This window comes from Panicum virgatum, chromosome 5N (assembly GCF_016808335.1).
Source record: "Panicum virgatum strain AP13 chromosome 5N, P.virgatum_v5, whole genome shotgun sequence".
Taxonomy (NCBI): domain Eukaryota; kingdom Viridiplantae; phylum Streptophyta; class Magnoliopsida; order Poales; family Poaceae; genus Panicum; species Panicum virgatum.
In genome coordinates this window covers 56,540,103-56,601,050 of record NC_053149.1, presented here as the reverse complement: position 1 = coordinate 56,601,050, position 60,948 = coordinate 56,540,103, and the positions used below count along the sequence as shown (strand labels likewise).

The 60,948-nt window shown below is 49.7% G+C and overlaps 2 protein-coding genes across 2 annotated transcripts; one reads left to right on the top strand and one right to left on the bottom strand.

Annotated features, from left to right (window-relative positions):
* Window positions 1–462: 462 nt before the first annotated feature.
* LOC120673324 (nuclear pore complex protein NUP85-like) lies at window positions 463–8,243 on the bottom strand. Its single transcript, XM_039954107.1, has 18 exons — window positions 7,739–8,243; window positions 7,200–7,302; window positions 6,980–7,090; window positions 6,795–6,878; window positions 6,494–6,565; window positions 6,356–6,412; window positions 5,462–5,581; window positions 3,805–4,005; window positions 3,164–3,274; window positions 3,035–3,072; window positions 2,792–2,948; window positions 2,253–2,354; window positions 2,120–2,176; window positions 1,730–1,876; window positions 1,509–1,579; window positions 1,333–1,420; window positions 1,081–1,137; window positions 463–979 (listed from the first exon to the last, which is right to left on the bottom strand). The coding sequence occupies exons 1-18, from the start codon at window positions 8,152–8,154 to the stop codon at window positions 782–784; spliced, it is 2,190 nt and encodes a 729-aa protein (XP_039810041.1). The 5' UTR covers window positions 8,155–8,243; the 3' UTR covers window positions 463–781.
* A 10,883-nt stretch (window positions 8,244–19,126) lies between these two features.
* LOC120673554 (zinc finger CCCH domain-containing protein 19-like) lies at window positions 19,127–28,561 on the top strand. The gene is made up of 12 exons (XM_039954445.1): window positions 19,127–21,039; window positions 21,156–21,235; window positions 21,856–22,043; window positions 23,398–24,394; window positions 24,602–24,729; window positions 24,961–25,020; window positions 25,105–25,155; window positions 25,251–25,321; window positions 25,519–25,667; window positions 25,755–26,846; window positions 27,090–27,149; window positions 27,335–28,561. Exons 1-12 carry the CDS (start codon window positions 19,439–19,441, stop codon window positions 28,306–28,308), a joined length of 5,451 nt encoding a protein of 1,816 aa, XP_039810379.1. The 5' UTR covers window positions 19,127–19,438; the 3' UTR covers window positions 28,309–28,561.
* The last annotated feature ends 32,387 nt before the right edge of the window (window positions 28,562–60,948 follow it).

Below are 60,948 nucleotides of genomic sequence, written 5' to 3'. Positions count from 1 at the left end.
CCGGGTCGCTATTGGCGATGTTCGGGTCCTCTATGTCCCGACCACCTCCCAGTTTGCCGACATCTTCACCAAAGGTCTCCCCTCCTCAACTTTCTCGGAGTTTCGCTCTAGTCTTAACGTAGCAGGTGACTAGTTGTGGCTTGGAAGAGAGGTGTTGTCCCTATGTGTGCTTTCTTTGTTCTCCAATCTTGAACTCCGCTGCGCCGATAGTTCAGACTGTGGGGGTATTGGTGTGTATAGTTTAAGCACATCTAGAGGCCCATGTAATGGCTATTATATTACCCACCCTATCTAAGATTTGGAGGAATATAAGGAAATTAATCCCAAACACTAAACACACCCTAAATGATGCTATGCTCCGTCCCCGTTGGCTGTATGGCATCGAAGTCATAAGGACATTATCCATTCTTCTAAAAAAATGAAAACTACATCACAGTGACTGAATAAATCAAAGAACTTATGTGCAAAGCAAACAGCTAGTATATTTCCAAACAGAGAACAGCAGTTGACCGACCAGATCATTTTGTTCTCTTTTCACAAAAAGGTATACTCCGCAGAAGGTGTTTACAAGCAACAACATGCCAATAGGTTCTTTTTTTCCTTCAACCTACATTGATTGTCAGCTATTCGTCGCCCGCACTAAGCTAAAGTACAATGTACGATACATCTATAGCACAACTGCTCGTCCAGAGCAGACCCAATATCAACCGTTTCTCAAGTCTGATAAACAAGGGAACATGACGACAATTCACCAGCAAACTTGTGCTACACTGTGCTCGACTCAGGGGTCTTCAAGAACAGCACGTGCCAGATTCGATGCCAGAGCCAATCTCACGGAGCTCAACGCATGGCTTGGTAGGTGATTGTTCGAAAAATCTGGGCGCAGCTTGGCGAGGGACAGCTCTTGCAGCTTGTTGAGCAACAAGGTCGTCTCAGCAACATTCATTAGCGGCCTGGGTTTGCAATTAAGTAGCTCCACCTGGAAAAAGTGGTGACAAAAAACAGAATAAAATTGATTTCTGCAGCCAGGAGAGTGAAGAAAACAGGTTACTGGCGTCCTAAACACAAATAATTACTTACTGAATCATGTAGAAGGGGCAGCCAGAAACGTTGCGGTGTGGATGGATTCCTCATAAGCTACAAACAAAACACATCTATGAGGGTCAGGAGACTGGAGGCAACAGACTATTGGCATCCTCTTATTTACACTCTGCTCAGTCTGCTGACTGCTTCAAATTTGCAGGGACCCCTTTTTCGATCATGTCTAACGAGATATGGGGCCTGAAGCGTCGATGTGTTTAAAAAAACACAGATGATGTGTAAGAAATTCACCTGTATAAGAAAATCTACGGTTTGCCGAGCAGCCTCACCGGACCTTCCGTCTAAGGCTTGTTGCAGAGACCTCTTAAAGTCACGGTACCTTTGCACAATCATATTTTTAAGTTGGCATTCAAGTTTCAACATTGTCATGTACAGAGACAAATTTGATGGGCAAAAGAAAGAAATACCTATGAAGAAACTCGAGACCACCTGCACTACCAATATCAGGACCAAGTAGCTCCAGCAGCCCTTCCCATTGCTGACCATGCAAAATCGTTATATTCTATGTTAAAACAACTAGCTGAAGGGGATTATTCTAATTTCTTTATCATTTTTTAAGGTTACTATTGCACAGAGAACAAGCTGCAGATTACAGCCAAGGAGTTCAGAAAGAAGCAAAGATTGATACCTTAAAACTATCATCTGTGACTGACTTCCCAATGCGTTCAAATAACTGTTGAGCAATTCTGTCAAGATGAACTTTATCATGAGCTTGCTGGAACCAGTATACACCAGCCCCTTTTCGCCCATGTTTCCAATGATAAATGCCAGCAATCTAAAGAGAAAGCTAAAATTAATTAGACAAGAATTTAGGTTAAGCTAAAATTGAGTTCAGTTGAGAACAATGGAAAATGCAAGCTACCTGTGAAAGTCTGAATAATTAGAAAGATATTAAGAAACATCCAAACCATAAGCTACAGATAACACATGTTCCTATTTTTATATAATAACAGAAAAGTTGTACGAACTTTCTTTTTTTGAAAATCAAAGTTGTGCAACCATTAGAAACCACATTTACCTTCATTATGTTTGCACTAACATTGTCCAGTTCACACAAACGGCAAATTTCCAAAGTCTGCTCACAAATGTGTGTTAGATTACAAATAATGAGATTTAAGACACTGCAAGTGTCGAATTAAAATACATGGTACCTTGAGTACTAGGCGATTATCTTGTATAGGTTGCTTGAGAAGTAGAATCTCCAAGAGTCCTAAACCTTGGTTTAGACATGAAGACAGATAAGTCGGCGCAATCTGAGAACCAAACATGCAAGATAGCCAAGACAAACGTTGTCAAAAGATGTTTTTCCTATAATCAACAGACAGCAAAAGCTCATGAGTTTATCTCATTTTAAAAAACAACGGTAGAAAATTAAAGCTGTACATCTAAATATTGAGCAAACATGAGCAAAATAAAATAGATCCTCTTTACTTGCAACCTGTTTCCTATTTAACATTGGATGGTCCACACTTCAGTAAGCCAGCCTAGTGGGGAAAAAATGAAACGGAAGGGGGGCAAAAGGAATCAAGGACCGAAATGAGAGGTATGCATCGAATGCTATCCATGCAGTTGTTAGTTCCAAAAATATATGGACAATGGCAAAATGCCTAATACCAAATAATAATAGTGATACATAAAACTAATGTAGTTAGTCAGTGGTATACTACTGTTACTATGTTACATAACTAACCTGCCAAGTTAAAGAATGAGAACACAAAACTTGAGCATAGACTAGCCGGTGCAGTTCCTCTATGCTTATACCACCTAAGTTAGGCCGCTCTTCATGCAACATAGTATCAGCATAGTCATTATCAGCTGTCAGCAGTTCCATAGCATGCGTGACCAACCTGCAGTAAACAAATGCCCAAATCAATTTAGGATGGTGTCTCAATGTTGAATAGAGATTAGCAACTTAGCAGCTGGTCCATCTTACCATGGGCCAAAATTTTGTGTGCATTCTGCCAGGACAACCTAATCATGTAAAAGAAGATGTTACAACAAGAAAGGAGAATGTGAAAGTCAAAGGACATAAGGAGTATACAGAATCACATTATGCTCCAACCTCTGGGTTTTCTGAAAGGACACCAATAATGAGGCCTGTTAATCCATTAGAGCCAGAGGATGGCTTAAGCTGTATACATTTTTGTGCTAAATGGTGCATCCCTTCAAAACCCTGACAAAATGCAGATTTTAATGCAACATGAAGTTATGTGAACTTTTCAAATACACATTTCCTTCAAAAACAAACTTGAAAGAGGATATAAACTAATAAAACTATATAACGGAAGTGTTTGCATGGGAGAAAAGAAATTGGACACAGACTCATAGAAAATTCACTCCCAGAAAACATCTGGTAATTACACAATCACTATGCAGTACAGCTCTAAATTAATAGCAATTTGCCTGGCCATTGATCTAGAGAAGATGGTTAAAATCCACATCTGGACTCATATAGGGTCCAAGACACAGTTTCACATCTAAAATCAAAGAGATCAAATAAATGATCTCGCTGGCAAGCAGGTGGTTTCATAATATTCTGAAATGGGATTTTTTTTTCAGTGGAAACATTTCAAATCCTTCAGGTATTAGGGAGAAAAGGCCATTACAGATCTAAGCGATGCAATTACATTGGCAATGAATAACTTAATCAAGCAGAGAACCACAAAGCTCTACAGTTTACAATACAAGAGCAAATGTACTAACCACTGTAAATGGTCTTATGTAAAGAAAATGAGAAGCAAAGAGCTCCAGCCAATGGGAAGTAGAAGCAGTGAGTTCCTTTATGTTCCCCATCATAATATGAAGCAAAATTTTCAAACCATCACGGGTTTTTTGGTGACCACACTGGATCCAAAATGCACTGCACTCCAGTTTAGTTACTTGACCTCGCCACTTTTCCCATGCCTGTAAATACAGATACCTTAGAAAAAGCTTTCCACTGTCTTGATCAGAAGGCTCACAAATATGAACAAAAAGGACTTGCAAATATGCACAAAATAAAGGCACATGAAATATTTGGAGCATGTAGTCCATATTCTAATTTGGCAAAATAGCCAAAATGGTCCCTAAACTCTTGTCAAAGGGTCAACTTCGTCCCTGTACTTTTGTTTAGGCCAATTTGGTCCTCCAACTATTAAACTTGGGGTCAGTTACATCCTTCATCCAACTGCTGTTACTAACACCGTTAAAACAGCTAACACCCATCAGGAAAAGACCCTATTGCCCTTGTTCCAGCGTTCCTCTTCCGCCCATTCTTCCAGCGTGAAAAAAAGAACGCAGCATACCCGTTAGCAACCTTATCTGCTCAGGGAGGGGCGCCGCCGCATCTGCACCCTGGGAGGGCCTCCGCCGTCACCAAGCAGGGAGGGGCGCCGCTGCCACCAAGCTGGGAGGGGCGCCGCCGCAAGCTGGGAGGGGGCCGCCGCTAGCCGACGGTCAGAAGCCGCCGGCCCTCCATCCTCGGCAGCGCCGCGGCGGGGGCCATCGTCGAGCTCCCGGCGCTCTTTTTTTTTACGCTGGAAGAGTGGTCGGAAGAGGAACGCTGGAACAAGGGCAATAGGGTCTTTTCCTGATGGGCGTTAGGTATTTTAACGGTGTTAGTAACAGCAATTTGGATGAAGGATGTGACTGACCCCAAGTTTAATAGTTGGAGGACAAATTGGCCTAAACAAAAGTACAGGGAGTCAGGGACAAAGTTGACTCTTTGGCAAGAGTTCAGGGACCATTTTGGCTATTTTTCCTTCTATTTTCTATAACCAAAACTGTGCATCTTTCACTTTTTTATATTCAAAATAACAATTTCAGAAGGTAGATAGATATAATGCTGCATAGCGATCACATCATGTGCAACGAGGAACAATCAGATGGTCGAATCATAGTGTGCCCTAGGGACTTCCATCTGCAGTAGTGCCCACTTGCCCAGCAGCCATCAAGCTGGTCATGCAAAGACAGCTGTGAAAAAACTAGATTCTAGCATGCAGTTCAAAACTAACAGGACAAGAATGGTAAAATGTGCTAAACTGCTAACCAATATTTGTTAGGATTATTCCAATGATAAAATAAAAAAGTTTTTGCTAATGGCATAGAATTGAGAACCAAGCAACAGCTCAGTACAGCTTCCAGTTGAGTGGCTGCCCGCTCAAGCTCAAACCCAGGTGCTAACATATCGTGTGATCACCTCCTAAAGTGATCGCTACTCTCCTCACTTAAGAGGAAACAAAGGGGACACCTCATCACGTGGTCAAGTTTCTTTTTTAATGGTGTAAAATTATTGCAAATACGCTATGTCCGAAATTAAAGGGATACAGAAGAAATACTGATCCTTGCTAGAGAAGACATGACATCATTTTATAAAACAAACCTTGACAAAATCGGGCCTTGTTTTGCAGCACTGGCCTAATTTACCGGTTGGTAAATTTGGTCTCAAGCGGGGCATTGTTGATACAAGAACAGCAACAGCCTCGACTAATCCATTTTCTGTCTGTAACCAAAGGAAAAAGAAACTAATGATTTTAGGAAACCAGGTAACATAAAATCAATCAACATAACATTGTGGCATATGGCCAAAGCTTAATGGAATACATTATTACTATAGCCTCAAAATAACTCCTGAACAAATACGATGTCCCAAATATGAGTAAAAAAGTACATAAAGCAAAAGAATACATTACAACATAGCACAGTTACATTTTTCATGGAATCAAATCTTACTAGCAAAATAAATGAATTAAAGGAGGACAGAAAAGATATAATCAAATCCAAAACAGAACAGAGTAATTAAAGTCTGCATAATACAAACCGACATCTGAATCTAAGTTCAAACAGATCCATCCGGTATTTCCACTTTCATCTTCAAAACGGTCACGCACAAAAAAAATAAATAAAAGATCCCCAGTAGAGTTACTACTTATATGGTACTGTTCAACTCAAACCGAATTGGCTTGAAATCGCAGAAATCATTCATTAGACAGCCAGCATTTAAATTAATTGTATGTGTAGCGACAGGCAAGCCACTCCAACCTCCACAGAAAAATGACATGGAGTAAAATAAAAGTAATCCATATGGTTCTATTATTCTACAACTGGACAGTCTCATGATTCAGATAAACAGTAAAAACAACACATTCTATAAACACAAAACATAATCAATTATATAGAACCCTCAATAAATCTTATGTACTTTATTTGAAACATAAACTAATAAAAGATGAAATAAATACAACCTCAAACAAACTAGCAACAGCAACTGAAATACCTCACGGTTATCCATCTGATCCAATTGATATGATCCATGAAACCGTAGCATATTCACCTACATGAAAAACATCTTTAGATGGGAGGCATCTAACAAAAACACCAACCTGTCAGAAAATGCAGAAGAATACAGACATACCACAATGTCAAGCCACCCAACCGAAAGTGCTGCTGACAAACCATTCCAGTAATCAGGATCATCTTCGACAATCTATAAATGACCTCTCGTTATGCATTTAACCTCATCAACAGAAGGGCAACAAGGATGGAAGTAACACAGACGAATAGTAGTACAAAGTATAAAGCAGAGAATCAATCAGAAGCTGGGATCATCATATGAACTCAAGATACTAGGAGTCCGACAGTCCGTATAAAAAAAATTGCAAACCACTTATTTGGACCTTGGAAGATGCCAAGGCACTACTCATCTTGAAACCAACCTGCAAGTTAATGAGCTTTTTCTGGAAATTGCTGAGTTTAGAATACACAGTGCTGTCCTTCGCTGACAAGAGGCAGTCAAAATCCTAAAATCAAAGTAAGTAGAATGAGATAGCCTCCCTGGCAATGTTAGAATGAAGTGCTGTTGCAAGTAGAACAAGGAAATGGTGAAAGGAAAGAGCATTACGGCTAACCAATCAACAAGACGCTCAGGAAGCCAGCTTTGCAACTGTTTATCAACATAGAATATCTCCAACAACTCCCAGGCAGCCCTTAAACTTGTGGGCTTCTCCCTAACCTGTAAAGTGTATGAAATACTTTCTATATTTGAAGTTGAACAATATCATGTGAATTAATGGACACCATGTCACCAGTAAAATTTAAGCACGACAAATAGATATGGACACCTTAAGAATTGTCTTGGGGTCTTCAATCATTAAAGCAGGAGGAGAATCCGGGTTCCCAAGGAGATTGCCAATGGTTTTGCTGTATTCGAGCACGTACTGCCACCTAATGAAACACCACTGAAATCAAACGGAAGCACAACTACGATATATCATACCTTAGCTAACCAGCGAAGTAACCAAAAACTCCTGTGGTTCCCCTTTGCCAAAAGAGGTGTCAATCACTGGTGCAAACTCGTGCATCAGTGTGAATGTATAAACTTACAACTTAATGCTTCTACAATCTATAATACTAAGGATAACTCAACTCATAAGAGTTGCATAGCTGTCAAAAACAATAGTACTGTAACATAAGTTGGTAAAGTCAAAAGTTTCTAATAGCAGAGTTACATTACAAAATTTTGCATAAGGATCATGTGGGAATTAGCCAGTAGCTTGAACAGTTAATTTCTAATCACAAGGAGATAGCTGTTACAACCAGTAACCAAATTAATAATTAATCATAAGCATGTAAGGGTACACAGCCGCAAAGCAAAGCTCACCATTCTGCGCAATCAGGGATTGCGGACATGCGCGACATAGCTGCAGCATCAGCGAGGGTGTTCTTCCTGTTCTGCAGCAGCGCGAAGGCCGGCACCGACCCATACTCGATCCGCCGCATCTCTGCCTCGTCAATTTCCTCCTCGACCTCCGCGCCACCACTGCTGCCGCAGCCGAGGTTCACCTCCACCACACTCCCGGCAACCTCCTCTGCGCCGCCGCAGACCTCCGAGTTAGGCGGGCGGAGGCACGCGACCTGCAGAAGGTTGCCGCTGGACCAGGAGATGTAGACGCGGAAGATGGGCGGGACCACACCGTGGCGGATAGACCGCACAGGTGGTGGCGACGGCATCCCTTGGCCAGGCTCCCCTCTAAATGGAACGATAGCGCCGCCACCGTTCGTCGGCATGCCAGGCATCCTCGTCGCCGGCCGAGCACGGGCTAGGGTTTTGGAGGCGGGTGACAGCTGCGAGCGGGATTTGGGTGAGCAATGCGTCTAGAGAAGGGGGGGTTTACGAATTCGAAATCCAAAAACTATTGAAGAGTTCAGCTGAAATTTGGACGGCTAAGGGTCCGTTTGGATCTAATTGCCATGAAAATGATAAATTTTATTACTAGTTTATCCAAATGAAAGTGCTAATGAGTATGTTAAACTTTAGTTAAGATAGAAAAACTTTAGCATTTGTGTAATATGTACTACATTAGCACTTTATTTTAGCTTCTCCAAACAGATCCTAAATCTAAATAATTCAGTTTAGTTTATTACTTTGTAGCATTTTATTAATATCTGTTATTTATTATATTACCAACCGTAGCATTTTTTTGGTTATGTTATTCCCTTGCAACAACTTTACTTGGAGCTTGGAGGGTTGCGCCGTCCATAAATTCTGATGTTGGATTGGATCCATATTTGATTTTAAGTTCTGGTACAAAGATTCTTTTCTTAATGTTTTATTATATCTTTGTTTTCAGCCAAGCTGACTTCGGTCGGCCGGTTTAGTTTTGTGTGTTTGGGGGACTTCGGTCGTCCGGTTTGGTTTTGTGTGTTTGGGGATTCCGACTGTTCGGTTATGTAGCTTTGAGCTCATTTCTCAAGATCGGGCAAGAGGGACTCATAGACTCTCGGCGAAGGCTTGCTCTTGTTTTCTGCATTCGGACTTGAAAATTCCGACTTTCAGTCATATATATCTTTGAACTCATTTCCTAGACCTCGGAGTACTGGACCAACGAACAAGGTGGTTTAGGAGCTTACCAAGACTAAGCCGGAATAGATTTCGGTTGCTCGGGATTCCGACCATTTGGACATGTTGGCTTTGAACTCATTTTCCAAGTTTGGACGGGGGGTTGTAGATTAGCCTTGATGATGGCTTGCTTTCGTTTCCTGCGTTCGGTCTCATGGATTTCAACACTTCGGTCATCGGGTCTTTGAACTCGAACCTCAAAAATTTGCACTGGTTGGTTAAAGTTGGTCACTATTTGATCGAGTTTGGTAAAAAACTTTTATAATAACTCTTTATTAGTCTTTGAAAAGCTACACTAACAAAAACTCTAAGATCGTTCAAGCCACCTCTTCATCTATCACCTGAAGCAAACTGAAGATCACGAATACTAATCTCCCAAACAAGTTTTAGCACAAAAAAGCTTGATCAATTGCGCTACGTCCAATATTTAAGCTATTCGCACTCTTCATATTTTAAATTCATCCTCTAAAAAAATATATACAGTTCTAGTCATCGATATTCTCTCCTTTATATCTGGTTCTCCCGCACTCATCCATCTTCTATATCTCTACTCTATACAAACTATCTTATATTTTATTCAACCATCTCCAATTATCATCTTCTATCCTCTCCTTTTCTTCTTCCATCCTCTCCTTTTCTTTTTTCCTTCTTCTTTCCCATTTACTGGTCTCGGGAGGCGGATACCGTGCGGCTCGCTCGTGCGCTTGGAATAGCGGACCAGCGGAGTATGGCTATTAGTCTTTTTTTAGGAAGCCACCAGAAAGGTGTCTCATATCTGATTTATATTAAGAAAAATAATTGATAGTACAATAGTGATATTTTGACGCGAGAGACATAAAAAAAATAGAATTACACCGGAGAGTTCTCTGGTCGCCTTCTTCATCGAATTGATCGTCATCCACCGGAGCTTGAAAAATACACTTAGTATGACCAATAGTCTTTTCTTATACTTAATTGATTTATATTAACTATTAAGGAACATAAGAGTTAACGTCAAACTTCACATTGACATTATCTATTGCATCCATCTCTATCGTGACTACTCTATGTTAGTTTCGATCACATTGATCCAAATCCTATTGCCAACAAAAAAGATGACAAACTGAAGCTAAATAAAACCTAGACGAATGCCAATCACATGATGGCTTCTAAAGATCGCCGTAGTTGTCTGCTCAAAGAAAAAACTATAGAATTGTCGAAGAAACATCAGTGAGTTCATGCCACAAGGTCAATCCAGATTCGCTACAGTAGCACAATTTAACAACAAAACTACAATTCTCACAAGCCTTTTACCACCATCAGATTGACCACCGGGGAAACATAGAGAGAAAGGGTAGTTAGGGGGTGTTTGGGAGCACTCCACTCCATGTTTTTAGCTCCACTCCAGAAAAGAATACCCAAACACCTCTACCAGCTCCACTCCACTCCACCAAAAATTGACTCCACTCCATTTTTTTTGGAGCTCCTCAAGAGGTGCTCCGCCATTTTGTGGAGCTGGTGGAGTTGGATGAAATTACCCACCACTGCCACTGATTACACAAAAAAAAACATTTCAGTCTGGTCTATTTCGGTCAACATCCGCGGTCTTCTCCCGTCGCACCCCACTGGGGCCCCTCCCGCCACTGGCCGGAGCTCCTTGTGCCACCCGTCGGAGGTCCTCCCGCCGCCGCCCGAGCTCAGGGCCGTGCCGCTGCCGCCCACGGGCCCCCTTGTAGCGAAAATGGCATCTCATGCCATATTTTAATATAATGTTTTGGTGATTGATATAGACAACACAACACTTGGACTAATATGATTGTTAAGATGACAATCCTCAGGCTTTTAGGTTCAAGTGATGACAAAGAGAAGATAGGCATAGCTAGGCTCGAACGGCCGCACCTACGGTGGTTCCGCTAACCGATTAGCGGACGCGGGTCTCAGGGCAGCGCCCTGAAACCTCTTCGGTCCAAAGGACAGGAATTGAAGAGACCGTGAAGAAATCCAAGTCGAAAAGATCAAAACGAAGACAATTTGCTATCACCGGTTAAACCGATGATGAGCAAATTGCACTCATTGGTGCAATGAACACAGAAACTACGAGCTAGGGTTTGGCACCGGATTAACCGGCGTTGGGTGTTTTACACTCACCGGTGTAATGGACTTGGAGGCCGAAGAAGCAGCAGGAGTTTTATAGGCACCGGTTAAACCGGCGATCAAGGCAAAGTGAACGTCGGTGTAGTTATCCAGAGAGTTGGTTTTCGGGAACTCTGGGACAGTTACATGCACCGGTTAAACCGGCGATGAAGATACATTCACTGGTTGATTACGTCGGTTGATTAAGGTAGCCGTTGAAGTATAACGGCTAGTTGGAAAAAGGTGCTCACCGGTTAAACCGGTGATGACAAAAAGTGGATCATCGGTTTAACCGGTGATAGCGCTTTTTGTCAGCCACTTTTCCAACTGCTCTTTTGGGGTGTGTGGGCTGTATATACCCCCCAAGGCCGGTTGCTGCATATGGTTGGACGCCAGAAAAGTTGAAGGAAGTGTTGCCCAAGCAAACTAACATCTCCAACCATCCTAGCAAAGCTTAGTGTCATAACTAGCTTGTGAGAAACTTTGAGAGAGTGTTTTGTGCACTTGTATAGGGATTAGTTCTTGCGAGAGCTCCCTTGAGCAAAGTCTTGCTGTTGCAAGCAACCGTGTACTCGTCGTGTGACCCTCCGACTTGGTGCGGAGAGGCAACGACACTTTGTGCGGGGAAGGAGACCCCTCTTGGTGAGAAGCTCCGATAGTGAAGACGGTGCCGTTGGTGACGCTTTGAGAGAGACGGTGGTGGTGGTCTTGTCTTGGTGACTTGGCGCCACTTAGCTTTTGCTTGCCGAAAGCCTTGGTGGCGAACGCAAGACGGTGATCAGGCGAAGAGACTCGGCATTACACTTGTTCATGTTGGATAAGAGGCCGTGGACGTAGGGATGGACTTGGTGTCCTAACCGAACCACGTTAAATCGTGCGTCTTGGTGTCTTCATGGGAGTTTCCATATTCTCTCCCTTACCTCTTTACTTACCGTATTACGTTTCCGCATTTACTCTATCTTGCGTGCTTTTACTTTCCTAGTTAGTTCGTTTAGGATTGGCTATAGGTTGCAAGTCTTTTAGGGGTAAGTAGAGAGTAGCATAGATAAACCTTAGTCATAACTAGCATGTGTAGGACGTGTTAGGTTTATCTTATGCAAATAGATTGAGTCCTAGGATAGAAAGCGATTAGCGACCCTATTCACCCCCCTCCCCCTCTAGGGTCGGACACCCCGGTGATCCTTACACCCCTCCCGCCGCCCGCTAGAGCTCAGGGTCGCGCTGGCGCCGCCCACAGGGCCCCTCCCACCGCAGACGGAGCTCGGGGTCGCGCCGCCGCCGCCCACCGGGGCACCTCACGCCGCCCTGCCGTCGCCCGAGCTCGCGTCCCCTGCGCGGCCCGTCGTGGAGGCCGCCAAGGACGGCGCCGTGCGGATCCGGGTGTGCCTCCCTAAGGCCAACGTCCACCCGCCGCCCCCGAGCTCCGGGCCGCCCGCTGCAGCCCCTTCGGTCGCTGAGCCCGGGGCGCGCAGCCTCCTCCCGCCGGGCTGCGTCGCTAGCGCCTCCTCCGCCGGCCGGGACACGCCGCCTTCGCCCGCACGAACGCGCCGCCTCCGCCCACCGGGGCGCGCTCCTCCGCCCGCACTGACGCGCCCCCTCCGCCCGCAGGGGCGCGCCGCCGCCTCCACCACAGGGGCGGTTACCTCCAAGGGGAAGAGAAGGGGAAGAGGAACAGTTGGTTGAGGTTGAAGATGACCTGACAAATGGGAGCCGTGTGGAAGTGAGAGGAGTTTAGCTAGGCCGCTGGTTGCACACTGGGCTGGTGAGGTGGAGAGAACTGGGCTTATGAGATTTATGGAGTGGAGCTCTCCCAAACATAATGGGAAAAAATTGATGGAGTGGAGCTAGAATGTGGAGTGGAGTTTGTGGAGTGGAGCTAGTTTTTTTTTGGAGTGGAATGCTCCCAAACAGGCCCTTAGTATGTCTCCCATCATTTTTACTGGTAGATACCAAACCCCCCAAAAAAATAGAATTAGACTAACATTGGAAGATTCATCACCGCCAACATTATTGAGACTACTAGAAAACAGGCCCTTAGAACCGGTTAGAAACTGGTTTCAGTCCCGGTTCTCCAACCGGTACTAGCAAAGCAAGGCCAAAAGTCTCCCTCTTCGTCACCGGGTAATAAATCAACCGGTGCCTAAAGTATTATTTGGTACCAGTTAGAAATACCAACCGGTACCAAAGGCGGCCACGCCTGTTCCATCGCATCCTCTCCCGTTCCCTCGTATCCTCTCCCGTTCCCTTCACACCTCCCACCAATCATTCGAAGAATCAACCATGAAATATTGAATCGACGGGTACAAAATCCATATATTTCGCAAATCATTCAAAGAATCGATCACAAGATAGATATAATCCACACAATCCCACATGCATCTCTATTACAGAAAAATAAGAAAAAAACAAAAAAATCACTCACAACCGGCTCCTGCGGCGGCGGCGGCCCTAGCGCGGGCTCGCTCACCGGAGCGGAGTGGCGGGGCCGCGGAGCGCCTCGCCGGCGCGTTCTCGTTCACCCACTAGGACTCCTCGGCGGCTGCACGTAGCCCCTCGCCACTGTCGAAGCCTCCACTGGCCGCCACAAAACCCCTTGCAGTCGGAGTCACTCTCCCGTCGTGGAGTTCCTCGCCGGCTGTGTGGAGCGGCTTTCCATAGTGGAGACCCTTGCGAGTCGGGAGATCCTCCCCGGCTACGTGGAGCTGCTCGTTGCTGGGTGGAGCCGCTTGCCGCCGCGGAGACCCTCGCCGGCCGGGATCCACTCACCCGTCCGGTGGACCCGCTCGCCACCGGGTAGAGCCGCTCACCCCACGGCGGCTCCCATGGCCGGCTCCCACGCACCCTATAGCGTGGGCGGCGGCTGGCTGCCCACGCGGTCCAGAGTATAAGGTAGAGATAGATGAGAGGTAGAGAAATGAGAGGGGTAGAGAGATGAAAGGTGCCGGCGGCCAGGGATATAAAAATATTGAGGAGGGAGAGGTTGGCCATTTTTTTCGGTACCGGGTGGTTGTTTCAATCGGTGTTGAAACTCACGTTTCAATTCCGGTGCATCCTATCATCCGGTACCTAAGGCCTATCTCCTTCATTGGTCTCGGGGCCACGACCCGGTACCAAAAGTTCTCCCTAGGCAACGGTAGCTGGAACTTTTAGTCTGGACCGATGGACCGTTTTCTGGTAGTGTGACGAAGGTATAGAAATACGTATATTTTATTTGGATGAGAAACTAAACAAGTGTCAAATATAGTAGTTGAATTGATAAAGAGAAAACATAGATAGCAAAAGTAAGACAATAATTCACTAAGTCACGAAATGATAATACATCCTTGACCCATTAAATGACATTTGACATGCTTCTAATCCACCAAATGCGATGTCATTCAATTCAAAGATCGTGAACAACAAGCTCAAGAGTTCTATTTTCAGCATGAGTCAATTGCCCGCCAGGGCAAAAATCAAACCTTCAACCGAGCACTACAAGAATTTTGTTTAGGACTTTGACTGCATGACTTTGCTCAGGGTGGCAACAACGGGGTGTATTGGTATTTATAAAGGTTTCAATGTATACTTTAGCCACCATGCTCTCTTAGGACGAATTCAATGTAATGAATTTCGCTTAACATGTAAGATTATCATGTTACCTAGATATACGCTATATTTAAATACATAGTTTTACTATAATTTTAGAAAAATCAGAAGATCTATAATTTGAAACAGAGGGAGTATATAAAAATAAAATATTTTGTATCTGAAAAACTGGGCGACCCAACGTATTCATGGTTATTACTGTTTGTTATCGTTAGGACAATAATTCAAGAGTAAATTTCACTGGCGGTCCCCAAACTTGTCCCGAGATTTCAAGTAGGTCCCGGTACTTTGAAAATGCACAAGCGCAGCACTAAACTTGGTTTATCGTGTCAATCCAGTCCAAAGTTGATTCGTGAGCGCTAGAACGCCGATGTGGCATGTCCAGCTGGACTAGGCGTTACTGTAGCCACGTCCCCCCCTCCTGGTCCCTTGGAAATATGCAGAAAACCCCCTCCTCTTCCCACTCTCGTTCACTCATTTTCTTACCGTCTCCTCTTGCTGGCTTTCTCTCAAATGTTACACAAAATTGACATGAAAATGTATTCACATAATTTCATAGATAATTTCATAGACAAAGATGTCATCTAGTAGACTAATATTACGACATAATGCAATCACAGTAGCTGAAACTGCATTTGAGACACTAGCAGCCATACAGTTTTTTGGGCTGCACATATCTTACATCATTTAGTGAGGTGCTGAGCTGATTTCTAGTTCTGCCTACAGCTCAAAGCACAAAAGATGTATGCATCCATATTGTTTTTGGTGCAAATTACATCACAAAAGTTGTGTTTCTATCATTCACAAAAGAGGTCAGGTAGATCTTAAGTTCACAAAAGCGGTCAGCCTACATCCAAAGCTTCCTTTCACATCATCCATCAAGTCACTGTTTGTTCCTAGATGCCTTGGTCTTCTTTACTGTTTGTTCCTTGCTGTTCCTTGCAGCTGGTGTACACTTGGCAGTAGCCTTGCCCTTCTTAGTTGCAGTTGTGAGAGGAGCACGTCTTGGTACAGGTTGGTTGCTTGCAATGAAGGAGCAGTCAGGTAAAGGTCCATGATTGGTGTCACAAGCAGTACTAGCAATTGATGCCTACATGTTGGTGTTACAATTATTATTAAACACATAAACACATGTAAAAGAAATTGTTGATGCTATTAAATTGAGTTGAACATGAGTCACCTCATCAAGCATTTGTGACCACATAAGGTCCCCAAAATCTTCAGCCTGCATGCCTTCTGCTGCACCATGTTCCTGCATGACTATCCATTAGTAAATTGTAATACAAGACATAGTTTGCTTGTATTAGTGAAGACGGGATTCCACTTGGATAATCACAGCTTCTTGTACTGGGCTATCATCGACATTGTAGCCTTCAACAGGTGGAGCTGGATTGGTTCTGATACCTGGCCTCAAACCGAGCTTCCTAAATGGACAGCCTGCCCTATTGTGATTCTCAACCTTGCACCAACTGCAAGTGATTATGGTGCCATGTCTGGAGAGTTTGGGCCCATGTTTCCCTTGCACTTCCTGAGGTTGCTTCCTCCTAGACTTGGGTGGCCTGCCAACCTTCTTCTCATAAATAGGTGGCAAAACAGTTGGCCCATTGGTCTTCTCCCACAAAGATTTGTCTTTGCAAGGCATAATATTGAAGCCATACACTTTGCTATATGTCTCAGCTGAATAGCATGATGGAAGCATTTCTTCAGCAGGTATTCTCTCATGCCTAAGACAAGCAACAGTATGGTTGCAAGGGATTCCAGTCAAGTCACAATTCCTACAGTCACATGACTTAGTCAATATGTTGACTATATAATTCTTCTCACCAGATTGGACTTGGAAAACCCTCTTGCCGGCTGGAAGAACAAAGCACATATTGGAGAAATCTGAATTTTTCAATAGTTTTTTCCTGATTTTGGGGCACACATGACTTGTCCACTTCTCACTCAACTCCTTCTGCTTGCTGTAAAACCTAACCATCAACTGTCCCTTGATTTTGTCAACCATGCTCAGTATAGGTAGCTCTCTTGCTTCACGAATGTAATTGTTGAATACTTCACAGCTATTATTGAGTAGGATGTCACATTTTGGGAAACAACTAAAGTATGCTTTAACCCAAGTATTGGGTGGCATCTGCTCTAGCCATGCATGAGCTTTGGAGTCAAGTGTCTTCATCTTCTCCATGTTGGTGTTGAACTGAGTCACAGTAGTGGACCTAGCACAAACCCATAACTGGTTCTTTAAATTTTCACCCTTGAAACTGCCACTGAAGTTTTGGTACAAGTGCCTAACACAAAACATGTGTTCTGAGTCAGGGAATACTTCTTGTACAGCAGGTATCAAGCCCTTTTGCTTGTCAGTCATTATAGTCCAGGGATATGTGTTCTGGATGTTCAAGTCTTGTTTCAAAGTTTCTAAAAACCATTTCCAAGTAGCCTTGGACTCCACTTCAACAACTGCATATGCTATTGGAAATATGCAATCATTTGGGCCAACACCTACAGCAGTTAGTAGTTGGCCTCCAAACTTGATTTTTATGTGACATCCATCCAAGCATATCACAGGTCCGCATCTAGTTAGGAACCCTCTCTTGCAAGCATCTAGAGATCTTCAGGCATACCAAGCTTGAATATTGGATTGTTGAGATCTTCAGGCATAAAGCTCTTAAAATTCAGTCTAACTCCACCTTCTGCATCACTATCAGCAGGCAGTTCCAACTCTTCTTCTTCAACTGTATCAGCTTCTACTTCCTCAGGGGCATCATTCACCACTACCATGGAATTCTTTAACCTACTTCTTGCTGCCTTCTTGCTCTTCTTCACTGTCCTAATAGCTGGCTCAACCACATTGTCCATGAACAGATCATCATCACCATCTTCTACCTCATTACCACTGTCCACAAAGTCTGGATCTTCTTCGCTGTCATCAGATCCACTGCCCCAGTAAAATTCTGCTTCGGAGCCACCATCATCCAAATCCACTTCACATATTTCATCTACCTTTGGAAGGTCGTTGTAAATATCTGGGAGTCTCTCACCAGGAATCTTGTCCACATGCTGCACTTTCATTGGGCTTAAGACCTTCGGCAAATCAGACACTGGTTCATAACTATGTCTTCAGGTGGCGGACCTTGATAGTGATGATCAATATACAAAACGAAGTTCTTCATCTTGCCAGCAAATTGCCTCATTACTTCTGTGTCCCCATCATTGGATATAATCCTTAAACCATCCCAAATATTCTTGCCAGGCAACCGCCAGTGCACTCTCAGGTTGGGAGAAGACACCTCGTATCCAAATTTAGAAACAAAGTCCACAACCCAAAAGTAACACCATAAATCGACATCCATATGGTCAAACCAATCCACTTTCTCATTGACATATGTATGGTTGACTCCAATTCCACAAAAAAAAAACCACCATGATGAATCTCTACTGAAATGTGACCACTGTCAGAACCTACAGAATGCCAAATCACCAACATCAAACCCTACCAACACATAAATTGCAGGTAAAACAGCAGAGCAACACTACTAATTCAATCTTGGAACTAACCCTAAATACCAAATCACCTATATCAATATCTTGCAAAATAGTTGGGATCCCTAACCCTAACAGTATGTAGAGGGGAGGAACTCACCGTAATCGGGCAGGGGATCCCCTTCCTGTCGACGCCGTAGGAGCCATTAGGGAGTAGGACGGGATGAATCGCCACCCTGGTCCTCTTCTCCACCGTCGCCTTGCTGGTCTGCCTCGCCGCGTCGCCTCCCTGGTCTCTTGCCGCCGCCGTCGACTCGCGGACGGGAGTCGCGACGGGAGTACCCTGGTCCGCTTCGTCGTTGTCGCCTCACCGGTCCACCTCGCCGCCGTCGCCTCGTTGGTCCGCCGCCGTCGCCTCGCGGCCTCGCGGACTGGAAGGAGGCGTGCGCGGACTCACGAACGCGAGTTCGTGACGGGAGTATGTACGAAGGGGCACGGAAGGGGGATATCAGGCGGGTCAGCTTCCTTGGGGGTTTTTTTCGCATATTTGCAACTGAGCTGGGATGGACACTGCCACATCCGAGTCCACGAGTCCACGTAGACATGCCACATCGGCCTCCTGGCGCTTCCTAAGCTAATTGGGACCGGATTAACACATCGAACCAAATCTAGTGTTGCGCTTATGCATTTTCAAAGTACCGGGACCTACTTGAAATCTCGGGACAAGTTTGAGACTGCCAGTGAAATTTACTCATAATTCAATAACAATAGGAACAGTACATATATGGGTTCCTCGCAAAAAAAAAGGAGTGCATATATGGGTTGCGCCAATTTCTTCGGCAAACGAGGTCCAACACGAGTAAATCTATGGGCCGGACAGCAAGGCCTTGCCCAAATGCCCAACTACAGCCCAACCGCAACGCCCGACGCACCTCCTCGTAGTCTCGCCTCTCCCTCCGTCCCTCGATCTCTCCTGCGGCCTGCCGCTCTCGTCTCTCTCGGTCTCTGCTGGCTCAGTGACTCCAATCCCCAATACCAAACCCAAACCCTAGGGAAGCCAGCAGGCAGGCGCAACGGAGCGACGGTGAGACCGCGTGGCGAAGGCCCAGCGCGACGCCGCGACAGGCCGACGGAGGCGACCGCGCGGCCAACGCCCAGCGCGCGAACACCGCGGGGTGCCAGCGGCAGAGGAGGCGGGCAGCATCCCGCGTCCTGGCCTCCCCGCGCACACGCCAGTTAGACGGTGTCTAGGAGGGGTGGTTGGGAATACCCAATCACCAAATCCCTATGACCGACGCTGAGCCACCTCCTACAGTGGAGGTGGAGGAGGCCATGCCGACCACCCCGGATATTGCCCTAGACGGTGACGATGAGGGCTACAAGTATGTTGAGGCTGCTGAGGTTGAGAAGGATGGCGGAGCTCCTTATGGTGAAGGTGGAGGTGGCAAGGTGGAGGAGGATTCAAAACCTGGTGGTGGTGATGCTGTGGCAGATGAACTCTTGGTGATTGCGGAAGACCCGAATCTGCTTGATGTTTTTAAAGCTGACGAGTCAGAGGGGGGTGCTTGTGCAGAGGTGCACACAAATGATGTTGCTGCTGCTGTGGATGTTCCCGTGGAGGTGGGTGCTGCTGTGGCATCCTCAACATTGGTGGATGTTTCCACAGAGGTTGGCATGCAAACCAACGAGGTTATTGCCGTGGGTGATCTCACAGAGGTGGGTGCTGCCCTGGTATCATCTACATCGGTGGATGATCCCGCAGAGGTGAGTACTTCTCTGGTCAATGATGACTGCAATATAGTTTCCACTGGAGTTGTGCATAGGTCGGATGTCCAGACTCATAAGGAGGTTGGTGGTGACTCCCTTGATACTGGCGAGGCAGCTCCCTTGGTAAATGATGTACAGGATGACAGTACAAGGATGGATAAAAATGTTGCAGTTAGTGATGATATTGTGCATACTCAGGATCATGAGAGGCTGCAGATGGATGTGGCAACAGATCTGTTAAATGAGAGGGAAACGGAGGTTGTGAAAGCTGTAGACCATGTTGCAGAGGAGGGCACAGGTACGGATATGCAGCTCCAAACTGGAGATGACATTGAGGCGGAAGGTGTTGCCACTATTGCTGATGCTGCTACATATGAGGAGGGCAAGCATATGGGTGCAGTTACCATGACCAGAGATGACAGCGAGAAACATAATGGGGCAGTGGGTGTTGATGCATCTGATGAGGGGATACAGATGGATCGAGATGGACTAACTGGAGATGATATTGAGCAAGAGGAGATTGCAACAGCTGGTGAAGATCGCGTGGAAGAGGAAGGCATGCGGATGGGTGCAGTAAACATTACTGGAGACATGAACAAGGAAGGCAGAGTAGTCACTGAAAACATTACTGATGAAGCTGTAGATGCTGTGGCTGTACCTGAAGAACAGTCCGTGCAGATGGATGAGGATGGTGATGATATTCCTGAAGAAGAGAATGCGCAAATGGGTGGAGTTGGTTTGACAATCAATGATAATCAGCAGGAAGAGGCTGTGACAGCTGATCATGATGGAGTCGAAGAAAATGCCATGCTGATGGATGCAGTTACCACAACTAACGATGATGATGAAGACGACGGAATTGTTGGTGAAGATATTGCAGAAGAAGCTGTCACTGGTACAGTTGGTGATGATGCCCCCGAAGAAGATGCTGCGCATATGGACGACGACGATGACGATGAGCCTCCTCCTTTGATGGCAAAGAAAGGTGGAGGGCGTCGAAAGAGAGGCCGTCCATCTTCCAAGGCCCAGGCTGTGGCTAAGCTTTCTGTAAAAAGGAAGGATGAGGAGGAGGTTTGCTTCATTTGCTTTGATGGTGGTGACCTTGTGATTTGTGATCGTAGGTTTGTGCTTCATGTGGAGTTTTTTTTTTAAAAAATTGTTTATTCCAAGATATAGAACATAGAACATGTCACAGCTTTTGTTTGATCATGACGTCATGTATGTGATCTCATTTCAGGGGCTGCCCTAAAGCTTATCATCCTTCTTGTGTTAATCGAGATGATGATTTCTTCAAGTCAAAGGGTCGATGGAATTGTGGTATGTATGATAATTTTGTCTGACCATCCCACATTGCTTGCTTAAATGCTTGTTTTTGAATCTTGTGATGTGTGTGATATCCTTAAGAATTATGTTCTTGAAGGTTCATTTCCTGTTCTTACTGTCATAACTTAAGAAAATGTTTCATTTGTTCATGAACATTGATATATTGAAATTTGTCTAGCATGCTCTTCTCAATCTGTTTAACTTGTATGAATTTTACAATGACCCTGCAACATTGGTCATCGCAAATTTTCCTGTTCTTACTACCATTGCTTACTTATAAGAAAATGTTTTATTTGTTCCTTAACATTGAAATTAGTGAAATCTGTCTAGCATGGTCTTCTTGTTCCTTTTAACTTATATCATTTAGAAAGTATCTTGTTTATGAATTAGGAAGTATGCTTAACATTTGCACTGTACACTCATGGATGCTCGTTTACTTTCAAAAACTTGATATTATACTGGTATTCTGGCTTCTGAAACATGGGATCTATTTCTTAATATATATTTTTTATGTTAGTAGTGTATCTTTTCATGGTAGTGGCGAGTGCTCTTGTGTACTACATGGATATGATTTCTCAAAAATGCCTATTTGATTCTGTTTACTTTGCTGCCAGGTTGGCACATCTGCAGCAACTGTCAGAAACCTGCACGCCATATGTGTTACACATGCACCTATTCATTATGCAAGGCATGCATGAAAGATGCAAAGTTCCGTTGTGTCAGAGAAAACAAGGGCTTTTGTGAGACATGCATGAACACTGTGATGTTGATAGAAAATAGAGAGGAGGCAACTGACCAAATGGTACCACATTCTAGTTTCCTCAGTCTAGTTATTTCAAAGTAAAGAGTTTCGTTTTTAGACTTTTCTAATTGTTCCAAACTAATAGAATAGAACTAGCATTGATCAAATTTGCGACGGCTTGAATTGGCAGTACTAGTAGAAAAAGGCTCATCCATATTTTTTCATTTTTCTTTACATATATTTTTTCTTTATGGCATGATGTCACAAGGTATTATGAGTTATGACTTTTCCATGGAGATGATTTAGACTTGGCATGCATGATGCCTATTTTTTTCCCTTGTTCACACAGCTATAGAACTGACAGTACAATTAAGTTGTTCCGTATTTGAATGAAATATTTGATTTGTCAAATCTAGTGAGCAAGTCCAACTTGTAGGCAATTGGCTGTTCTGAGAACTGTGTTTATGAACTGATGTTATATGGTTTTACAATTTGCCACTCTCCTAGTCACAAATAGGAGGTGATCATCTATACTGTCCCCAAAATGCAACATTGACTGCTACTTTTTTTGTATATATTTGCATAACTTTGGTAAGATTCTAACATTTTTGTACGACAAATGTCTCCTTTTGGTGTCTGATATGAAATGCCTACAAAGATATGGATAGCAAAAGTATGGAAGGCAGCATGCTTACAAAAGCATCACTTAGTTTTGACTGGAGGGGGTAGATAATGGATGGATGGATGGCATTACGATGCAACACTTGCATAACAATTTATATCCATTGATGCGAAGTTATTATTTTTCTTATTTCTACACTGCACAAACATCAAGATTATCCCTTCGTTTAAATCTCTTACAGAATTTCTGCATTCCAAATGGGACCTTAAATGTGTTCTGCATGAGTTTTGGAAAGAAAAGAGATTATTCTGCATTCGGGACACACCATAAAATAACAAATGTGACTACTTGGGGTGAAAGTGTTATGCAATATATTTTAGTTTAGGGCTACTGCAAGTTTAATCTCTACCTGCTATCATATTCATCATGTTGGTGATGAGAATGATATAATGAGTCATATCGTCACAACTGCGGAAGATAATTCTGGCATTTACAACAATCACTACTTAAAGCATGCAGTTTCACAAGATATCATAATGCACAAAAGACCTACCCTCTTTCAAATACTCATCAACCAACATCAATTTCTTGTAGTGAGTACAAACTAGGCTGTTGGTAAATTTTCAGGTTGGTTTTGTCTTCGTTCCTTTTCCCTGTTATTGTATGCTGTGTGCATTACTTTCAAACTGTTGCAGTGTCCACAGCTCTGTCTGTGAAAAGAACTATTGGTTTTACACTAGTTTTTTTTTCTACTTGTGGTGTTTTTTTTTCTTATGAGAATTTGTTTAACAGGATGTGGATTTTGATGACAAAAGCAGCTGGTGGTATTTGTTCAAGGATTACTGGTTAAATTTGAAGACAAACTTGTCATTGACAGTTGAGGAAATATCAGCAGCCAAATCTCAAAAGAGTGGTGAACTACCTGATACTAATGATGAAGAGGCTAATTCGGAGAGTTCATCGGGGCGACATCTAGAGAACAATACACCAAAAAAGAGGGGAAGAAAACGATCAAAAGAAGCTGCCATCAAGGATGGTTCTGAAGGAAAAGAAAGCTCTAGAAAATCTATCAAACAAGGCCTGTCAGGCATCCGTGATGCTCAGACTCCTTCGGGGAAAAAGGTTAGAAAATTATCCAGGCGTTCTTTGAGTAACCAGCATTCATCAAAAGTATCTGAAAGTGTTGGGACGTCTACATCCTCAGCTGAAGAGGCCAGCTGGGCTTCTGAGGAACTCTTAAACTTTGTAGCCCATATGAGAAATGGTGATAAATCTGCGATCAGTCAGTTCGACGTTCAACCCCTTTTACTTGAATATATCAAACACAATAATCTGCGTGATCCTCGTCGAACAAGCCAGATAATTTGTGATTCTTTGCTCCAAAGTCTCTTTGGCAAAAAACGTGTTGGCCATTTTGAAATGCTCAAGCTTCTTGAATCACATTTTCCCATGAGTGAAGTTTCACCATCAGCCGATGAAAATCATGGTGGTGTAGTAGATCCTGATCCTAGTCAGGATGCTGATGGTAACAGTGAAGCTTCAGTTGTTATGAGTTCAGAAAAAAGAAGAAAATCACGTAAGTATGATCAGAAACGTCAGCCTAATCTTGATGACTACGCAGCAATAGATAACCATAACATTGGATTGATGTACCTGCGTCGCAACCTAATGGAAGAATTGATCGGTGATGTTGACACGTTTGATGAGAAAGTGGTTGGATCATTTGTGAGAATAAGAATACCCGGTACAGGGCAAAGGCAAGACATTTATCGACTTGTACAAATTGTTGGTAAGTGGATTTACTTCCCAAGGGCTTGTTCAGTTTGGTGGGGATTGAAGAGGATTGGAGGGGATTGAGGGGGGATTAAATCCCTTACAAGTAATAATCCCTCCTAATCCCCTCCAATCCCCTTGGGAAGAGGATTAAGAAACATGCTCTAATTGGCATGATTTGTTTTGACTGCATTATACTAAATTGTCCTTCTATTGTTTACAGGGACTGGAAGAGCTGCAGAAAAATATAAATCTGGGAAAAAAACTACTGATATAACGCTAGAGATACTAAACTTAGACAAACGGGAGGCAGTAACTATTGACATAATCTCCAACCAGGAGTTCACTGAGGTATTTTATTTCACAGTATGAACATCATAGTTTTACTAGTTTCACCAAGTTTGCTAACCAAGTAGAAGGCCATCTTTCAGACTAAATAATGTTAACGTTAGTTGCTGTTGGTATATCCTTGACCTTGCAACTTCACTTACAAACGCACTTTGTCTCTAAATTTGCTACTCTATTTGGTTCAAACATCATGCTTTTGCTGATTTGCAATTGTTCTTTTTTTCTCTTTTCTAGGAGGAATGCAAACGCTTGCGTCAAAGCATAAAGTATGGATTCATTCCAAGGCTGACAGTGGTAACATACTAACTTATTGCAGACTGTGCCTTGCACATTTTATGTGTTAATGCACTTTTTTTGTCTAACTATCTTGTCTTCCAGGGAGAGGTTCAGGAGAAAGCAAGGGTTCTTCAAACTTTGAAAGTCAATGATGTATGAAACTTGCATTAATGAACTATAAAAGTTTTTATCTCCACTAAGTTATCTGTTTCGCTGATGCATTCTTTACTGCCTTACAAACTTTGCAGTGGATTGAAAGTGAAAAGATGCGACTTGGGCATCTTCGTGACCGCGCAAGTGATATGGGCCATAGAAAAGAATATCCTTTTTCATGACATTATAGTTATCATTTATAAAGTAGCATTATACATTTGTCAGTGTAGTTATGGTCAATTAGTATGCTCTTGTCACAGTTGTCGGCAGGCTTTGCTCCTTTCTGTGTTGAAGAAACTTCAGATAGGAGTATTCCTTCCTGTTAACTGATAATTTGGCTTGTATGACTTAACCGTTATCTACGCTTAGGGAATGTGTGGAGAAGCTGAAGCTGCTAAGTACTCCAGAGGAGTGTGCTCGTAGGCTAAATGAAGAACCTGAGATACACGCTGACCCTGCGATGGATCCAGATTATGAATCTCCGGAGGAACAGGAGCAGGAGACTGAAAGAAGTAATTGGCTTTATTACTCCCTCCCATAGTATCGTCTTCTACTTTATTGCAACTCTGACATTGACTCCCATAATTTTGATTGTACAGGTAGCTTTAATAAGTCGAGAGGTTCTTTCTTGAGGAAAGATGGTAATCTTGTGTCTCCAGTTAAAGGAGACGGTAGAAATCCTTTACAGCGAGATCCAAAAACTAACTGGGAATCTAATCGAAACACATGGGCTGAATCAAGTCCTCATGTGGAGTCACCCCTTTCACGGAGATCCACATTCTCTTCTCCAGGTGAAAGTGCTGGTTATACTAGTAAATCGGAAAGTCCTAACATTGGTGCGCAAACAGTGAAATTGGAAGGTACCACACGCAGTGCTTCACAAGGGCCATCTGGTGTCTCATCTGGAATTTTGGCTGCTAACATAGATTCAGGGGCAAAAACTGCACCGCAATCAGCCATTAACGAATCTGAGAAGATCTGGCAGTACATGGATCCTTCTAATAAAATCCAAGGCCCTTTCTCAATCATCCAGTTGCGGAAATGGAACAGCAATGGTTACTTCCCTCCCAGTTTGAAAATATGGAAAGCTAGTGAGAAGCAGGATGATTCAATACTACTGACTGATGCTTTGGCGGGGAAGTTTGAGAAAGACCTTCCTCCATGGGAACCACCACATGTTAGTGCATCTCAAATTGGCAAAACCCCTCTTCTTGAGGAAAGCACAATACCTGGTGAGCGAACTCCAAAATCAGTAGTTCCAATGTCTTTCTCAAGTAGTGATCAAAGGCAGGACTATAGTTCAACGAACCTTGGAGCAACCATGATCCATTCTGGCACACAAGGTTATTATGGAATGCAAAATTCTCAAGCAGCGTACACAAACCAACAGTCTCTTACTGGAAGTTGGAATGCCGCCTCTAGCCAGTTTGGAGTTGCAGTAAATCCGATGACACCTACCCAGCCTGCCATGGGAAACTTTTCGGGACAAAATATTGTGGCTGCAGGAAATATGGGTCATTTAACTCCTGGGATGACTCCTGCTACTGCAACTGCAGAATTAACCTCAGATTTATCCTCCCAGAACCAAATATCATCTGCTTTACCACAAATGGGTGACAGGTTACCTGATGGAAGTGACTCTAAGTTAGGAGAAAATGCTTCACATGGAAGAGTGAGATCTTCGGCTGAAGGTAGGCCCTTCGAGAAAGTTTTTCTGCTTCAATGAAATTCATTTACAGCCAGTTTGGAATTTGGATCCCCTGAGTTTTGCCCAGAACTGTGAATCTGGAACCAAATTTATCTTATAAATTGTCCTAACTTGTTTAGGTGGCAACTCCACCTATTTTACCTTAATAGGAGGTGATAAGTTTAAAATTTGGAAATTATAGTACAGAAATATTTGTTTTTGATGTAAATTTTTTTGTTTCTTGCAGCCGATGGAGCACTGGGTGCTCAGCGTGGACCAGCACAACTGAACACTCAGCAACTTGAAGGTGTTAGCTCAATGCTTGACCATTGTTTATGCTATGTTTGCTTTCTGGTCTTAAGTATTGGATTCTGTTATTTCCTTTAATGTCAAGTGTGTTTTTGTGATTTCAGTCTTAACCATCTCTTAGTGAGTGCTACTAAGGTTTAAGTGTAAGCCAACCTAACAACATTGTTGTGGTATCACGTGCAGACACAAGGAACCAGATGTCAACACCATCTGCTGCATCAGTACAGCCTTCGGTGACAGTAATTGCTGGCAGTGATACTCAAAGCAGTGGGTGGGCTGTACCTGCACAAGCGGTCAACACATCTGGCCAACCTCAGGTAGCTGGAAATATGACCTGGGGAACTGCACCTCAGGGTGATGCAAGCATGGCCTGGGGAATGATGGGACAGAGCAATATGAATATGCCTTGGGTAGCATCAGCTCAAGGTGCTTTGGGCTACAACATGGGGGTAACTATGCCATCACAGCCAAATGCAGTCCCGAACATGGGTTGGTTACCAAATCCCGGAAACACCAGCATGAACATGATCTGGGCGGCAACTCAAGGCCAGGGGACTCCAAATGCAGCGGCCATGATGGGAGGTCAGATGCAAGGAGTTGCAGTGGCTCAATGGGGGGGTGGCGTTGCAGCAGGGAATGTAAACCCTTATCCTGGCTGGGGAACCCAACAAGTTGGAAACATGAACCAAAATGTTAGTTGGAGTGCTCCTGTGCAGGGAAATCCAGGTCAGGCAAACAATAACATGAGCTGGAATGCACCAAATGGTAACCCTGATCGGAACAATCAGCAGAGAGACAATGGGGGCAAGCACTCTGGGCACCGGGACTCAGGTGGAATGCCATGGAAGCCACGTTCTAGTGGCGATGGAGGGTCAAGGGGAAATAGACCGCAGGGACTCTGCTGGACCTATCTTGAGCGCGGGAACTGCTGGAAAGTTGACTGCAGGTTCATCCATCCAACAAACACAGATGGATATTCGTCCAGGAATGATAGGCACTTTGATAGGCAGCACTCAAGTAATGATAGGCGATATGACGATCACAATGAAAGAAATGATCGGCAGTTTGATAGGCAGCCTTCAGACAATGAAAGGCACCATGATAGGTCTGATGACAGGCACAGTGGCAGGGATGACGATAGGCATGATGACAGGTAGGCTGATAGGTCTCAGTCAAGAGAGCCGCACTCGAACCGTTGCAAATTTCCTCCGTTTTGTTGTATGTGCAGTAGCATACTAGCGTAGTAGCATCCATGCATGTTTTGAACTCCACCCTATAGCGAGCTGCATACATGTGCAAGAATCATCATGTACAACAGTTGTAGTTTGATGCTGTGGGTATCCTAGCTTCGAATTTAATAATTTACTATAATAAATCGTGGTGTATGAACTCTGTAGCTATGGCTCCACATACCGGTTGTCTCTATGGTGCCGACTGTTGCGTGTGCCTTTAAAGAGTTTGAAGATCGGTAGTGTTACCTGCAGGAGGGTATTTTTTGAAATCCTAATGATCTAGTATATTCTTCTTTCACGTTCAGTGATGTGTGTCGATCTAGTCTTTCCGTTCTAAAATAAAATATAGGTTGTTTTGACTTTTCTAAATGTATTATAGATTTTACAATACATCTAGATATATATTATATTTAGGTATATAATAAATACTATGAATCTAAAAAAGCTGAAATGATCTGTATTTTGGAACCGTGGGAGTACTTCGGTGATCAAACAATACTTCCATTTTGCGAGGTTTTTTTTAGTCACAATTCCATTTTGGGTAGTTCTACGAAGTACTTCAGATGGTAGAGATGGACCGGGCAGGTAGAGAGGAGGCCCGCTGTTGATGGCCCATGAAAGGCCCATCGGGCATGATGATGGTCCATGACTCCTCGTGTTTCAGTTCGTCATCCCCGTCTCGTTGATATTTGGTATATTTCCCATATTATTAGGACGCCAGCGCCCATGTGGAGCATCATTGCATCAAGGATTCAAGGCCCCCGGTGTGGAGTGGGACATCGTTTTGGATGTGGTGAGCCATACTTTCTAGCAGAACCGACCTGTTCATAGATACGTTGAACGGGTAGGCATCGTACGGCCACGGGCACACGGCAAAAACTAAAAAGCAATCGAATGGAAGCCTTGACAATGACACGAACGATCCGCTACTGTACCTTGAAAGGTGTGTTAGGCAATGGCACGTTCGTTAAGCGTAGTAGCTCCGATGGCAGAGAGGAGAGGAATGGAACCGCGGGAAACGGAGGGGACGAACCTGCTGACGCCGAACGGGAAACGCAGATCACTGCGCGGTGCCAGTGCCCGTGGATATGATGCAGGCATGCAGCTGCTGCCAGTTTCAGACTTTCAAGTCTGCTCTGCTCCTGATGGCAACAACTAGCCCGTAAATGGGCTGCAAACCAAATTATACTCACATCAATCTATTTCCCGAACCAAATTAATATTACTCACTCCACTCCAAACCACCACCGTACATCAACTCAGCTCAAACTTTTCAGCTCATAATTTAATAAATCATTAGCCAAATTATAGTTATAACTCAATAAGAATCTGTTTTTCAAAAAAAATTATTGTGTAGGTCTTGGCATATTCTTTCGCACAGAGTAGCTTCCAGCCATACCGAGTCATCCTAAAAAATTTCAATCAATTTCGATAAAAAATTTCATAGCGTGAACGCAAGATTTTATAGTGTGAACACGACGTTTAGGTGGGGCCCACGTCTAGGTCAAACCATACTACTTTGCACAGAGTAGCTGCTAGTCATACTCAGTTATCTCCGACAAATGTCAGTCAATTTCGATAAAATTTTATAGTGTGAACACGATATTTTATTTCCAGGATCCAATTCTTAACGTGGGGCCCACATATAGGTCTAATCACACTACTTTGCACAAAGTAGCTGCCAACACCGAGTCACCCCAAAAAAATTCGATCAATTTCGATAAAATTTTATAGAGTGAACGTGAGGTTTTATTTCCAGGGTCCGGCTCTTGATGCGAGACCCCCGTATAGATCTAGCCGCACTGTTTTGGACAGAGTAGCTACCAATCATACTGAGTCATCTCTAATAAATATCAGTCAGTTTTAATAAAATTTTATGGTGTGAACGCATGATTTTTAATTTTAGGGTCCTGCTCCCAACGCGGGACCGATATTTATATATAGCCATAATGATTTGTACAAAGTATCCATTTCAACTCACTCCAACCCATATTTACATAAAACCCGCTCCGTCTCAGCCGATTATCTAATACAACCCATTTTAATCAACCCAAATATACTTCATATCAACCTAACCCATAAAACTTATTTCAACCCAACCCGTGTAGGGCTCAACCCTTCAATACCATTGTGTCGGTGTCCCGGCCCGGGGGCCCGGATCCCAACTGGTGAATGCTGCGTGTTTTCTCGTCCCAGATGATGATGCAAGAGGCAATCACAGTAACGCACGGTTTACCCTGGTTCCGGCCGCGGGGCCGTACGTCCAGCAAAGGGGGTGTGCGAGGGCACTGTATTATCTTGCACCCGGAGTGCTTGTAGTAGGGGGTATAAGCGAGGCGAGAGAGGGAGAGAAGCTCCCAAGTCTCGGCTAAGAGTGGAGTCGGTGGAGATGAGTGCTCTGTAGACCTTGCGCGTCCTCTTGAGGAGAGAAGCCAGAGAGGCCAAGCAGACTAGAGTCCAGAGAGAGCTAAGGGGAGCCCGCCTCCTCCTTTTATAGTCACAAGGAGGGGCGGCGTACATGAGTGGGGCATGGAAGTCGCCGTCCTCCCCTGAATCGTGGGGTACAGTGGTCGGACACTGTAGGAAGTACACTGTGCGAAGGCGGCGTGCGTCGCTGTCGTCCCGGATTTCGTCCTTGGTACAACGAAGATGACGCCGGTCGTCCAGTAGTGTCCCGGCGGTAGAAATGGCGCGGGACGGCCACCCCCTGGTCGGAGTGCGGTCGTGCGCACTAGAAGGTCCGGGGGACACGTGGAGGTCCCGGGCTCCTAAAAAGGGGAGGTCCGGGGCCCCGTCCGTGTACGCTGAGCGCTCCGTTCGGGAGGACACGTGACAGTTACCGGACCCCTTCCCCAGTGGGAGGTGAGTCCGGATGGTCGGTGTCGGCAGAACAGGAACGGGGGCCGTGCTGGGCCCGTCTTGTCTCACGTTGCATGTCCCACAGTACTGCTACAGCCTTCTGGATGGCGGAGCGGTGACCGAAGTCAGCGGATGGGACCCCGGTCACATCCACTGTGGGAGTGGTGGCCTGACACTCCTGTCCTTTGAGCCGTGGCTGGCTTTCAATGCCTTCGTACGGCGAGCGGTTGGGCGGCGGGGCCATTTGTCCCTTGTGCTGAGAGACGGCCTCGAGCGAGGCGGAGATGAGTCACCGCTCGAGGGTAGATCCGATACCCTCGAGCGAGGCGGAGGTGCGTTGCGTGATCGAGGGTCCCGAAGGGAGCCCTCGAGCGAGGCGGAGAATGAGTCACCCGCTCGAGGGTATATCCGCTACCCTTGAGCGAGGCGGAGATTGGTTTTCTGCTCGGGGGTAGTTTCGCTACCCTCGAGCGAGACGGAGATTGCCCAGCGGAACCGAGAGGGACCCTCGAACGAGGCAGGAGATTGTTCAGTGGGTTCGAGGGGAATGTGAATGGGCCGTACGCTGGGCTTCTTTGAGTCCTTTCCTTTCCTCCGGACGGGAAGCAGGCCGTGGGCCTTCGTGGGCCCAGTTGCTTTAACAGGTGTTTGTGTTTTTTTAAAAGCGGTCTTAGTACCCCGATTAGGGTGTCCCTAATTGTGATACCCGACAGTAGCCCCCGAGGCTTTGGTCGAGTCAAGGGATTCGGCCAAAGGGTATTTCGGCGATTTCTCCCTTGATGTGATCGGAGACTGCCATGCCCCCGCCAGGCGCGCCTGGGCGCCGGCCCGGCGGATGTGACAACTCGTCAGACGGGGTAGTGCGCCTGCGGGCAGGGTGCTCGAGGCGCGTGCCCTTTTGTTTGTTTGTTTGAACGTCGAAACGTGTCCGTGTGCTGAGGGGGGCCAGGGCGACGGTGGCGCCCGATGCTTGGCAGCTGGCGCTTTCAGTCGCGCTGCCCCGCACGCAGGGCCTTGGCCCCGGCGTTCCTGGTCGCCTTGCGGCGCGCCGTTCGAGGGCAGCCGGCCAGAGCCAACGCTGCACCGCTTGGCGTCCAGGGGCTCAGCTCTGCTTTATTTCGTTCGGTCGCTTCTCGGCGCGGTGACCGAGGGCATCCTCTGTTCGTGGAGTGCCGCGTCGTCACGGACGATACAAGCCTCCGCTCTTCGCCAATCATGAAGCTTTGTGCCCGGCGCAGCTATAAATAGGGGTCGTGGGGTTCCCTTTCTTCTCCATCCTCCCAGCTCTTTCTTCCAGCGTTGCCCAACTCTTGTAATGTTTCCTTTGTCTTTTTGTGACCAGCCCCCAGATGGGGTGGCCTGGCTTTTTTAGGCTTTTGGCGCTAGAGGAATGCTTGCGAGCGGTTGGGGAAGACCGGAGTGGGCGTGCGCTCCATCCCTTAGGTTTAGTGGGATCAGCAGAAGAGCATTGGGCCCGTGGGATCCTGCTTCTGCGATGTCCCCTAGCCTGAAGGGAGATGGAGACGCCTGACCATGGCGTTCGTGCCAGGTTGGGCGGCTGTTCTTTGCATCGTCCCCCCAGGCGACAAGGTTGCTCTCGGGGAGACGGTGCGGAGGGCGCTGTCCGCCAGCTCGACCCCCCGCATGGTCTTCGGTGGAGGAGACGCTAGAAGAAGGCTTGCGAGGAAAGCATCCCGCTGGACCCGTGTGGTCTGGGGGCTGGTCCTCGCATCCCTAGCAGCCTCGCTGTTGCGTCAGCTAGGGGCCCGGTGCCTTTCTTCGTCGCCCGCTCCTCCCCAAGACAGGGAAAATTGCCACGTAGGTGGCAACGTGTTTGTATCTTTCGATGGCTTCGCACCGGTAACCGTTTGTAATCTTTATTCGCATTGAGCAATAAAGTCCCCTTTCTCCTCTGCGGGGAGGATTACCGAGGGTATAGGGGTGTACATAGAGTTACGACCCTCGAATATGTGTGAAGTCTCCTTCGCGGGGGCGCGTCAGCGCACCCGCGGGTGTAGCCCCCGAGGCCTTGGAGGAGCGTTTGTGCTCGTCCAAGGGCTGCAAACGTTGTCCCACTGGGTAGCTTTACTGGGATGGCCGTCCAGCGTCTTTTTCAGCCGGCATCGGCACTTTTTCAGCCGGCCTCGGCATTCTTAGTGCTGGTACAATGACCCGGCGTTCAGCTTAGCCATTAGGGGAGCGTACGTTAATAGCGGAGGGTTTGATCAGACACATGGAGCTTCACAATGGACGGTCGTCGACTTATTCGAGGGTGTGGTTTGTACCGTGGCGTGTGGGGAGCCCCCGAGCCCAGGCCCGTGTGAAGGCGTTCAGGGGAACCCTTGACTTTGATTACGACCCTCGTCGCCCTTCCGCAGGGAGGAGGGGTGAAGCACACCATGCTACCCATGCCCGGGCCGCGAGCTATGGCTGCTTCTGTGAGCTATTAGCGGGTTGTTCAAGCGGACGTCCGTGCCCCGTTCGATAGGGGTCGGCTCGTGGTCCATAGACACGTCTCATAAAGCGCTCGCGAGGGTTCGCTAGGCGGGGCTCGAACCCATTCGGTAGGGTTCGAGGGCTCGATGCTCTCCCTCGATGGGATCCCCCTTCTAGGCACCCTCGACTGGCCCTGAACGCTGCGTAGGATGTCTCGAACTCCGCGTTCGAGGGTAGCTTGTACGGCACATCCCTGCAGTCCCTGACTCCGGTGATCTGGGGCGCCTGTCGATCCCCCCGAAGGGCCAGGCTTCGAACCCCTGATCAGTAAGGCCTCGAAATGCGATTCCTTCGAGGGTAAAGAGACCCCATGAAGGAATATTCCGTCGTGATCTGAAAATGTCGCAGAGTCGCGAACCACGCGTGTGTGCGGGTCTTCCGCCGGTAGCGGGCGGCGTGGCCCGATTTGTGCGGCACTGTGTGGGCGCGCCTTTTCAGGCGACAGCCTCGGGCAGACGAAGCGGCGTGGGAGGCGGCTGACGGATGGGATAGCGCAACAGTCGCGCCGCGCCCGCCGGTTATCGTGCCGCATTTATTGCGGTGTGCGCGCGTGGGGGACTCCGCGGTCGTGGGGCCCATCCGTCAGCGATGGCAAAATCTACTGCATTCAATGCGGTAGATTTAGGCCGTGGCTACGGATGCGCCCGACTAGGTGAATAAATATGAAGAGAAAGTGGGTGTTTTGGGTTCACCTGGCCATTTGCCTTCATCCTGTTTCGCCTTCTCCGCCTCCGTCGCCTCCTGAACCCATAGCCAAGAGCGAGAAGGAGAAAGGAGAAAGAGAGAGAGAGACTTAGCCATTTCGGAGCCTTCCTTTTCGCATCCCCCCTCGACTCTCGGAGATGTCGGACATCCAGGAGCCCTTGCCATGGGGAAAGTCCTCCGCCACCGAGGCGGTGCTGGAGCAGCTGGTCGCCGAGCGGCTGCTGCCGCGGAACCCGGACTTGGGGGCTCCGGCGTGGATTTCCCCGCACCCGGACGAGACCGAGCCGAGGCCCCCGCAGGGCTACGTCGTAAGCTTCGTGCGCCTCCACGAACGGGGCTTCGGCGTCCCCGTCAGCAAGTTCATGAGGGCCCTGTGCGAGTACTACGGAGTGGAGCTGCACAACTTCAGCCCCAACTCCATCTCGCAGGCGGCGGTCTTCGTCGCCGTCTGTGAGGGGTACCTCGGCATCGACGTCCACTGAGATCTCTGGATCCACCTGTTCCGCGGCGAGCTCTTCGTTGAAAACGCGCGGAACCAGCCGAGGCGGTTCGCGCGCGCGGGCGGCCTGACGCTCCATGTCCGCCCGAACCGGAGGAACCTTTACATCACAAGCAAGATGACGACAAACAACTCCGGGTGGAGCCGAGGGTGGTTCTACCTTCGGAACTTCAGTGGCGCGCTCCCGGCGTTTACCAACAAGGTTCTTCGGGAGCGTCCGGCGAAGTGGGACTGGGGGGTGTCGCCCCCGGCGCAACAAGCCAAGCTCGAGGGCCTCACCGATGCGCTGGCGCGTTTGGCGAGGAAGGGGTTGACAGCGGCGGCCGTCATCGCAAACTTTCACCGGCAGAGGGTGATCCCTCTCGTGGAGAGGGCCCTGCTGATTTACCAGCTTGCCCCCGGGAGCAAGGTCGAGGGCTCGAGGACGTCGAGCAAGCTTCTCTCCCACACCAACGCCGCCCGGAGGGCAAAGTACGCGGTGGCGGATTTTCCCCAAGATCCCGCGGATCTTTGGAGGATCAAGATGCGCCCCGAGCCGGGGTATATTTCCCTGGTGAGTTTTGGCTTCGAACTCGTCGTGTATCATGTAGTTCCCTTTTCCTGACCCCATCTCGGGTGTGTTGTATAGGGGTTGAGGTGTGGCATCTCGAGGCCCCCGGCCCCAGAACAGCGCCTGATCAATCGCCTCCACGCGGAGAAGATGAAGAGGCGGAAGGACGCGACGGAGGCAAAGGCCGAGAGGAAGAGGAAAAGGAAGGCGGCGCATGACAAAGCGCGCCAGCTCGCTCGGGCAGAGGGGAAGCCGCAGCCCGCCACACCTGAGTCCTCGGAGGAGGACGAGGAGGAGGCCTCGGACGCCGAGGACCACGCTCCGAGGGGGGACGGGGGGGGGGGGGGCGCGAGCCCCCCACCGTTCTACCTATGGGATGAGGAAGAGGGAGCGACCGTGGCGCGAGAGGAGCCAAGGGCCGCAGGGGGGTCTTTGGCGGACCTCTCCCTCGACGGTGCGGCGCGGGGGTCATCCTCGCCGGCGGCCGGCGAGGAGTCGCCTGCGCCCCAAGTGCTGATCCGTGGCCACGAGGCCGCGGCGGGAGAGGAGTCGTCCGCGCTGGCTGCCTCGAGCCATCGGGCCGACACGAGGGGGGCGGCTTCGGGGCAGTCTTCGAGGGATAGCACGATGCCCCGAGGCCGAAAGACCGCCATGAGGAAGCGGAGTATGAGCGCTCGATCTGGGTAAGTATTTCGGATCTCGTTTTTGTCACATATTTGGCGAATTTCTCGATCCTGCTCAACTCGCGTCTCTTGATCTCCAGCCCCGGGGCCGTTGCCAAGGATGCAGTGCGGCTTGCCCCGGTCAAGGCTCTCAAGACCGGGGCTCGTAGCACTCCGCACACGGCGCCGCAGCCACCTCCTGCCGTGGATCTCGAGGCGGCGGCCGCTAGGCTACGGGAGGCCGTGGCCCGAGGGGCCCAGGCGGCGCAACAATCCCGGGAGAAGGAGGGCGACGCCGGTGGTGCCGCCCAAGCGGTCATTGATGTTGAGGCCGGTCAGGGCGACGCAGACAGCGCCGCCCGACCGGACATAGAAGGAGAAACTGGCGGGGGCGCGCAGGAGCGCCCTGCCGGCCAAGCTGCGGAGGAGACCCTCATCTTCGAGCCCCCGAGGATCGAGGGCGAGGGCCTCGCAGAGGACATGGCGCAAGAGGCGCCAGAGATAGAAGGAGCCCCCATCTCGGAGCCCACCGAGGCCCGGGACGAGGGTACCGTCGCGATAGTGCCCGTGCCCTCGGCGCAGGAGGGCGCAACGGCGGTGGTGGAGCTGCCAGACAGCAGTGAGGAGTACGGGGACTCGATGGATATCGACCCCGCTGCTGCGGCGAGCGCCGCCGCACATATTGCGAGTTCGCGTCGGCCAGCGCGGGCGTGCTCGAAGCGGGGGCGTCGGAGGGGAGCCACCTCGGGGTTATCGTCCCGTCCGGTGTCCCCTCAGAGTTCCTTCGCAAGGAGCAGGAGGAGGAGGAGGCCTGGAACAAGCAGATGGGCGTTGGGCACGAGATCTTGCAGGCCCTCGACCGCGCTTATCAGCTTCATCAGAACGCGGATTACCAGGTCAGCCAGGTAAATATTTCCCGCCGAAAATTGATCGGATTTGGTTTTAGTTTTTGCGTGTCTTCACCCACGCCGTCCCCCTTTGCAGCAGCTGAGGGAAATCTCGCGCCAAAAGAGCGTCGAGATGAACCAGCTATACTCCCAGATGAGCCAGCTCGGGCAACACAACGCCGAGCTGGTGCTCAAAAACATCGACGCCAATACAAAGATGGCTGATCTGGGAGTGCGTCAGCAGGCGCTGGAGGAGGAACTGGCCCGGGTCACCGATGAGCGGGACGCCCAGAGGGCGGCAGCGGAGCAGAAGGCCCGAGAGGCCGAGGCCCAAACCGCCAAGCTGCAGTGCCTTCGGACGGTGCTCGAGGAAAGAGCTCGGGAGGCTGAGGCGCAGAGCGCTGAGCTGCAACGCCTCAGCGCCACTCTCGAGCAGCAGAAGGCCGAGCTCCTCCACAAAGAGGTGGCCGTGGTTGCGCTCGCCGGGACCCTCCAGGAACAGGGTGTGGCCCTTGAAGAGAGGGAGGTGGCCCGCCAGAACATGGGGGCTAGCCTTAAGGAAAAAGAAGCATCCTTGTCCTCACTCGAGGAGGCCGCCCGTTCCCAGAGGGAGGAGGCGCAGAAGAACATGTCGGGTGAGTACCTTCGATTTTCCGTCGATTTGTTTCTTTTCGTAGCTAATGTTGATTTCCTTTACTCAGAGCTGAGGCAAAAGGTGGCGGACGAGACCGCGGCGAAGGAAGCGGTCCACACCGCGCTCACGGCGGCACAGATGGAGTTTGCTGAGCTGGAGCAGACCGCCGTGAGCGTGTGTCAAGAGCTCGAGGGGGAAGGTGCCGTCTCGGGCAGTTCGGTGATCAGCCGCCTGCGCGCGCTAGGCGGCCGGATTGCCGAACACGCCAAGAGTACCTTCCGCCTCGGTGTCCTACGGGCCCTCGCCGTGGCCTCGACGCATTACCTCATGGATCTCCAGAAGGTGTCGTCGGGGTACGTCGTGCCCGATGATGCTGACGCGGACGCCGCATCGGCCATCTTGGATGAAGCCGACGCGGCCGCGGAGGAGTTTGCCACTGTCCTTGCCGAGAAGCTCGAGGCGGACATCCCTCCCATCGCCGAATTCGACGCCCCTGAAGACCCGCAAGGGGGGGATGGTAGCCTGTAGAACAGTTGGGCCTCGAAGCCCATGTAAATAGATTAGTGTTTATGTCATAGTCGCACTTTGTTATCGCATCCTATGAGTATAAGAGATTTCATAATTTGAATGTGTGGCCCGTCGAGGCCTTGTGTGTTCGAGCCTGTGTTTCTTTACTTTATTTCCGTGTTCTTCGTATGCGACTTAGATAAACATCTGCGTGGAAGTTCTCGTTCATAAGCAACGTAGGCGTAGGGTGGTGAGGGGGGTGCCGTATCCCGGAGGCGTAGGCGGCCCCTCAACTCGGCCGGCCCCGTACCGTAGTTGCTTACGCCTCGCGTCTATTTTTTCCGAGGATACGAGAAACTTAGGGTCGAGACGGAAATATTTCGAAAAACGTTGGCGACTTTTTGGGGACGTTCGGGGGTTCCTCCCGTAATAGCCCCCGAGGGAGGCTCGGCTTTGCCGAGGGTAAAGCCGGGCGTACCTTAGTGTTAACGTGCATCCTAGCCTTCGAGGGCCCAGACGGTTCCCAAAAACAAGCCAGTAAAGCGTACTTTATTATTTCGGGAAATTGAAGATACAAGTACGAGCAAATGCACAAAAAACTTGAAATTTCTAGGGATAAAAACGACGTAGCTGTTGTATATTCCAAGCGTTGGTGAGGACTTCGCCTTTTTCGTTGGCCAGCTTGTACGTGCCGGGCTTGAGCACCTTGGCGATTATGTACGGTCCTTCCCATGGAGGTGAGAGCTTTTGGCAGCCCCTGTTGTCTTGTCGAAGCCTTAGCACCAAGTCCCCTTCGTTGAGGTCTCGGCGCCGGACCCTCTGCGCTTGATACCTTCGCAAGGACTGCTGGTAGCGCGCAGAGTGGAGGAGCGCCATGTCTCGAGCCTCGTCCACTTGGTCCAGCGAGTCTTCGCGAGCTCGCTGGTTTCGTTGCTCTTGATATGCCTTGAGCCTCAGCGATCCGTACTCCAAGTCAGTGGGGAGGATAGCCTCGGCACCATAGACCAGGAAGAACGGAGAAAAGCCCGTGGCTCTGCTCGTGGTCGTCCTCAGGCTCCAGATGACCGAGGGTAGCTCCGTGAGCCACCTCCGGCCAAACTTGTTCAGCTTGTTGAAGATTCTTGGCTTTAGTCCTTGTAGGATCCTGCCGTTGGCACGCTCCACTTGCCCGTTCGTCTGCGGGTGTGCCACAGCCGACCAGTCCACACGTATGTGGAAGCTGTCGCAGAACGCCAAGAACTTCTTGCCTGTGAACTGGGTGTCGTTGTCGGTGATGATCGAGTTCGGGACCCCGAACCTGAAGACGATGTCAGTGAAGAATTGGACTGCTTGCTCGGATTTGATCTTGCCGATGGGTCGAGCCTCGATCCACTTGGAGAATTTGTCGACCGCCACCAGCAAGTGGGTGAAGCCCCCGGGCGCCTTTTTTAGCGGACCGACGAGGTCCAGTCCCCACACAGCAAACGGCCATGTGATGGGGATCGTCCGCAGGGCATGAGCCGGGAGGTGTGTTTTTCGAGCGTAGAATTGGCAACCCTCGCAAGTCCGTACGACGTCAGTGGCGTCGGCGACCGCGATGGGCCAGTAAAAGCCTTGCCGAAACGCGTTACCCACGAGGGTGCGTGGCGCGGCGTGGTGGCCGCAGACGCCAGCATGGATGTCGCGGATCAGCTCCTTAACCTCGGGGATGGGGATGCATCGTTGCAGGACACCCGAGGGGCCATGCTTGTGTAGCTCATTGTCGATTAGGACGAAGGACTTGGCCCACCTGGCGAGGCGTCGCGCCTGAGCGTGGTCCGAGGGTAAGATCCCTCGAACTATCCAGTCGAGGTACTGGACGCGCCAGTCTTGCGAAGTGGGGGCCTCGTCAACTTCCATTGCTTCGGCCTCGTCCGAGGAGGTGGTCCCGAGGTCAAAGTCCATGGGCTCGACCCCAGTCCGCCGGGGGGTTCCCGCCGGAGGGCCCGGCGGACGAGGGGCTTGGCTCCGTCGGTTGATTGAACTCGACTGGAGGGCTTGGAGATGTCGCGAGCGAAGACGTTCGGGGGGACGGTGGTCCGCCCTGAAGCTATCTTGGCCAGTTCGTCGGCGTCCTCGTTATACTTGCGCGGGACATGATTGAGCTCAAGGCCGTCGAACTTGTCCTCGAGGCGGCGTACTGCGTTGCAGTACGCCTCCATCTTCGGGTCGTGACAGCTAGACTCCTTCATGACTTGATCGACGACAAGTTGAGAGTCCCCGCGTATGTCGAGGCGTTTGACGCCAAGTTCGATGGCAATGCGGAGGCCACCAAGGAGGGCCTCATACTCCGCCATGTTGTTCGAAGCAGGGAAATGCAAACGGATTACGTACCGTATATGTTCGCCGAGGGATGAGATGAAGAGGAGGCCGGCACCGGCGCCGGTTTTCATCACCGACCCGTCGAAGTACATAGTCCAGCATTCGCCCTGGATTTGCGATGGGGGTAGCTGAGTGTCCGTCCACTCAGCCACGAAGTCAGCCAAGATTTGGGACTTGATTGCCTTGCTGAGGGGCGTAAGTGAGTGTTTCTCCCATCAGCTCTACAGACCATTTGGCAATTCTACCCTCGGCTTCCCGGTTGCGAGCTATCTCTCCCAAGGGGAAAGATGAGACCACGGTGACAGGGGTGAGCCTCGAAGTAGTGGCGCAGCTTGCGCCGAGCCAAAACCACTGCGTAGAGCAGTTTTTGAATCTGTGGATAGCGCGTCTTAGTTTCAGACAACACCTCGCTGATGTAATACACTGGTCATTGGACGGGCTGAGCATGGCCCTCCTCTTGTCTTTCGACCACGATCACCGCGCTGACCACTTGGGTCGTCGCGGCTACGTACAGATAGAGGGGCTCACCGTCCGTAGGCGGTGTGAGAATGGGAGCTCGAGTGAGAGATGCCTTCAGCCTTTCGAGGGCTTCTTGAGCTTCGGGGGTCCACTGTGAAGCGCTCGGTTTTCCTCAAGAGTCAGTACAGGGGTAAGCCTTTCTCGCCGAGACGCCAGATAAAATGGCTAAGGGACGCTAGGCATCCCATGACCCTCTGTACCCCCTTCAAGTCTCGGATCGGTCCCATCCGAGTGATGGCCGAGACTTTGTCAGGGTTGGGTTTGATGCCCCGCTGGGAGACAACGAAACCCAAGAGCATGCCTCGAGGCACCCCGAATACGCACTTCTCAGGATTTAGTTTTACCCCTTTGGCCCGTAGGCAGTCGAATGCGATCCTGAGATCAGCAACCAGGTCATCCGTCTTCCTGGATTTCACAACGATATCGTCGACATATGCTTCTACGCTGCGCCCGAGATGGTCTCCGAAAACGTGGAGCATACACTGTTGATAGGTGGCTCCGGCGTTTCTGAGGCCAAAGGGCATCGTAATGTAGCAGTACATGCCGAAAGGTGTGATAAAAGAAGTTGCGAGCTGGTCGTACTCTTTCATCTTGATTTGGTGGTAACCGGAGTAAGCATCAAGAAAGGACAAGAGCTCACATCCCGCAGTAGTGTCTACAATCTGATCGATTCGTGGCAAAGGAAAGGGAACCTTCGGACATGTCTTATTTAAACTAGTGTAGTCTACACACATCCTCCAGCTCCCACTCTTTTTCTTCACTAATACTGGGTTAGCTAGCCACTCGGGATGGAATACCTCTTTGATGAATCCGGCTGCCAGAAGTTTCTGCAACTCCTCGCCGATCGCCCGGCGCTTGAGCTCGTCGAAGCGTCTTAGGCGCTGCTTCACCGGCTTGGAGTTGGGTCGGACATCAAGAGAGTGCTCGGCGACCTCCTGCGGTATGCCAGACATGTCCGCAGGGCTGCACGCAAAGATATATGTGTTGGCGCGGAGGAAATCGACGAGCACCACTTCCTATTTGTCGTCAAGGGTGGCGCTGATCTGCAACACCTTGTCGTCGGAGTGGCTTGGGTCGAGGGGTACTTTCTTGATACCCTCGGCGGGCTCGAAGCTCCCGGCATGTCGGTGCGTGGAGTCTAAGGCCTCGCTCGCCATTTTGTCGAGGGTGGCTGCGAGGGCCTCATCCTCCGCTTGAGCTTCCGCGCGCTCAACGCACTCAACGTCGCACTCGTAGGCGTGCTCGAACGAAGAGCCAATGGTGATGACGCCCTTTGGACCCGGCATTTTGAGTTTGAGGTAGGTGTAGTTGGGGACGGCCATAAACTTGGCTGTAGCAAGGACGACCAAGGATGGCATGATAGGACCCTCGAAATCCCACCACCTCGAAAGTGAGTACCTCCTTGCGGAAGTTGGCTGCTGTGCCGAAGCACACAGGCAGATCGATCTGGCCGAGGGGTTGGACTCGCTTCCCCGGCGCAACGCCATGGAATGGCGACTTGCTGGGGCGAAGCTTGTCTAGTCCGATCCCCATGAGCTCCAAGGTTGGGGCGTACGTGATGTTGAGGCCGCTGCCTCCGTCCATGAGCACCTTGTAGAAGCGGGTGTTGCCGATGATGGGGTCGACAACGAGCGGGTACCGTCCCGGATGCGGGACGTAGTCGGGGTGGTCCTCGCGGCCAAAGGCAATGGTATCCTTCGACCAGTTGAGGTAGGATGGCGTGGCTTTGGTGACGGAGAAGACCTCGCGACGCTCGCGTTTGCGCTGCCGAGAAGTCATATTCGTCGTTGCTCCTCCAAAGATGAAGAAGGCGTTCTCCACTGGGGGGAACTCGTCATCTCCACCTTTGTCGCCCGCATCCTTCTTCTTGTCTTCGTCGCGATGTGCGACGCGGTTATAGTATTTCTTGAGCATTTCGCACTGCTCGAGGGTATGGTTGACCGGCCCCTTGTGATAAGGGCACGGTTTCTTAAGCATGTCGTCAAACTGGCCACCGCCACCTCGAGGGGGGCCTCGAGGACCTTTGCGGTCTGGGGCGGCAGCGAAGGCCTCCTCGGAGTCCTCCGCCCGCCCCGACTCATGCTGGTTTGGTGGGACCGGCTTCTTTCCCTTCCTCCCCCGCTTCAATTTCTTGGCGGGGGCGTTGGGCTTGACGCTGCCACCCTCCACGGGCGCATCGTCCTTGCGCTTGCTCGATTTGTCGTCGAAGATGGCACCAACAGCCTCCTCGCCGGTGGCGAAGTTGGTGGCAGCGTCGAACAACTCGTTGGTATTAACGGGTCGGCTTCTCGCGAGCTCATGCACCAGATTCCTGCACGTCGTACCCTCGAGGAAAGCGTTAATGACCTCGACGTGGGTGACACTGGGGAGCTCGGTGCACTGCTTGGAGAAGCGCCGCACATAGTCACGCAGGGATTCGCAGGGCTTCTGACGACACCCTTTGATGTCCCAGGAGTTCCCAGGGCGCACGTACGTGCCCTGGAAATTGCCCACGAAGATGTGGACCAAGTCGGCCCAGTCGTGGATCTGGCCCGCAGGCAGGTGCTCGAGCCACGTTCGTGTGGCGTCAGCAAGATGGAGAGGAAGGTTGCGGATGATGGCCGCGTCCTCCGTCGCACCGCCTAGCTGGCATGCTAGGCGGTAGTCGTTAAGCCAGACTGCAGGATCAGTCTCGCCCGAGTATTTGACGAGGGTGTTGGGTTGTCGGAAGCGCGGGGGAAAAGGCGCGGTTCGTATCTCCCGGCTGAACACCCGGGTGCCCGGAGGCTCCGGTGACTCGCCCCTGTCGTGCTCGGGGTCGAAGCGTCCACCCCGTCGAGGGGTGTACCTCCCGCCGTCGATGACGTTGCGGGCGTCACCGTCGCCGGCGTGTCCGCGAGTGTCACGGATTCGTTCCCTTACGGGAACTCTCCCGATGCGCTCGTGCACCGAGGGTGCCCTCGCAGCGGGCACTACGGCTGCCTTGCCCCTCCCCGCTGGGGGTGTGTGTACAGAAACCTCACGGTCCTGGTGCGCAGTCCCATCACACTGCTCCGGGGCCTTCGAGCGCATGCGAGACGTAGAACTCTCGGCCTGCTGCACGGCAGCTTGCTCGATGAGCTCCTGTGCCTCGCGGCGCAGGTTGCGACCCGAGGGTGTCGATGGCTCGGGCATAGCTTGGAGTAGGTAAGCCGCAGCGACGAGCTTCTCCCCCGCCGTCTTCAGTTCCGGCGATTTGTCGATGTTGTCGTTGGCCATGATGCGCTCCCGGGCGACACGTCCCGCCGCCTGGGCATGTGTACCGCGCGCGGTACGCTACTGCTCGAGTGCGGCGCACAGCTCCTGGGTTTGTTGACGCTGCTCATCGAGCTTGGCTTGAAGCTCTTTGAGCTGCATCATCTGGGCTTGTCGCGCCGCCGAGCTTGACGAGGAAGTTGCTGCAGGCGGGTTCGCCAGTTGCTTTGCCCGCGCGTTCGCCCCGGCGTCACCGTCGTTGCTTGGGGCGTTGTCGTTTTGCTCGTCCGCAAGGTCCACCATGAAGCATTCCCGGGAAGGATCGAAATCCCCCTCGCTGGAGTCTTCGGAGCAGGTGAGGCAGTAGGCCGTCGCCAGCTGGAACGAGCGAAGAGCGTCAGTGGTCGTAGACCCCGGAGTAGTCCTCGGCCTCCTCGGCCGCGAAGTTGTTCATGAAGAAGTTGACGTCGTCGGCGATCGAGCTCGTCGTCTCAGGGTAGGATTCGTCGAGGGACGACATAATGAGGTTGCGGATCGATAGAAGATGATGACCCGGCATATCCTCATACTCGGTGAGGTTAGTGCTGATTGAAGAGGCGTAAGTACGGGCGGCAGTGTTGCGCATCCCGAAGGGGAAGGGCGAGGTCGAAGTCGAGGCCCCCCTGGGAGGCATTAGCGCCGCTGCAGGTGATGGTGTCGGCACAGATGATGCCGAGGCACGTGATGACGAAACGGTAGCCCCGTTCGCCTCGATGCTGAGTTGCGACATGCCAGCCTCGACCCACGTGGGGGAGCTGTGGCGTGCCGCGCGACGACGCTCCGCGCGCGCTTGTCGCGAACGCTGACCCGAGCGCCTGTCAGCGCCGGGCTGGCGTAGTCGGAGCGATGGGGTTGCGTCTGGGCGAGAGGAGCCGCATCAGGTAACCGTTGCCGGTCGCTCTGAACTCGAGACTCCCGAACCAGATCACAAACCCAGCGGGGAGCGGATCCGAGACACCCATGGGGTATGGGTTGGATCTGCTCGCCATCCCCCTGGAGATCAAATGGGAAAAAAGAGAGAAAAAATGTCACGCGGCTCCCCTACCTGGCGCGCCAACTGTCGGTGTCCCGGCCCGGGGGCCCGGATCCCAACTGGTGAATGCTGCGTGTTTTCTCGTCCCAGATGATGATGCAAGAGGCAATCACAGTAACGCACGGTTTACCCTGGTTCCGGCCGCGGGGCCGTACGTCCAGCAAAGAGGGTGTGCGAGGGCACTGTATTATCTTGCACCCGGAGTGCTTGTAGTAGGGGGTACAAGCGAGGCGAGAGAGGGAGAGAAGCTCCCAAGTCTCGGCTAAGAGTGGAGTCGGTGGAGATGAGTGCTCTGTAGACCTTGCGCGTCCTCTTGAGGAGAGAAGCCAGAGAGGCCAAGCAGACTAGAGTCCAGAGAGAGCTAAGGGGAGCCCGCCTCCTCCTTTTATAGTCACAAGGAGGGGCGGCGTACATGAGTGGGGCATGGAAGTCGCCGTCCTCCCCTGAATCGTGGGGTACAGTGGTCGGACACTGTAGGAAGTACACTGTGCGAAGGCGGCGTGCGTCACTGTCGTCCCGGATTTCGTCCTTGGTACAGCGAAGATGACGCCGGTCGTCCAGTAGTGTCCCGGCGGTAGAAATGGCGCGGGACGGCCCGACCCCCTGGTCGGAGTGCGGTCGTGCGCACTAGAAGGTCCGGGGGACACGTGGAGGTCCCGGGCTCCTAAAAAGGGGAGGTCCGGGGCCCCGTCCGTGTACGCTGAGCGCTCCGTTCGGGAGGACACGTGACGTTACCGGACCCCTTCCCCAGTGGGAGGTGAGTCCGGATGGTCGGTGTCGGCAGAACAGGAACGGGGGCCGTGCTGGGCCCGTCTTGTCTCACGTTGCATGTCCCACAGTACTGCTACAGCCTTCTGGATGGCGGAGCGGTGACCGAAGTCAGCGGATGGGACCCCGGTCACATCCACTGTGGGAGTGGTGGCCTGACACTCCTGTCCTTTGAGCCGTGGCTGGCTTTCAATGCCTTCGTACGGCGAGCGGTTGGGCGGCGGGGCCGTTTGTCCCTTGTGCTGAGAGACGGCCTCGAGCGAGGCGGAGATGAGTCACCGCTCGAGGGTAGATCCGATACCCTCGAGCGAGGCGGAGGTGCGTTGCGTGATCGAGGGTCCCGAAGGGAGCCCTCGAGCGAGGCGGAGAATGAGTCACCCGCTCGAGGGTATCCACTACCCTCGAGCGAGGCGGAGATTGGTTTTCTGCTCGGGGGTAGTTTCGCTACCCTCGAGCGAGACGGAGATTGCCCAGCGGAACCGAGAGGGACCCTCGAACGAGGCGGAGATTGTTCAGTGGGTTCGAGGGGAATGTGAATGGGCCGTACGCTGGGCTTCTTTGAGTCCTTTCCTTTCCTCCGGACGGGAAGCAGGCCGTGGGCCTTCGTGGGCCCAGTTGCTTTAACAGGTGTTTGTGTTTTTTTAAAAGCGGTCTTAGTACCCCGATTAGGGTGTCCCTAATTGTGATACCCGACACATTGAAATTTAGACCATTCTTTCAATGCCATCACTTTTAATGTTTCATCCTTTCGATGCTGTCACAGTCACATATAGGTCAAAATAACCAATAACACCGTTAGTCTCTTGCCATGATTCTTTTCTTTTCCATTTTAAACCCTCTTTAACTCTTATCCAAAACATAACATCCCGACCGCTGACGACGGTGCTCGGCCCAAGTGTTGCGCGTGCTGGAGGCCGCTGTGGGGTGCACTAAGGGTCGCGCTGTGATCTACGAGTCAACACACCAGCCACGGGTGACCTGGGAGGCACTCACCGCCGCCGGCGCCTCCGCCTCGGCGCCCCATGGCCATGTCCACGTCGTACTCCTCTCCCTTGCCAGGCGCCCCCACGCCTCGCCCGAGCCCGTCGCCAAGAACGCCCTTACCTTCTTCCACTGAACCACAACCGCCACCGCCGCCACTGTCAGCGCTTCCTCCTCCCACTCCCTCCGCTCCTATTGCCTCCTCGTTCACTCCTCTCTCGCGCCGTACCATGTGCGGGTGGGTGGGCTGATAGAACAGGGGAAACTTCTTTGTCAGTGCACCAATCAGTATTCAGACTCCATTCGACATTGCTTCGAGTTTGAGATGTTCCAGGTAGCACTGTAGGCTGTCGCTGAGCCATGGTGGTCGATGGCCACTCCAATGGAGACGTCCCATTACATGTAGCCCCTGGGTCTATCCATCTGGCCCGGCACCGGTCACCTTGGTTGCGAGGTGCAGTGAGGCCAACAAAGAGGAACCCGGCCGGCGGGGAGCTAGACTCGATGGCGTGAAGCCGTCTGTAAGGATCGATGGACCAAGAGGGGGGTGAATTGGGCCTTTTTCAAATTTCTAAAATAAAGTAAAGCAACCTTAACCTATGCAATACTAGTAAGACTCAATTCACCAACCGGCTAGCTAAGCAAACTACACAAGCTTATGAAGATACAACTAGATATGAAACTAAGCAAGGTAGAGCTAAGCAGTGATCTCTAAGGTCAAGCACATGAATAATTGCATGAAAGTAAGTGCTTGAAAGTAAGGAGTGGGCAAGAGACAACCGGATTTTTTCCCGTGGTGTCGATGTGTTGGCACACACCCCTAATCCACGTTGTGACACTCACTAAGAGTCTTGTCACCTCCCAAGTCACAGAGACGAGGACGCTCACTAAGAGTCTCCGTTCACCATCCCGGCGTGGTGGAGCTCAAGCCACGTACAAACTTCTTCGAGCTCCCACAATCGTTGGCAAGCTCCGGAAGAAACACCTTCAATCACCAAGATCGCCTAGGTGCTGCCAATCACCAAGAGTAACAAGCTAGGGTCTTCACTTGAGCAAGAACCGATCACCAAGAACGGATGCACACAAGCTTCTCTCTACTCAAGTCCTTAGTCTTGCTTCTTGAATGATTGAATGAACAAATGTGTGGAAGATGAAGCTCAAGGTGGCTCCCAACAATATATGAGTGTATGAATGTTGCCTGGTGTCAAGAGAGTGCAAAATGACCCATTGGAGGGGTATATATAGGCAGCTCACACGAATAGAGCCGTTGGAGAAAAGCTGCCAGAAAACTGCGTAGCGCCGGTTAATCCGACGATCCTCCAATAGCCAACGTCGGTTTAACTGATGAAAGTAAACTGCCCCTTTTGGAAACTAGCCGTTACAACTTGGGCAGATTAACCGACGTATCATCGGTTTAACCGGTGAGTGTAGTTGTCCACTGATCAACTGAAAAACCAAGTCTCTGGACAACTGCACCGACGTTAACTCAAATCCATCGTCGGTTTAACCGGTGAGTACAACTTCTGAAATCCCTGGAAAAACCATCTCACTGGTCAATTGCACCGACGTCTCATTTCAAACAGCGTCGGTTTAACCGGTGTATTGAACTTGAAAAGCCCTGGAAAAACCAACTCTGGACTAATGCACCAACGTTAATTCAAACAACATCGGTTTAACTGGTGTATAGAACCTGTCCAGACTCTGCTAACTGCGTTTAACCGACGTATAGAAAAGTGGAAGCGTCGGTTAAACCGGTGTATAGACTTTTTCTGATTTTGCCTTTTCTGATTTGAGTCTTGAGTGAAATCCAAATATTCTTGAGATATAAGTTGAAAACCACTTATTTGAACTTCTAGGAACCTGAGTGATCATAGTGTGCATCCATTTTCAAATGACCATGCCCATGCTCAAGTTACTTGACCTTAACCCCTCTTAATAGTGCGATCACTACAAAACTATAAAACCTATACTAACCTAAGTGTCCTTCTCAACCTTACGACACTTAGGACTAGAAAGATCCTTAGTCTTGTTATATATTTGAGTTGAATACCAAGATCGCCTTTTTGAATAACGAAATTGAGGGGCCTCTTTTGACATATGACCAAATGAGCGATAATGATCTATTAAGCTGCACAAACTCATTAGTCATAATAATGGTTGTCATTAATTACCAAAACAAACCTAGAGGGCCTAGATGCTTACAATCTCCCCTTTTTTGGTGATTGATGACAACACAAACATAAATAATGAGAGAGCCAGAAAGATAAAACAGGATAAACACAAGCAAACTCGAAAAAGGACCAAAGAGCTCAACGGCTCAAACGAAATCCATAGATATGTCTCAAACCACAGCATACTCAAGCGTCAAATGTACATATCCATGAACTAACATCAAATGAGATAAAACATCAAAGTCCTGATAACTACGAGCTCTCTCTATCTCTACCCTCCCCCTGACTCCAACTCCCCCTAACTCTCTCCCCCTTTGGCATCAAAGCACCAAAAAAGTGAGCTACTGGTCCGGCTGTCGTGGTACGGCGAGGAAGCGGTCCGGGTCATCGTCGTCGTTGTCGTCATTGTCAGATGGAGAACCCTCGGTGACGGACGGGAGCTGAGGGTCTGAGCTAACTGGAGGTGTAGCTGTCGTGGAGGCTCTCGTGCTGGCACTGCTTGGAAGAGGGTTCGTAGAAGTGGTAGCCGGCTCAGCAGAAGATGTGTCAACATCTGAAGTAGTAAGTGCTGAAGCTGCCGGCTGTGTCGACTGCAGAACTATAGACTCCTCTCCTCCTCCCCCTGAAGGTAGTGTCTGTGGTACGACGGGGAGGGTGACTGACTGCACTGCCGACGGTGAGTCCTGGAAGAGTGTAGTCACTGGCAGTGGTGAGAAGAGCGGACGACCGGCAGACCCAAGGACTGCGGACATCGAGAACGTGGTCTCCGGTGTCGCCGTAGTAGCTGGAGCTGCAGTAGGGGCTGGAGCTAGAGTGACTGCAAGCTGAGGTGCTCCAACACCCTGAAGGCCTGGCTGTCCTGGCTGCTGCGGGGCTAGCCCGGTGTGAGTGTAAAGCTGTGTAATCATCCTGAACATCGCCATCATGCCCTGCTGCATCTGCTGGAACTGAGCGTCTGTCCTCTGTGATAATCGATCAATGAGCCCGACAAAATGCTCCTCCGCTGCAGCACGCTCTCGGGTAGCCTCTCTCTGAATGGCTGCTAGCTGAGCCTCATGGGCTCTCCTGGCCTCCTCCTATGCTATCCGATCCTCTCGCTGCTGAGTAACAAGCTACTGAAGAAGAGAGGTGAGCTCGGACGGCTGAGTCACCTGGGACTCTGTGACTGTGGCAGCTGCTGGTGACTCTGGAACTGGCTCTCGGGACCCTCCTGCCTCGTTGTCATGACTGGCGGGTGCTGCAGGAAAGTACTCGGCATCCTCGGAGGAGTCTGACTCAAGCTCAGACCAGTGTATCTCATCATCTCCTCCGGGAAGCTGTGCCTCGGCAGCTAGCAGTGCCTCATCCTCCTGTGCCACTCGGGCCTGTGCCTCAGGTGACAACTGTGCCATGGCAGCTCTCTCTGCCTGTCTGCCTCTCCCCCGGTCCTGGGGAGCTGTCGGACGGTAAACTGGGAACCGGGGAGCCTCATCCTGACGATACACACTGTTGACAGGTGACTCTGCTGGTACAATCATAGAACATATATAGCTGATCCAGTGTGCATAAGGGAACTGCCTCACAACCCCCATCCCGTCAGTGATCACATCCTCGATCTCAGTTAAGATAAAGTCAACTATATCAAACGGCTCGTGAGTGAGGATGTGAAGTAGTAGCAGCTGCTGCAAGCCAGTGAACCCCTATGGGTAGCCACTCCTCGGTAACAGAGTCCTCCGGAGGGCCATGTGAACTGCGTATGACTCTGGGGTTAGCAGGCTCGGAACTCTGGCATTGGAGGCTGGAAACGGCTGGCGGAAGCACTGAGAGATCGCCTCGTGAGAAGGTGCAATCCCGCCAATCATCGCTCCGCGCGGTGGATCTGCGTCTCCATATACCATCTCATGCAGTGAGACATCAACCAAATCAACTCCATGTATCCCTGCTATCGTCGCCCTGGACAGACCAAAGACCTGTCCTCCAAACATGAAGTGTGCGGCTCTGCGCTCGGGAGCTATCCAGGCCGTGGCATAGAAAACTCTGACCCAGTCCTCGATATACCTGTTCTGCTCTGTTTGAAGTAACCTGGGCATGCCTCTGAAGTGAGCAAAATGCTCTCTGACGTCTGCTCCCCCTGCTGCTGTCCTCAGAGAGACCCAGTCTAGCACTCTGTGTAGGAAGATCCTGTGCCCTCGCCTCTGGTAGGTCTCGTAGAAGCTGGCCTGAAGAAGTGTCCAGAATCTACGGTCGACCCTGCTATCACGGGTCACGGGGAACCAGTCCTCCTCTCCAACACTCCACCTGAGCCTCTTGACCTTCGCCGCATTGGCCTTGGTCAAGTTCTGGAGTAGCACACCTGGCTCCAGACACACAACAGTGTCCATACGGAACATTGCGTGCTCGGCCTCTAGGGCCTCGGCTCTATAGGTTGCTGCTACTGCTGCTGCGGACCTGCGAGGCTCCTGTGGCTGGTGACCTCCTTGCGTCCTTGGTCCAGTGCGACGCTCGATCGCTGGTGAAGACTCTCCTGCTGGGGACGTCTGCCGAGTGCGGCCAGAACGTCGTAGAGTCGGTGACCCCTGTGTGCTCTGCCCCTGAGTCTATTCTGACTGCGCTGCATCTGAATCTGAAACTGAGTGATCTGACTCTGCAGCAGTCGGCTCCCCCTCAGACGAATCACCCTCGGTCTGCTGTGTAGTGGCCCTGGTGGCCCTGGCACCTCTGACCCTGCCCATACCTCGGCCTCTGCCCCTGCCCCTGCCCATGGCTGGCTACTCTCTTATCGCGAACGGGCGAGCATGGCTTGACGCCTGCTCCTCGGCGGCCTTGGCCACCATCTCGGCCCTCTCGGCCTCTCTCTCTGCGCGAGTCCGCTTGTGGACGGGCTTCTCCACAACAACCTCCTTCCCCTTCCTCTTCTCGCGACCCATCTCGGTCAGGCAATACCTCGAACACCCATGCGAGCACTGGGTGAGGGTGTGTTGCGGCTGAGGCGTGTGGCATGGAGGCGCGGCTGCATGGGCGTCGGTGTGCAAAGCGTGGAGGCGCGGCTGCGTGCGGGCGGCGTAGGCGGCGGTGGTGCACGGGCGGCACGGGAGCGTGCGGGCGGAGCGCGAGCGGCGTCGCGGGCGGCGACTCGGCTCGGCGGAGTGCAGGCAGACGGCGTGGAACGGCGGCGGCGGCTGCGTGGGCGCACGGCGGCGGCTGGAGTTAGCGTGTGCTGGTGTGCACGGGCGGCGGCGAGCTGTAGCGGCGGCGCTGGGGAGGCGGAATGAGCGGCGGCGGCGCGGAGTCAGGAGAAAATAGAGGAAGTGAGGCTGGCGTCCGCGGGCAAGACTCATATATGACAGGTGGGCCCCGCGTTTTTCCTTAACGCCGGTTAAACCGATGCCTAGGTCTTGAGCGCCGGTTGATTGCATCGGTGCAGTTCACCCGAGACTCCTGCAAAAAATCATCTGAACGCCGGTTGATCCGATGATTTGCAATTTGAACTCACCGGTTGAACGCTGCTAACACCGGTTGATTGCTGGGTCAGATCTGAGTTACGTTCACCGGTTGATCCGATGATGTGACTTTTGTATACGCCGGTTGAACGACTGGATTGACTGAGCTGAGACAGAAACTTAGTAACGCCGATTAAACCGATGGGTGTAGATCCATTAGACGTCGGTTTAACCGGTGAACCCAGAAACCCCTCACTCAGCTCACTCTTCTATGCTAAGTCCAATAAACTTATAAAATTCAACAAAACACAAGTTAATGGACTTGCATAGGCGACTTTACCCCTCAAAATATTTAGGATAGCATACTGGCTTAATAATTTTTCTTTTCGAAAACAAGGAAAAGCCGCAAAGCGAGACAAAGCGCCAAAAAAAATGTATGAGCCTTGTCATAGGAATATTGAAGATAGAAAGCTTCAAACTCATAATGACATGACTCACTAGGCAATAACGCACCTAACACTTTGCTCTTTTCACTTTTCATGAATTAAGATCTTGTATAAGAAACAAGTCTCATTTTCATCAAGTGATCTCCTTTGTGACCCTTACGCATGCAATGATAATGCAAACTACAACCACATGCGCAAGAAGAGTAAACATGAAGTGCACATCTATATGACAAGGAATGCATAACAAGAATTTAAGATCTACTTGTCAAGTTTGAACCCACGGGAAGCTTCTTCATGATGAGCCTTTCTACAAGCTTAGAGGAAAACAAGTGAACCACCACCTCTAGCTAAACCCTTGCTCATCACTATCTTACCATGGTTAGACAAGTGTCCTATATGTATGCATTTTTCTATATGTCATGGCAACTTACATGACGTTTGCCGCATCTAATACATTAAGTTCATTCCTTAGCCTAACAAAAGTACTCTCGTCTAATGGTTTTGTGAAGATATCCGCCAATTGCTCCTCGGATCTCACACCTTGAAGAGATATGTCTCCTTTAGCTTCGTGATCACGCAAGAAGTGATGGCGAATATCAATGTGCTTTGTGCGAGAGTGTTGAACCGGATTTTTGGCAATTTTTACGGCACTTTCATTGTCACAAAGGAGTGGGATCCTATCTAGTTTCACACCAAAGTCCAAAAGGGTTTGCTTCATATATAGGATTTGGGCACAACATGCACCGGCCGCTATATATTCCGCTTCCACGGTGGACAAAGCCACGGAATTTTGCTTCTTACTCGACCAAGAAACTAGAGAACGCCCAAGCAAGTGGCAACCCCCGGAGGTACTCTTGCGATCCACACGGCTTCCGGCAAAATCCGAATCTGAGTATCCCAAGAGATCTAAGCTAGCGCCTTTGGGGTACCACAAGGCTATGCTTGGGGTGTGCTTGAGATACCGAAGGATCCTATTCACAGCCGGGAGGTGTGATTCCTTTGGGTTTGCTTGAAAGCGGGCACACAAGCACACACTAAACATTATATCGGGCCTAGATGCGGTAAGGTAAAGCAAAGACTCTATCATAGAACGATAGAGGGATTGATCAACCTGTTTACCGTCCACATCCAAGTCGAGATGCCCATTGGTTGAAATGGGTGTCTTGATTGGCTTGTACTCATCCATCTTGAACTTTTTCAAGATATCTTTAGTATACTTTTCTTGATGGATGAATGTCCCTTCCTTCAATTGTTTGACTTGAAAACCAAGGAAGAAGGTCAATTCGCCAATCATGGATATCTCGAATTCCCTAGACATCATGGTAGCAAACTCATGGCTTAGTGAATCATTAGTTGAGCCAAAGATAATATCGCCAACATAAATTTGACAAATGAAAAGATCCCCGTTGACGTCTTTTGTGAACAAAGTGGTGTTCACCCTCCCGATCTTGAAGCCTTGCATGATTAGGAAGTCATGAAGCCTCTCATACCAAGCCCTTGGAGCTTGTTTGAGCCCATAGAGTGCCTTGTGCAACCTATAAACATGGTTAGGATTCCTCGGATCTTCAAACCCGGGAGGTTGCTCAACATAAACAAGTTCGTTAATAACGTCATTTAAGAATGCACTTTTCACATCCATTTGATATAACTTGATATTGTGATGTGAAGAGTAAGCAAGAAGGATGCAAATAGCATCAAGTCTTGCGACCGGAGCAAAAGTTTCACCAAAATCCAAACCTTCGACTTGAGAAAACCCTTTTGCCACAAGTCTTACTTTGTTACGTATCACCACCCCATGTTCATCTTGCTTGTTTCGAAAGACCCACTTAGTGCCGATGATGTTTTTGTCTTTCGGAGGAGCTTCGAGGACCCAAACTTCATTGCGGGTGAAGTTGTTCAATTCTTCTTGCATGGCCATCACCCAATCCGAGTCCTCAAGTGCTTCCTCTATGCTAGTGGGTTCAATACAAGAAACAAACAAGTAATATTCGTAAAATGAAGCATGCTTAGAGCGAGTTCTTACTCCCTTGGAAGGACTACCAATGTGTAACACCCGGTTTATAAAAGGACATAAACCGAGCAATCATATACGTGCCAGGATCAAGTCACATGTATATACAACAGAATGAACAGTATATCACAGCACATATCAGGTAAAAGATATAATAAAGCGAGTACGAATGTTATTTATTACATTAATGACAAAAATGTCTGATACAACGGAAGCAAAGTACAAATACGATAGAAACTCTCGTCGGAAGCTGAGCAGGGCGCCACAGGGACATCGACTGGGAGACGAACTCCTAGAAGTCCTCGTAGTCCTGGTAGCGCTGAGCGAACTCCCTCGTGTCGGCAGGAACTGAGCAGCAGTAGAGTGTACCAAGAGGAAAAAGAGTGGAGTAGGCAAGAGTGAGTACACAACTTGTACTCAACAAGTATAACACAAATTATGAGGCTCTAAGGTTGGCTGACTCAACTGCATTAGCTTTTAATCTTGGCAAAATTTTATTAAAGCTAATTACTATAAGTTGATGAATTACAATAAACCCAGTTACATAGTAATTAATCAAATTAATCATGTTACTACTGAGAACCAAACCGAAACCACCAAGGTAACCCCGAGAGGCACCCCCCTCGTCGGAAGGAGATAACCCGACTAATCAAAAGGAGGATCTGGGCCGCTCATAACCGTGAGCACGGCTAGTATAACAGTTTTACACTCTGCAGAGGTTGCATATCTTTACCCACAAGTCATGAGCTACGCTAGTTGTTCATCACACTTCCTTAGGTGAGATGACTAGCAAACTCACTACGAGGCTGTTACAAAGAACACGTTGGTAAGGTGTAACCGCTAAGGAATCAGGCTCCGCAACAATGGTAACCACCTCGAGGGGTACGCAGACCAAGCCTCGTAGCGTAGGGACCATTGAAGCTCGACCCCCCTCTTGCCCCGTCGGTAAGTTACTCCCGAACCAAAATGACCTAATTAGTAAGCCAAGACCATCCCATTCTAGTCTTGTGGTAGCGCTGTTGTCCTAGGTTGTCGCTCTATGAACCGGTCCTTATGGAGAGTGGCCAACCAGGCAGTAAACACCGTGCTGGCCCCCTAAACCATGTTTCTAACAAAACCAATTTTAACGAGACGTGAGCCCCTCAAACGGGCCACTCTTAGAATTAAGTTGCATATACCATTAACCAAATTAATTAAAAAGGACCAAGTGTGTTATAGCGCGGCACCTAGCACAACTAACCAAAATGCAACCCAAAGGATATATATATAAGGGATATAAAGTGGCCAGGAAAGTCCTTATAGGCGCACAGTATTAAAATGCAGTATGAAAATATATTTAAAGTGATAGGTGTTGTTCATGTTATACTTGCCTTCCTCAAACTGTTCCTACTGCTGCTCAAATTGATCTGAAAATGAATGCTGCTCTGGGTACTGGTACTGGGGCTCCTCAGATGGATCGACGTCTACTCACGAACACATGGCCAAAAGCAAGGCACACAATAAGTATACAAGCAAACACTTACAAAAGCTAAGAAACAGTACATCAAAACATAAAAACAGCACACTAAACTAGTCTAAAACTATTCTACGCGTTACAACGATCTTGTGGATATAAAGAACACCTAAAACGGAGCTAGAACGTGAAAACTACGCTTAAAACAGGATCTAGGGGCTTTTCTGCAAGAAAAACTAGCTTCCAAGGGCTTCTGCACAAAAACTGAGGACTAAAACGTAATAACCAGAAAGATCCGAGGGCTAACGAGCAAAAAGGCCCTAACTGGACGGCGGGTTCTATATCTAAAAAGCTCAGGGGTTAAAATGTTAAAAACTGGGCTTAACTGAGAATATTTTTGAACTGGACCGGAGCTTGGGTTGATTTCTAGGAAACTGGGGGGTTCTTTAGCAAAAAGACCACAGCGAACCGGTATATTTTGATCTGAGCCATTGATTCAAGATCCGATGACTTAGATTTAAAGGAACCTAGATCTAATCTGGAGCGTCGGGTATAGATCGGGCGGCTGGGGTGAAAAGGGGCGTGTGAGGCGGCGGTGGGCGGCCGCCGGTGACGAATCTCGTGGCGGCGCAGCACTGAGCTCGCCGGAGTTCGGCGTTTTCGGGGTTCTAGGGGTCGCTTTGTCTAGGGTTTTGTCCTGGAATGATCACCGCGACATGCGTGATCCACCCAAGGCTTCTGCAGGGCTCGGGGAGGGCCGGAGCGGCGGGTTCGACGGCGGAGGCGGCTCGGCGGCGGCGAGGTTCATCTGAGTTCGTGTAGGCGCGCGTTACTGGCTCAATTTGGGGTGCTACGGAAGCAGGGCACACACGCAGAGCATGGCGCAGCTACTGGAGTCTCTAGCACGGCTATGGCGCAGCGGAACATGGCTCGCCACGGCGAGCTGGCCTGGCGATACTCCGGCGAGTGGTGCCTCGCGCGGACAGGGGAGCACCGGGGTCTAAGTCGGGCTAGAACTCATGCGCAGGCAAGATAGGGGCACGGGAAAGCTCACCGAGGTTGTATTGGACGGATGCGCGGCGTAGGATCGTCGACGGTGAGATCGAGCGGCAGGTCGCGGCGGCGCTCGTGAAGGAGGCGATGCAGAGGGAGCCCGGGCGCCTGGACTCCTCGGATCGACGTGCGGTACTCCTGCGAAGAAGCTACGGGGTTCAGGGCGGCCGGAGCACCAATCGCGGCGAAAGATTTCGACGGCGGAGGTGCTCACCGGCGGTGGGTCTCGGGGCGATTCGGGCGCTGCAGAGGTTGGAGCTGAGGGCAGCGGGCTCGGTGAGGCTCCTGGAGTCAAAGCGAGGCCAAGGCGGTGCTTTGCAGGGGCCGGAAGGCGGTGGCGCAGCGGGTTCACGGCGGTGCGGTGGACCTCTGAGCTGCGGAGCGAGCAGGGGCGGTGGCGCTAGGGTTTTGGGCGGAGATTGCGAGGTGTGGTGCCGGGAGGGTCGTGGATGCGTTTAAAGGGGAAAGCCGGGGATCTCGGGGAGGTGCGCCCGGGGAAAGGCCGGCGAGAATCGCGGCCGTGATCGCGAGATCGAGTCCTCATCCGATCCCGGGCTGGTTTCTAGAAGGGAAGGGCGCGGGCGAGGCTAGCGTGTGGGTCCATGCGCGAGCGTGGGGTGGAGCGGGGCCACGGGCAGCGGAAAACGGAGCTCGCGGAGCGGACGGAGCGGAGCAGAGGAGCGGCTCGGCGGGGAAGACGGGGCTGACAGCGGGCCCGGGCTGTCAGTCGGGTCGCGTGCTGCGGAGTGAGAACGGGCCGAGCGGGGCGTGGAGCGCTGAGCGCGGAGGGAGACAGGCCGCGCGCTTGGGCCGACTGGCGCAACTGGCTGGGCGGGGTAAAGGAGGGAGGAAGCTGGGCCCGCGGTGAGAGAGGAAGGGAGAACTGGGCCGGACGCGTAGGCGTGGGCCCAGGGAAAAGAGCAGGCCGGGCTGGGTGAGAAGGAAAGGGGGTCGCGGGTTGGGCCAAGGAAACTGGGTTTTGGGCTTGGTTTGGGTTTCTACCCTTTTCTATTTCTTGCATCAACACTAAATCTATTTGAATTCAAATTTGAATTTGAATTCAAAGCACGCTCAAACAAATAAAGTTATGCACCAGCATGAATGCACAAACATTTTAACCCTATGATAAATTTTAATTACTTATGGAACAAAAATTAGATTAAATGCAAGACTAAGCACAATAAACCTTAGAAATTTAAATAAAGCCAATTAATTATTATTAAAGCTGAAAATTAAATTAGGGTGTTACACAATGATTTGACCAATTGGATGATCCTTGGAGATGTGACCATGCTTCACTAGCGGTACTTGCGTGGATGCTTGTTGGGGTGTATCATGGGTGACTTGTGCTTGTGGTGGAACAATTTGCTCTTCTTGTTCTTGGACTTGGGGTGTTGGCGTTGGCATATTTTCTTGAGGTTGTGGATCATCTTTTTCTTGATCTTCATCCACTTGGGGTGCCGTGGAGGTGCTTGGTGTAGATGAGGAAGGTCCTCCCCCTTGATCATTGCCTTCATGCACTTCTTCCGGCTTGATATCCCCAATGGACATCTTTTTCAAAGCTTCATCAATCTCCTCATCACCTACATTGTCATAGCCAACAACCTCCTCTTGGGAGCCATTAGATTCATCAAACTCCACATCACATGTTTCTTCAACTAACCCGGAGGTTTGATTGAATACTCTATATGCTTTGGAGTTTGATGCATAACCAAGAAAGAAACCTTCATCACATCTACTCTCAAACTTACCGAGCCTTTTCTTCTTATAAATGAAGCATTTGCAACCAAAGACTCGAAAGTAGGATATATTTGGTTTCTTCTCGGTGATTAGCTCATATGGAGTTTTCTTGAGGAGTCGGTGGGGATACACTCGGTTGGATGCATGACACGCCGTGTTGATTGCTTCCGCCAAAAACTTCTCGGACGTGCCATAATCATCCAACATTGCTCTTGCTAGAATGATGAGTGTCTTGTTCTTTCTTTCCACCACTCCATTTTGTTGAGGCGTGTAGGTGGCGGAGAATTCATGCTTGATGCCCTCTTCATCGCACCATTCTTCAATCTTCATATTTTTGAACTCGGTGCCGTTGTCACTCCGGATCTTCACAATTGGGGAGTTGTACTCCCTTTGAGCTCTTCTTAAAAATGTCTTGAAGACTTCCGGAGTTTCACCCTTATCGCCTAGAAACATGACCCAAGTATAGCGTGAAAAATCATCAACGATTACTAGGCAATAGAGATTACCACCAATGCTCTTGTATGTAGTTGGACCAAAGAGATCCATGTGTAGTAGCTCAAGCGGCTTGGAGGTAGACAACATCGTCTTGATGGGATAATGTGTTGCAACTTGCTTTCCGGCTTGACATGCTTTACATAACTTGTTCTTGTCAAATGTGACATCCTTCAAGCCGATGATCATCCCTCTCTTATGGCCTTTCTTGAGGTTGCTCATGCCAATATGAGCAATTCTTCTATGCCAAAGCCACCCAAGAGACGACTTGGTGAAGACGCATGTCATGGAGCTTGTTTGCTTTGAAGAGAAATCCACCAAGTAAATGTTACCATGCCTAAACCCCGTGAATACCAATGACTTGTCTTCTTCAAGAGTTACTACAACATCATTCTTGTCAAAGGTACACGTTAGTCCAAGATCACATAATTGAGCAATAGAAATGAGATTAAAACTAAGTTCTTCTACAAACAAGACATTAGAAATAGAAAAATCTTTTGAGATTGCTATTCTACCCAAAACTAAAACTTTTCCCCTTGAGTTATCACCATAGGTAACATGTTCATGATCGCCGGGGTCTTCAAGAGAGGTGAACATGCTATCATTGCCGTTCATGTGTTGAGAGCAACCGCTATCAAGTACCCAATGTTTTCCACCGGCTTTGTAGTTCACCTACACACATGAGAATTCACTTTTGAGTTTTTGGAACCCAAACAAGCTTTGGGCCTTGCACATGTGTGACAAGAGCTTTTGGGACCCAAAGTTGCTTGGGGAGCTTCTTTTTTGACTCCTTAGTGATTTTGCCAATGAATTTGGCCTTCACCTTGCCCTTCACTTTACTCAAAAGAAAATGGTTATTTTGAAACATTGATGAGTAATTCTTAGGTAAGGTAGGGAAAGGACGTGATGGCAAGGTGCACTCTCTAGTGTGGTGCCCGATGACTTGGCAATGTTGGCAATATGAACCAACTTCCTTGATGAAGCTAGTCTTGATCTCTGGAGAAGGAGTAGTGCCTTGATTTGGCTCCGGAAATGAACCAAGACCTCTCTTGCCATAGTTACGAGCATTGTTGAAGAGAATTTCTTTG

Excerpts from the sequence above, each read along its gene's own strand:
- LOC120673324 (XM_039954107.1), bottom strand. The coding sequence starts at position 8,154 with ATGCCTGGCATGCCGACGAACGGTGGCGGCGCTATCGTTCCATTTAGA. Across the intron at positions 6,566-6,794 it reads AAAAGCTCATTAACTTGCAG|ATTGTCGAAGATGATCCTGA; the intron begins GTTGGTTTCAAG and ends GGTCATTTATAG. Across the intron at positions 1,138-1,332 it reads CCGTAGATTTTCTTATACAG|CTTATGAGGAATCCATCCAC; the intron begins GTGAATTTCTTA and ends TTTTGTTTGTAG.
- LOC120673554 (XM_039954445.1), top strand. The coding sequence starts at position 19,439 with ATGACCGACGCTGAGCCACCTCCTACAGTGGAGGTGGAGGAGGCCATG. Across the intron at positions 21,040-21,155 it reads CTTGTGATTTGTGATCGTAG|GGGCTGCCCTAAAGCTTATC; the intron begins GTTTGTGCTTCA and ends ATCTCATTTCAG. Across the intron at positions 21,236-21,855 it reads AAAGGGTCGATGGAATTGTG|GTTGGCACATCTGCAGCAAC; the intron begins GTATGTATGATA and ends CTTTGCTGCCAG.